At 43.5% G+C, this 72,089-nt stretch overlaps 1 protein-coding gene across 2 annotated transcripts; it reads left to right on the top strand.

Moving 5' to 3' along the window:
• Positions 1–1,456: 1,456 nt before the first annotated feature.
• On the top strand, positions 1,457–32,069 carry LOC115162476 (cytospin-A). Of its 2 annotated transcripts, none has more exons than XM_029713810.1 (11): positions 1,457–1,718; positions 2,756–2,881; positions 3,848–4,405; positions 4,578–4,651; positions 27,062–27,609; positions 29,637–29,733; positions 29,958–30,024; positions 30,143–30,315; positions 30,476–30,592; positions 30,685–30,744; positions 30,858–32,069. In XM_029713810.1, exons 2-11 carry the CDS (start codon positions 2,842–2,844, stop codon positions 30,945–30,947), a joined length of 1,824 nt encoding a protein of 607 aa, XP_029569670.1. In that variant the 5' UTR covers positions 1,457–1,718; positions 2,756–2,841; the 3' UTR covers positions 30,948–32,069. The 2 variants fall into 2 exon arrangements, with proteins under 2 accessions (XP_029569670.1, XP_029569669.1); XM_029713809.1 differs by having other exon boundaries at positions 1,457–1,714.
• The last annotated feature ends 40,020 nt before the right edge of the window (positions 32,070–72,089 follow it).

Consider the following 72,089-nt stretch of genomic DNA (forward strand, 5'->3'; position numbering starts at 1 on the left):
GCTGCTTGCTGGTCTCACAATTTTTTTCTCTCACTGTCTCTACTCCTCTTCCGTGTATTCCGGCTCAAATAAATAGGGCTGTATGTTTCCATGTAAAAGAACATTAAAAACATAATAATTGTAGTCCAGCTCATCTTGGAAAGAGGAATCATCAGAAGCAGCCATTGTAGCTAATTATTTAGCAATCTCGGCTAGACAGTGCACGGTAACATAGCTCCAGTAACTAGTACCACCCCCGTATTTTCGCTTGAATTTACCTGCAAAAAATGAAATGCTAATTACCGTGGTGATCTGGATGAGACTGCCGAATCAAGGCAAAGGTAAGAATCTCTGGATTAACTATCTAACGTTAGCTAAATGTAGTAATTAATAAATTGGCTACATTTCTTTTAATTGACAATTCTGTGAACTGTCTTTAAATTGACAATACCTGTTTAGCAAAGGTTTCAGCTAGAGATGACGTGCAGGAGCTTGCAGGGATTTGTAGTTTTGCATGTCTACTGTGATGTTAATTAGCATTTTTGAATATGAGAGTAAATAGAGCCGATATATATTGATAAGTCACTTTGTCCGAGAGAGATTTATGTGGTTATCAAAACGTCACACCATGGTAAGTCTATATGAAACACAGCCCTTATTTTTTATGTTTCTAAAATCCCCTATGGGAAAAATAAATGGTGTAAAAACGATTGGAACCATTTCCCTGTTTGACTGCTAGGTTTTATGGGTATTATGACTCATGCCGTGGTACTCTATGGCTCTATTGAACAAGGACAACCATATCTACTCTCTGCTAGCGTGATCGTGCAATCTGGGAAACACAAAGACACAATAATTGCTACAAAACATGACCATTCAGTTTTAGATCTGATAGCAGGCTCAATCAACAAATGACGTCATTGATTGAACTCAACCGGCTCGAAAATTCTAAAACACAGCTATAGTGCATAACTATGTCTGAAACACCCTCTCATCAATCAGAATTATGCAGGGAAACTGGAAAAACACCCCACACTAGCAGTGAAGTTCCCCTTTAAAAATTTACCTAGAACCATGATTAAAAAAAAACATATTTAATGTAAAGCCCAAAAGGTAGGCTACCATTATGTCAGATCGTGAAACGGTTGTTCAAATACTATTTTACCGGGCCAAATTATTAGATGGCCTGCAAAAAATAGGAACTACATTTTTTATGCACAAAACATCAACGTGGACCAGATTGACTGCTCTCCATCCCCACTATTCATTGTCTGCAGTGAGAATTCACTTTCTTTCGATAAGTATTTCGTCATTTATCTGCAGAAAAAAAAGCAGTAGTAGCAGTATGCAAATCAGGGAGCCAAATTAACGGCTCTTTCACCGATGCTATTCTTTTCCCTGCGTTCACCAAAAAGATCCGTTCGCGAACGACCAATCACTATTGCATGCCATAGAAGAGCGCACTTATGCTCCTAGTGGCCATGGCCAGAACTGAGAGCAGAATGGATGAAAGTTAGATAAAGTTGATAACGATGAAGATGCATTAAGTTCTGTTCTAAAAAACTTGTCACATTACATATTGAGGGTTCTCATGAGAGAAACAAGAGTGTATAGGTCTACTTCACCTTGAACAAGCGGAGTTGGTGCGTTTGGCTACTTCATCCTCTTTCGTTGTACGCACTCCCGGCATTAACAAAGAGGACAGATCCAGTGCGCGGTAGGCTACAGCGGGAAGGTAGGTGAGGAGGAGATACAATTGATTATATTTGTACGAGGAGGAAAAGAAAGGGATACAAATAAATAATTATACTTTAAAGTTTAAAGGGTGTGCAGGCCTACAGTTTATTTGTTCACTGATTAAAAAGCTTGATAAATGCGTCACTGTTTGGATAGAAAGACATGCGTCTCAGACAACTTTCACATTTCTTTGTGACGGGTTTCGTGTTGGTAGAAAAACGAAATGTTTTCTCTTCTCCTTCCTTGTATAAATATATACGTTGAGTTTTAGTATTTCTGATGGGACGACTGAGTTGCGCCTATAAATTCATTTTAGGGGAAGGTGCGGTTCTGTAACTAGGGCTACATGCATTCAACTTCGTTTGGCTATCAATCATCCAATTTAGATATTGAATTGGGCCTTCGTGTATATTTAACATGAGAGATCAATGCAAACGCACAAAGCCACTGAGGTTTGAATGATCCTCGTCATTAGTCAGCCACAAATGTGGCTAATTAAAGATGAGTAACGCCAGCTCCTTAGTCACGTATTGGCACGCTTTGGACAGATCTCACTGACAGATTAGAAGACCAAATTTATGATACAGGCACTGTTTTATTAAAGCTACTAAAATGGAGTTGTGGGATTCTATTGTCATCTGTTCTATCCCTCACTAAAATGTGTTTTGTTTTGTTGCAGACTTTTAGTTTTTCTCCAAAGGTGGTGCACAATTCAAATCAACATTCAAATGAACATGGTGCAGAACTAAGATGTCTAACTGATGTTTAGTCTGGATGTAACACTCATGTCCTCTCTCTTACTGGACATATGCAGGATGGTCAGATTCAAGTGATTGCTTTCCATGTGAAACAAGTAGTATTTTTCCCCTTAGCACTTCTCTAATCCCTTTTAATATAGATTGGTGTCTCGCCGAGGGGGTTTTGAGAATTGCTGTGTGCGGGATGTGTTATTCATTGGTGTATCATTTCCCTTATGGAACATTACATAATTGTGCAGTGCCATATTAGAGATGATTAATCGTACTGATTTGTTGTGCAGGTCTCCTCTGCAGCTTCAGCTCTGTCCTGACAGAGAGCCAATAAAGGCCAGGGCCACTGGTGTGTTGTCTACTTTCCCACTACATCATGGGTAACTTCTCCACCAAGGACAACCATGGACCCACAGGTACCCTCTGCCCCCCCCCCCCCCACATACACACACACTCCTCACTTAACCTGTCAATCCTCCTGATGTGCTGAACAGCTGTCTCTGAAGTCTTTTGACTTTTCCTTCAGAGAACAAAGACCCGGAGGGATGCTCACATACCTATTTCAGCTTTTAAAAAATGGTGAAAAGACCGATTGGGGATGGACAGAGAGAGGCATTAATAGAGAGAAGGAATGAGACACGAGGGATTGAGGAGAGACTGGATCCATCTCTCCATTTGTGTTTCCCAATCTCCAGAGTGTGTGTGGGTCAGGGGGTAGGAATCTTGGCTTGTTTCCTGTGTGTGTGTTGCTCGGTGGTCATTCTCCTCGCGTCCCCTTGCGATTTGTCAGGCTTTGCTACCCAAGCTGTGATGAATCTGCAGAATTCCCCGGCTCAGCACAAGGGCAACGGATGAATCATGGCAAGCCTAATTCTGGCGGACTGACGCATACACACATTATGGCTTGGAATGGGTGAAGAGAAGGCAGCGGTGGAAGTGGGAAGTTACGGCCAGTCACTGAGTTTTCTGTGGGTTAGAGTGACCTGATTATGATGCATCACTTTCCATAACTTGTATTGTTGAACTCTATCAGGAATGATATCCATTAAGCCTAGAGAATATCTGTTTAAACCAAGGACAAAGGAGGACTGGTATACCAGTGGTGGTATAGATCAGCAGCACAGCGCAGAGGAATGTGTGTCTCCTGACAAGCAATGGCCCATTCATCCTGAGAATGACAGCCTGAGTATTGTGGGGGGTTGATGGTCTGGATTAGTCAGCCTGGCAGCTTTGCATGCCATCACACAGTACATGCCCAACCAGTGACCACTGCACTCAATCTCTCACACTCTCGTTGGCTGTCTCTCTGGGTGTCTCTCTGGGTGTCTGTCTGGCTGTGTCTCTTACTCACACTTTTGCGTTGTTGCTCTTATTCTCTCCAGGGCCCAACTTGGATGTGTTCCACACCCCCCCTACTTCTCCAGTGACCTCCACCCTTCCTGCTCTCACTCAGATCACACCCTCTACACCAGGCCAGCCGGTCCCAGCCACAGCTCCGGCCCCAGCCTCAGCTCCAGCCCTAAGTGGGAAGAGACTACTACCCTCCCTGCCTGTCAGCCCAGGCTATTCTGTGATTGGTCCTGGGTTTATCTCCCTGCAGGGCAAGACAGGAAGTGATGCAGCAGCGCCTGAAAGGCGGGTTGTGATGGGGCGTAATGGAGGCCCCACCTGCTCTACTCCCAGGAGTCCTGTATCCCAGGGGAATAACTCAACGATTAGCACCACCAAGAGTCCTCCATCTCTGGATAGCCCCTTGTTTTCAGCCGGCCCGGTCAGCCCTTCTGAGCATAGCTGGAAGGAAAAGGACAGTGGGCTGAGCACATCCATGCTGGAGGTCCATAGGACTGCAGACAACCAGGGAGAGCTGGAGAGACTGGTAGAGGAGTGTAGGACAGCACTGGGTCTCAGCCCCAGTCAGTATGCTGCACTGAGCAGCGCGGGTAAGAGCAGCACATACTGTACATAGACATTAACAGACCCTCTTTCTAGCAATGCCTAAAATAATCCCACAATGCCATATTTCTGAAATGCCTATTCTCATACCTCTGAACAAACACATATTTTTCTCTTCTCCTCTCTCTCACTTTCCTTTTCTCTCTCCCCATCTATTAGATGTATTGAAGCATCTGCTGGTGGAACGTCAGAAGTTGACCGCAGAGGTCCAGAGTCTGAGGGAGACCATGCAGGTGAGAAAGATTAACAAGACATTCCAGTAAACAATGAACTGACCTGTTTCCAAATCAGGAAACAGATTCTACATACTGTAACCCTTCAGCTTTAGCCTAGTCCCAGATCGACTTGTGCTTTAGCCAACTCTTCTAACTATTGTTGTCATGCCATGGACTACCTTTGGCATGACAACAAAGGAACACTGCAGAGAAGTTGGCTAAAGCACAACAGATGTGGAGCGAGGCTCATCATTGCTACAAACTCAGACAATAGAACATGACAGATTCCCAGGTGTGTTTTTAGGTTGGACAGTGTTGCTACTATACTTTATTTAGCATTTGTCGAAGTATTCTGAATAAAAATATAAATGCAACAATTTCATTGATTTTAGAGTTCATTTGAGGAAATCAGTCAATTGAAATAAATTTGTTATTTAGGCCCTAATCTATGGATTTCACATGACTGGGCGTATAGATATGCACAATTGTCCTCTCAATGGATATTGTCACTGTATTTTTGGCCATTTAAATTGCAATCGATAAAATGCAATTGTGTTGGTTGTCTGTAGCTTATGCCTGCCCATGCTGTAACCCCACTGCCACCATGGGGCACTCTGTTCACAATGTTGACATCAGCGAACTGCTTGCCCACACGACGCCATACACGTGGTCTGCGGTTGTGTGGCTGGTTGGACGTACTGCCAAATTCTCTGAAACGACATTGGTAGAGAAATTAACATTCAATTCTCTGGCACCAACTCTGGTGGACATTCCTGCAGTCAACATGCCAATTGCACACTCCCTCAACTTGAGACATCTGTGGCATTGTGGTGTTTGACAAAACTGCACATTTTAGCGTGGTCTTTCATTGTCCCTAGCACAAGGTGCACCTGTGTAATGCTCATGCTGTTTAATCAGCTTCTTCATATGCCACACCTGTAAGGTGAATGGATTATCTTGGCAAAGGAGAAATGCTTACTTACAGGGATGTAAAAAAATGTGTGCACAACATTTTTGAGAAATAAGCTTTTTCTGTGTATTGAACATTTCTGTGATCTTTTATGTCAGCTCAGGAAACATGAGACCAACACATTACATTCACAGTTGAAGTCAGAAGTTTACAGACACCTTAGCCAAATACATTTAAACTCAGTTTTTCACAATTCCTGACATTTAATCCTAATAAAAATGTCCTGTCTTAGGTCAGTCCCCCTTTTTCCTGGTCATTATGGCCAAACAGTTCTATTTCAGACCAGAGGACATTTCTCCAAAAAGTACAATCTTTGTCCCCATGTGCAGTTGCGAACTGAAGTCTGGCTTTTTTATGGCGGTTTTGGAGCAGTGGCTTCTTCCTTGCTGAGCGGCCTTTCAGGTTATGTCGATATAGGATTCGTTTTACTGTGGATATAGATACATTAGTACCCGTTTCATCCAGCATCTTCACAAGGTCCTTTGCTGTTGTTCAGGGATTGATTTGCACTTTTCGCACCAAAGTACGTTCATTTCTAGGAGACAGAACACGTCTCCTTCCTGAGGAGTATGACGGCTGTGTTTTTTAAAAATTTTATTTCACCTTTTATTTAACCAGGTAGGCAAGTTGAGAACAAGTTCTCCTTTACAACTGCGACCTGGCCAAGATAAAGCAAAGCAGTGTAACACAGAGTTACACATGGAGTAAACAAACAAGCCAATAACACAATAAACAAGTCAATGATACAGTAGAAAAAAAGTCTATATACAGTGTGTGTAAAAGGCATGAGGAGGTAGGCAATAAATAGGCCATAGGAGCAAATAATTACAATTTAGCAGATTAACACTGGAGTGATAAATGAGCATATGATGATGTGCATGTAGAGATACAGGTGTGCAAAAGAGCAGAAAAGTAAATAAAATAAAAACAGTAAGGGGATGAGGAAGGTATAGTCCATCTGTACATTGCCCACCCTATGTACAGCTGCAGCGATCGGTTAGCTGCTCAGATAGCTGATGTTTAAAGTTGGTGAGGGAAATAAAAGCCTCCAACTTCAGCGATTTTTGCAATTTGTTCCAGTCACTGGCAGCAGAGAACTGGAACGTGCTGGAACGTGTGCTACGGGTGAGTGTTGTTATCGTGACCAGTGAACTGAGATAAGGTGGAGCTTTACCAAGCATAGACTTATAGATGACCTGGAGCCAGTGGGTCTGGCGACGAATATGTAGCGAGGGCCAGCCGACTAGAGCATACAGGTCGCAGTGGTGGGTGGTATAAGGTGATTTGGTAACAAAACGGATAGCACTGTGATAGACTGCATCCAGTTTGCTGAGTAGAGTATAGGAAGCTATTTTGTAGATGACATCGCCAAAGTCGAGGATCGGTAGGATAGTCAGTTTTACTAGGGTAAGTTTGGCGGCGTGAGTGAAGGAGGCTTTGTTGCGAAATAGAAACCCGATTCTCGATTTGATTTTGGATTGGAGATGTTTAATATGAGTCTGGAAGGAGAGTTTAGTCTAGCCAGACACTTAGCTATTTGTAGTGGTCCACATATTCTAGGTCGTAACCGTCCAGGGTGGTGATGCTAGTCGGGCGGGCGGGTGCGGGCAGCAAACGGTTGAAAAGCATGCATTTGGTTTTACTAGTGTTTAAGAGCAGTTGGAGGCCATGGAAGGATTGTTGTATGGCATTGAAGCTCGTTTGGAGGTTAGTTAGCACAGTGTCCAAGGAAGGGCCAGAAGTATACAGAATGGTGTCATATGAGTAGAGGTGGCTCAGGGAATCGCCCGCAGCAAGAGCGACATCATTGATATATACAGAGAAAAGAGTCGGCCCAATAATTGAACTCTGTGGTACCCCCATAGACTGCCAGAGGTCCGGAAAACATGCCCTCCGATTTCACACTCTGAACTCTGTCTGCAAAGTAGTTGGTGAACCAGGCGAGGCAGTCGTTAGAAAAACCAAGGCTATTGAGTCTACCGATAAGAATACGGTGATTGACAGAGTCAAAAGCCTTGGCCAGGTCGATGAAGACGGCTGCACAGTACTGTCTTTTATTGATGGCGGTTATGATATCATTTAGTACCTTGAGCGTGGCTGAGGTGCACCCGTGACCGGCTCGGAAACCGGATTGCACAGCGGAGAAGGTACGGTGGGATTCGAAATGGTCGGTAATCTGTTTATTAACTTGGCTTTCGAAGACTTTGGATAGGCAGGGCAGGATGGAAATAGGTCTGTAACAGTTTGGGTCTGGGGTGCCACCCCCTTTTGAAGAGAGGGATGACCGTAGCAGCTTTCCAATCTTTATGGATCTCGGACGATACGAAAAAGAGGTTGAACAGACTGGTAATAGGGGCTGCAACAATGGCAGCGGATAGTTTTAGAAAGAGAGGGTCCAGATTGTCTAACCCAGCTGATTTGTATGGGTCCAGGTTTTGCAGCTCTTTCAGAACATCTGCTATCTGGATTTGGGTGAAGGAGAAGCTTGGGCGAGTAGCTGCGGGGGCGGAGCTGTTGGCCGGGGTTGGAGTAGCCAGGAGGAAGGCATGGCCAGCCGTTGAGAAATGCTTATTGAAATTTTTGATTATCATGGATTTATCGGTGGTGACCGTGTTACCTAGCCTCAGTGCAGTGGGCAGCTGGGAGGAGGTGCTCTTGTTCTCCATGGATTTTACAGTGTCCCAAAACTTTTTGGAGTTAGAGCTACAGGATGCAAATTTCTGCTTGAAAAAGCGAGCCTTTGCTTTCCTGACTGACTGCGTGTATTGGTTCCTGACTTCCCTGAACAGTTGCGTATCACGGGGACTATTCGATGCTATTGCAGTCCGCCACAGGATGTTTTTGTGCTGGTCAAATGAGGGTGCCTGGTGACATGCAGGGCCTGGGTTTACCTCCACATCACCCGAGGAACAGAGGAGGAGTAGGATGAGGGTACGGCTAAAGGCTATCAAAACTTGTCGCCTAGAGCGTTGTGGACAGAGAATAAGAGGAGCGGATTTCTGGGCGTGATAGAATAGATTCAGGGCATAATGTGCAGACAGGGGTATGGTGGGGTGCGGGTACAGCGGAGGTAAGCCCAGGCACTGAGTGATAAGAGAGGTTGTATCTCTGGACATGCTGGTTATAATGGGTGAGGTCACCGCATGTGTGGGAGGTGGGACAAAGGAGGTAACAGAGGTATGATGAGTGGAACTAGGGGCTCCATTGTAAACTAAAACAATAACTAACCTAAGCAACAGTATACAAGGCATATTGACATTGTGGTCCCATGGTGTTTATACTTGCGTACTATTGCTTGTACAGATGAACGTGGTACCTTCAGGCGTTTGGAAATTGCTCCCAAGGATGAACCAGACTTGTGGAGGTCTACAATTTTTTATTCTGAGTTCTTGATTTCTTTAGATTTCCCCATGATGTCAAGCAAAGAGGCACTGAGTTTGAAGGTAGGCCTTGAAATACATCCACAGGTACACCTACAATTGACTCAAATGATGTCAATTAGCCTATCAGAAGCTTCTAAAGCCATGATATCATTTTCTGGAATTTTCCAAGCTGTTTAAAGGCACAGTCAACTTAGTGTATGTAAACTTCTGACCCACTGGAATTGTGATACAGTGAAATAATCTGTCTGTAAACAATTGTTGGAAAAATGACTTGTCATGCACAAAGTAGATGTCCTAACCGACTTGCCAAAACTATAGTTTGTTAACAAGAAATTTGTGGAGTGGTTGAAAAACGAGATTTAATGACTCGTAAACTTCCGACTTCAACTGTATTTTTGTTCATTGTACTTGGAGAGGTGTATTGGAGAGTTTTTGGTGAATAAGTTTAGAAACAAACAGGAAATTACACAATCCCAGAGGCAGAGGTCGGGGCTGGGGTTCACCGCATGTAACCTCTTAGCTCAGGAGATAACAACAAAAGACATCCTGTCATCTCCACCCAGAACCCAGAAATGGAACAGAGCAAGGGCCTCTGGGAGACGCGGTCCTGCTAAATGGCCTCTTCCTGTCCTAGACCTCTCCTGAGATCCTGAGAGGTCAAGGAGGAAACGCTCTGAGATAATCTTGATCTCCCCTTTTATGCACACACACAAACTGTACATACAATGTATACATACAGTGCCTTCAGAAAGTATTCATACCCCTTGGCTTAGTCCACATTTAGTAGTGTTACAGCCCGAATTCAACATTGATTTAATTGATTTTCTTGCTCATCTACTCACAATACCCGATAAGGACAAAGTGACAACATGTTTTTAGACATTTTAGCAAATTTTATGAAATGTAGAAATATCTAATATACATAAGTATTCACACCCCTGAGTCAATACATGTTAGGCTCACCTTTGGCAGCGATTCCAACTGTGAGTCTTTCAGGGTAAGTGCTTTGCACACCTGGATTGTACAATATTTTCACATAAAAAAAGATTTTCAAGCTCTGTCAAGCCGGTTGTTGATCATTGCTAGACATCCATTTTAAAGTCTTGCCATAGATTTCCAAGCCTATTCGAGTCAAAACTAACTAGGCCACTCAGGAACATTCAATGTCGTCTTGGTAAGCAACTCCAGTGTATATTTGGCCTTGTTTATGGTCAGTGGTTCCTAAGCGCTCTTGGTTAATGTACAACCAAGTACTTTTTTGCTATGCCTGGAGTACCCCTGAAGTACCCCCTCGTGCATTTTACCAGTAAGCCTATGGTCTCATGAATCTTCAAGTACCCCAGGTTGGGAAACACTGTTAGGTTATTGTCATGCTGAAAGGTGAATTTGTCTCCCAGTGTCTGTTGAAAAGCACACTCCTCTAGAAATGTTTCTATGCTTAGCTCTTAGCTCCGTTTGTTTTTACCCTAAAAAAACTCCCTTCCCGATGACAAGCATATTAGGAAATATTTAGTGGTACTCAGTGCTGTTGGATTTTCCCCCGACGATAACGCTTTGTATTCTTTGCCATATTTTTTGCAGTTTTACTTTAGTGCTTAATTCAAACAGGATGCATATTTTAGAATATTTTTCTATACAGGCTTCCTTAATTTTACTCTGTGAATTAGGTTAGTATTGTTCAGTTACTACAATGTTGTTTATCCATCCTCAGTTTTCTACTATCACAGCCATTAAACTCTGTAACTGTTATAAAGTCACCATTGGCCTCATGGTAAAATCCCTAAGTGGTTTCCTTCCTTTCCGACAACTGAGTTAGGAAGGACGCCTGTATTTTTGTAGTGACTGGGTGTATTGATACACCATCCACAGTGCAATTAATAACTTCCCTGTGCTCAAAGGGATATTCAATGTCTGTTTTTTTACCCCATCTACCAATGTGTGCTTTTCGTTGCGAGGCATTGGAAAACCTCCCTGGTCATTGTGGTTGAATCTGTGTTTGAAATTCACTGCTCTAGCTGATAATTGTATGTGTGAGGTACAGAGATGAGGTAGTCATAAAAAAAGAATGGTAAACACTATTGAATCAAATCAAATGTACACTGCTCAAAAAAATAAAGGGAACACTTAAACAACACAATGTAACTCCAAGTCAATCACACTTCTGTGAAATCAAACTGTCCACTTAGGAAGCAACACTGATTGACAATAAATTTCACATGCTGTTGTGCAAATGGAATAGACAACAGGTGGAAATTATAGGCAATTAGCAAGACACCCCCAATAAAGGAGTGGTTCTACAGGTGGGGACCACAGACCACTTCTCAGTTCCTATGCTTCCTGGCTGATGTTTTGGTCACTTTTGAATGCTGGCGGTGCTTTCACTCTAGTGGTAGCATGAGACGGAGTCTACAACCCACACAAGTGGCTCAGGTAGTGCAGCTCATCCAGGATGGCACATCAATGCGAGCTGTGGCAAGAAGGTTTGCTGTGTCTGTCAGCGTAGTGTCCAGAGCATGGAGGCGCTACCAGGAGACGTGGAGGAGGGCAACAACCCAGCAGCAGGACCGCTACCTCCGCCTTTGTGCAAGGAGGAGCAGGAGGAGCACTGCCAGAGCCCTGTAAAATGACCTCCAGCAGGCCACAAATGTGCATGTGTCTGCTCAAACGGTCAGAAACAGACTCCATGAGGGTGGTATGAGGGCCCGACGTCCACAGGTGGGGGTTGTGCTTACAGCCCAACACCGTGCAGGACGTTTGGCATTTGCCAGAGAACACCAAGATTGGCAAATTTGCCACTGGCGCCCTGTGATCTTCACAGATGAAAGCAGGTTCACACTGAGCACGTGACAGTCTGGCGACGCCGTGGAGAACGTTCTGCTGCCTGTAACATCCTCCAGCATAACCGTTTTGGTGGTGGGTCAGTCATGGTGTGGGGTGGCATTTCTTTGGGGGGCCGCACAGCCCTCCATGTGCTCGCCAGAGGTAGCCTGACTGCCATTAGGTACTGAGATGAGATCCTCAGACCCCTTCTGAGACCATATGCTGGTGCGGTTGGCCCTGGGTTCCTCCTAATGCAAGACAATGCTAGACCTCATGTGGCTGGAGTGTGTCAGCAGTTCCTGCAAGAGGAAGGCATTGATGCTATGGACTGGCCCGCCCATTCCCCAGACCTGAATCCAATTGAGCACATCTGGGACATCATGTCTCGCTCCATCCACCAACGCCACATTGCACCACAGATGCTTTAGTCCAGGTCTGGGAGGAGATCCCTCAGGAGACCATCCGCCACCTCATCAGGTGCATGCCCAGGCGTTGTAGGGAGGTCATACATGCACGTGGAGGCCACACACACTACTGAGCCTCATTTTGACTTGTTTTAAGGACATTACATCAAAGTTGGATCAGCCTGTAGTGTGGTTTTCCACTTTAATTTTGAGTGTGACTACAAATCCAGACCTCCATGGGTTGATAAATTGGATTTCCATTGATTATTTTAGTGTGATTTTGTTGTCAGCACATTCAACTATGTAAAGAAAAAAGTATTTAATAAGATTATTTCATTCATTCAGATCTAGGATGTGTTATTTTAGTGTTCCCTTAATTTTTTGAGCAGTATATTTATAAAGCCATTTTTACATCAGCAGATGTCACAAAGTGTTATACAGAAGCCAGCAAGCAATGCAGACGTAGAAGCATGGTGGCTAGGAAAAACTCCTCTTCTGGCTGTGTCGGGTGGAGATTATAAGAGTACATGGCCATTAAGGCCAGATTGAACATTTTGAAGAACAAACGTTCATAAATGACCAGAAAGGTCAATCATAGTGGTTGTATTGGGTGCAACAGGTCAATACCTTTCCCGCTCTCTCCCCCGTGCAGCTCGCTCTCTCGCTTTCCTGTGCCGCTCTCTCGCTTTCCCGTGCAGTTCGCTCCCGTGCCAATCTCTCTCTCTCCAGCGGTGCTCCCGTGCCGCTCCCTTGCCGCTCTAGCTCTCGCTCCCGTGCCGCTCTAGCTCTCGCGCCGCTCCCGTGCCGCTCTAGCTCTTTCCCGTGCCGCTCGCTCCCGTGCCGCTCTCTCTCGATCCCTTGCCCTTCTAGCTCTCGCTCCCTTGCCCTTCTAGCTCTCGCTCCCGTGCCGCTCTAGCTCTTTCCCGTGCCTCTCGCTCCCGTGCCGCTCTCTCTCTCGCTCCCGTGCCCTTCTAGCTCTCGCTCCCGTGCCGCTCTAGCTCTCGCTCCCGTGCCGCTCTAGCTCTCGCTCCCGTGCCGCTCTAGCTCTCGCTCCCGTGCCGCTCTCTCTCTCGCTCCCGTGCCGCTCTCTCTCTCTCGCTCCCGTGCCGCTCTCTCTCTCTCGCTCCCGTGCCGCTCTCTCTCTCTCGCTCCCGTGTCGCTCTCTCTCTCTCGCTCCCGTGCCGCTCTCTCTCTCTCGCTCCCGTGCCGCTCTAGCTCTCGCTCCCGTGCCGCTCTCTTGTGCCACGCTTTCTCTCTCTCTGGACATCTGAGGGGTCACCACCTCTCCGTCAGCATAGAAACTCTCGCTCCCGTGCCGCTCTCTCTCGCTCCCGTGCCGCTCTCTCTCGCTCCCGTGCCGCTCTCTCTCGCTCCCGTGCCGCTCTCTCTCGCTCCCGTACCGCGCTCTCGCTCACGTGCCTCTGTCTCGCGCTCTCTCACGTGCCGCTCCCTCTCACTTGCCGCTCTCGCTCACGTGCCGCTCTCTCACTCCTTGCCGCTTTCTCTCTCGCTTCCATGCCGCACTTTTGTGCCATGCTTTCTCTCCCTGTGCTCCTCTCTCTTTCTGGACATCTGAGGGGTCACCTCTAACCACCCCTCCCTCCCTCAGCACAGAAACTCAAACGACCTCACAACTGTTGCTCTCTCCTGATCCCACCTGTGCCCTTCGTCTTCCCTCTCTAGCCCCTCCTTCCTTTCCTTCCACTCCTCCTTCTCACCAAACCAATGTCCCGTCCATCCACCCGGTCTCTTTCCCTGTCTATTGCGCCTGTCCGTGTGGTTGGGTAGGTTGGCTGATCTTTTCCCGTGGATTAAATGGCTCTCAGATCTGCTCTGGGATCAGTTCCAGTTGGACAGTGCTGCAGATTTCCAGCATTGAGCTGGTTTTGGCTCTGAAAACTGAGGTTGAATATGTTTACATGCCAAATGAAGGTTTTGTCAAATTTCCAATGCAGAATAAATGGTTGCGGCTGGGGAGAAGTTAGATATCCTGTGTGTGGGGGGTAGAAGCACGGTCTTTGATCTCGATGTGTCTAGTGTGCGTGAGTGTATCCACAGGCTTTGTAGGGACTGCTGTTGAAGAACTGAGCTGGTCTCTTAATGAGTATGGGAACTAGTTGTTCAATACACCCAAGTGAGTGTGGAAAGCTGCAGAAAACCCACGGCGAGTGAGTCTGTTTCCCCAAGTATGCATTAGGGAGTCTGGGTGGGGAAGTGAATGGAGGCTTGGTTACAGATGGATGGTTCTCTCTGTCTCTCTCTCTCTCTCTCTCACACACACACACACACACACACACACACACAACTGGAATAACCACAACACTCCTGGAGAGACTATGCGGCATGTGTCGGTGCATACGAGTCTGTGCCTGTGGGGGATCACTAGGGATACCGAGAGGGAGTATGTATGTGTGTGTCTAAGGGAGAATCAACAGTTATCTCTCTGTGTGAGGAGGAGTGCCCCCTCCTGTTTCCCGTCTAAGACGTGCCCTATTTGGACACACTGACAGTTAGTTTAGCTGTACAGGCAGGATGCAGAACACATGCTACTAAAGGACGGGGTGGTTTAAGCTAATGGTTTCCCATTATGCTCTTTTAACCCATCTGGCATTATGAGTTGCATCATGTGTACTAATAAAAAGCACTTTGTGTCTGCTGCCATAAGGCAGTTTAAACTCTGAGGCTTTGAATCCAAGAATGTAAGAACGGGTTGTTCAGTGGTTGTCCGTGCTCTGAAGTTTACTGTGTTAGAGAGAGCGGTGAACTTCACTTTGTGGTTGTGTCGGAAGAGAAAAGACCAAGGAGAGGTGTGAGTAAAAGAGAATATGCTCTCGTGTGTCCGTCCAATGCCGACATAATAGACCCCAGCTGTGGTCTAGAGTTGCTGGTCAGATGAGGAAACGAGCTGGCTCCAGTCTCTCCTCCTCCGCGTCTCTATCCATTCTTCTTCTAATTACCAAACAAGGCAACCCTTCCACTCCTTCCACACTCCCACATTTCTCTGTGGAGTCACATTGCAATGCTCACACACCCATCCTGCACTGATTCCATCTGTGCACGTTACTTTATGTGCCGTTGCATGCTTGGTAACTGGATAGTGCTGTATTTCGGCTGCTCTCAACAGCTTTTCTCAGTGGTTCTTATCATTTTACCTTTTGGCTCAGCAACTCTGCTTGAGAGCCTCTTATCTCTACCTTTTATCCACAGGGCAGTGTTTGTGCATGTCCAGAGCTAGGGCATGCTGTCAGGGTGTACGTTTGTCAATAGTGGCGTTCTCACCTGGTCTCCTCTCCTGCATCTGCACTCAATAGAAAATAATTTGTGAAGAAAACATGGCAGAAGTTTACTGTACGTTACGTCGGTGCAGTTCTTTTTAATATCAGTGCAAGTGAGGTAACACGCTGACTAAACCGGCTCCGCGCTTGCGTCCGCCGATTAAAAAAAAAATATATATATATTATTATTTATTATTATTATTATTATTATTATTATTATTATTTTTAAAAATGTTGTCTATCCCCACCGGACACTTTCGTGACATGCGAGTTAAAATAGCAAAACCAACTGAACCATCTGTATATTACGCTGAACCAAAAATATAAACACAACATGCAACAATTTCAAAGATTTTATAAGGAAATCAGTCAATTAAAATAGTCATTAGGTCCTAATATGTACGGTGCATTCAGAAGGTATTCAGACCCCTTGACTTTTTACAAATTTTGTTACATTACAGCCTGATTTTATAAAATGTTCCTCATCAATCTACAAGCGATACCCCATAATGACAGACACATTTTTGCAAATGTATTACAAATAAAAAAACATCACGTTTACATAAGTATTCAGACTCTTTACTCAGTACTTTGTTGAAGCACCCTTGGCAGCGATTACAGACTTGAGTCTTCTTCGGTATGACGCTACAAGCTTGGCACACCTGTATTTGGGGAGTCTCCCATTTTTCTCAGCAGATCCTCTCAAGCTCTGTCAGGTTGGATGGGAGCGTTGTTGCCCAGCTATTTTCAGGTCTCTCCAGAGATGTTCGATCGGGTTCAAGTCCAGGCTCTGGCTGGGCCACTCGAGGACATTCAAAGACTTGTCCCGAAGCCACTCCTGCGTTGGCTTGGCTGTGTGCTTCGGTTTGTTGTCCTGTTGGATGGAGAACGTTCGCCCCAGTCTGAGGATCTCTCTACTTTGCCCCATTCATATTTCCATTGATCCTGACTAGTCTCCCAGTCCCTGCCGCTGAAAAACATCCCCATAGCATGATGCAGCCATCACCATGCTTCACTGTAGGGATGGTGCTAGGTTTCCTCCAGATGTGACGCTTGGCATTCAGGCATAAGAGTTCATTCTTGGTTTCATCAGACCAGAGAATCTTGTTTCTCATGGTCTGAGAGTCCTTTAGGTGCCTTTTGGCAAACTCCAAGCAGGCTGTCATGTGCCTTTTACTGAGGATTGGCTTTCGTCTGGCCACTCTACCATAAAGGCCTGATTTGGTGGAGTGTTGTCCTTCTGGAAGGTTCTCCCATCTCCACAGAGGAACTCTGGAGCCCTGTCAGTGACCATCGGGTTCTTGGTCACCTCCCTGACCAAGGCTCTTCTCCCCCGATTGCTCAGCTTGGCCGGACGGACAGCTCTAGGAAGAGTCTTGGTGATTCCAAACTTCATCCATTTTTAAGAATGACGGAAGCCACTGTCTTCTTGGGGACCTTTTTTAAAGCTGCAGAAATGTTTTAGTACCCTTCCCCAGATCTGTGCCTCGACACAATCCTGTCTCGGTGGTCAATGGACAATTCCTTCGACCTCTTGGCTTGGTTTTTCCTCTGACATGCACTGTCAACTGTGGGACCTTATATAGACAGGTGTGTGCCTTTCCAAATCATGTCCAATCAATTGAATGTACCACAAGTGGACTCCAATCAAGTTGTAGAAACATTTAAATGGATGATCAACGGAAACAAGATGCAGCTGAGCTCAATTTTGAGTCTTGTAGCAAAGGGTCTGAATAGTTCTGTTTTTATTTTTGTACACTTGCCAAACATTCTAAAAACCTGTTTTTGCTTCTAAAAACTATTTTAATCCATTTTAGAATAAGGCTGTAATACTGAAAAAGTCAAAAGGTCTGAATATTTTCCGACTACACCGTATTTCACATGAAATACAGATATGCATCCGTTGGTCAGATACCTTAAAATAAAAAAAGTAGGGTCGTGGATCAGAACCAGCCAGTATATGGTGTACCCACCATTTTCCTCATGCAGCACGACACATCTCCTTCGCATAGAGTTGATCCGTTCTATTTTAACGCTTGGCTACGCATACTCGTTTGAGCAGTTTTGTTGTGTACTTTTATTTTGCTATGCTCGCACACGCAGCGCAACCAGTTTGGTTAGAATGTTAGGTGACGAAGCCACTTTGCGACGCACAATCTGGTTTTGGTATCTTTTGTATCCACCCTTTCTCGTGAGTGTACTGTATGTTATAGCCTGCTGCTTTGCCATGGTATGATTTCCTCTCCCTGTGTTGAACTTGTGTGATTCATTACAAATTCAGCAATAACCTCAGTGAATCATAGCCCCTTTGGAGTAAGAGCTGTAAACAACTCACACATTCCAGGTTAGTGGATCTGAGCCAGTGCACCTGAATGGGGCCAGGGCTGTTTACAGCAACGTGTTTGCACAGATCTCGATGTGGCTCATTTGATTCGCTAGATCCACTCCTCTAAACTTGCTAAGACTTGCCTCTGTCTCATCCCATCCAGCTGTTAGTTTATGATGGCCAAATGGACATTTTAATCATTTAAATCGTATAGTCTCTAGAGATGATGTGATGCTGGCAGACAGGGCCGGATTAAGGAATCATTGGCAATGTGGCGTAGGCTACAGTTGAGCAGAGACGTTTTTAGGATTTCCACACATGGGAATTTTGATTTTAGACTTAGAAAAAATCTGTCTTTTTAAAAATGCATTTCATGCAATTCTAAGTCATTTACATGACAGAAGACATTAGTTGAATCTTTTTTTAATACCACCTAAATGAGTGGCTACTCTGACAGACAAACTGAGATCAATCTGGTCTTGAAGCGACACACATTAGGAGGATATATATGTTGAAATCGTAAGTTTACATACACCTTAGCCAAATACATTTAAACTGTTTTTCACAATTCCTGACATTTAATATAAGTAAAAATTCCCTGTCTTAGGTCAGTTAGGATCACCACTTTAAGGATGTGAAATGTCAAAATAATTGTAGAGAATTATTTATTTCAGCTTTTATTTCTTTCATCACGTTCCCAGTGGGTCAGAAGTTTACATACACTCAATTAGTATTTGGTAGCATTGCCTTTACATTGTTTAACCTCTTACATCTAGACGTTCCGCTAGCGGAACACCACTCCAATATCCAATGATAAGGCGTGGCGAGAAATACAAACTCCTCGAAAATCCGAAAACTTCCATTTTTCAAACATATGACTATTTTACACCATTTTAAAGACAAGACTCTTCTTTATCTAACCACACTGTCCGATTTCAAAAAGGCTTTACAACGAAAGCAAAACATTAGATTATGTCAGCAGAGTACCCAGCCAGAAATAATCAGACACCCATTTTTCAAGCTAGCATATAATGTCACAAAAAACAAAACCACAGCTAAATGCAGCACTAACCTTTGATCTTCATCAGATGACACTCCTAGGACATTATGTTATACAATACATGCATGTTTTGTTCAATCAAGTACATATTTATATCAAAAACCAGCTTTTTACATTAGCATGTGACGTTCAGAACTAGCATTCCCACCGAACACTTCCATTACCGTACTTCGAAGCATGTCAAACGCTGTTTAAAATCAATTTTTATGCGATTTTTCTCGTAAAAAATTGATAATATTCCGACCGGGAGACGTCCTTTCCGTTCAAAGACTCAAAATCTAAAATGGACTCTTCACGTGCACGCGCGCGCCCGTCTCATTGTTCTCAGATCGACCACTTACCAAATGTGCTACTGTTTTTCAGCCAGTAACTGCAGAGTCATCATTCAACGTTCTGGCGCCTTCTGAGAGCCTATGGGAGCCTTAGAAAGTGTCACGTTACAGCAGAGATCCTTTGTTTTGGATAGAGGTGACAAAGAAGGCCAAGAAATGGTCAGACAGGGTACTTCCTGTACAGAATCTTCTCAGGTTTTGGCCTGCCGTATGAGTTCTGTTATACTCACAGACACCATTCAAACAGTTTTAGAAACTTTGGAGTGTTTTCTATCCAAAGCTACTAATTATATGCATATTCTAGTTTCTGGGCAGGAGTAATAACCAGATTAAATCGGGTACGTTTTTTATCCGGCCGTGGAAATACTGCCCCCTATCCATACCAAGTTAACTTGGGTCAAACGTTTTGGTTAGCCTTCCACAAGCTTCCCACCATAAGTTGGGTGAATTTTGGCCCATTCCTCCTGACAGAGCTGGTGTAACTGAGTCAAGTTTGTAGGCCTCCTTGCTCACACACACTTTTTCAGTTCTGCCCACAAATTTTCTATAGGATTGAGGTCAGGGCTTTGTGATGTCCACTCCAATACCTTGACTTTGTTGGCCTTAAGCCATTTTGCCACAACTTTGGAAGTATGCTAGGGGTCATTGTCCATTTGGAAGACCCATTTGTGACCAAGCTTTAACTTCCTGACTGATGGTCTTGAGATGTTGCTTCAATATATCCACATAATTTTCCTCTCTCATGATGCTATCTATTTTATGCAGTGCACCAAGCCCTCCTGCAGCAAAGCACCCCCAGAGCATGATGCTGCCACCCCCGTGCTTCACAGTTGGGATGGTGGTCTTCGGCTTGCAAGCCTCCCCCTTTTTCCTCCAAACATAACGATGGTCATTGGTCTTTTTTATGGCGGGTTTGGAGCAGTGGCTTCTTCCTTGCTGAGTGGCCTTTCAGGTTATGTCGATATAGGACTGGTTTTAATGATATGATTACCGATAAATCCACTATAATTGAGAATTTCAATAAGCATTTTTCTACGGCTGGCCATGCTTTCCACCTGGCTCCCCCTACCGCGGTCAACAGCACTGCACCCCCCACAGCTACTCGCCCAAGCCTTCCCCATTTTCTCCTTCTCCCAAATCTAGTCAGCTGATGTTCTGAAAGAGCTTCAAAAACTGGACCCCTACAAATCAGCCGGGCTAGACAATCTGGACCCTTTCTTTCTAAAATGATCTGCCGAAATTGTTGCAACCCCTATTACTAGCCTGTTCAACCTCTCTTTCGTGTCGTCTGAGATTCCAAAAGATTGGAAAGCAGCTCCTGTCATCCCCCTCTTCAAAGGAGGGGACACTCTTGACCCAAACTGCTACAGACCTATATCTATCCTACCCTGCCTTTCTAAGGTCTTCGAAAGCCAAGTCAACAAATAGATTACCGACCATTTCGAATCCCACCGCACCTTCTCCGCTATGCAATCTGGTTTCAGAGCTGGTCATGGGTGCACCTCAGCCACGCTCAAGGTCCTAAACGATATCGTAACCGCCATCAATAAGAAACAATACAATGCTGCCGTATTCATTGACCTGGCCAAGGATTTCGACTCTGTCAATCACCACATCCTCATCGGCAGACTCAATATCCTTGGTTTCTCAAATGATTGCCTCGCCTGGTTCACCAACTACTTATCTGATAGAGTTCAGTGTGTCAAATCTGATGGCCTGTTGTCCGGGCCTTTGGTAGTCTCTTTGGGGGTGTCACAGGGTTCAATTCTTGGGCCAACTCTTTTCTCTGTATACATCAATGATGTCGCTCTTGCTGCTGGTGAGTCTCTGATCCACCTCTACGCAGACGACACCATTCTGTATACTTCTGGCCCTTCTTTGGACACTGTGTTAACTACCCTCCAGACGAGCTTCAATGCCATACAACTCTCCTTCCGTGGCCTCCAACTGCTCTTAAATACAAGTAAAACTAAATGCATGCTCTTCAACCGATCGCTGCCCGCCCGTCCAGCATCACTACTCTGGATGGTTCTGACTTGTGGACGGTTCTGAATATGTGGACAACTACAAATACCTAGGTGTCTGGTTAGACTGTAAGCTCTCCTTCCAGACTCACATCAAACATCTCCAATCCAAAGTTAAATCTAGAATTGGCTTCCTATTTCGCAACAAAGCATCTTTCACTCATGCTGCCAAACATACCCTCGTAAAACTGACCATCCTACCGATCCTCGACTTCGGCGATGTAATTTACAAAATAGCCTCCAATACCCTACTCAATAAACTGGATGCGATCTAGCACAGTGCTATCCGTTCTGTCACCAAAGCCCCATATACTACCCACCACTGCGACCTGTACGCTCTCGTTGGCTGGCCCTCGCTTCATACTCATCGCCAAACCCACTGGCTCCAGGTCATTTACAAGACCCTGCTAGGTAAAGTCCCCCCTTATCTCAGCTCGCTGGTCACCATAGCAGCACCCACCTGTAGCATGCGCTCCAGCAGGTATATCTCTCTGGTCACCCCCAAAGCCAATTCCTCCTTTGGCTGTCTCTCCTTCCAGTTCTCTGCTGCCAATTATTGGAACGAACTACAAAAATCTCTGAAACTCGAAACACTTATCTCCTTCACTAGCTTTAAGCACCAGCTGTCAGAGCAGCTCACAGATCACTGCACCTGTACATAGCCCATCTATAATTTAGCCCAAACAACTACCTCTTCCCCTACTGTATTTAATTATTTTGCTCCTTTGCACCCCATTATTTCTATTTCTATTTTGCACTTTCTTCCACTACAAATCTACCATTCCAGTGTTTTACTTGCTATATTGTATTTACTTTGCCACCATGGCCTTTTTTGCCTTTATCTCCCTTTTCTCACATTGTATATAGACTTATTTTTCTACTGTATTATTGACTGTATGTTTGTTTTACTCCATGTGTAACTCTGTTGTATGTGTCGAACTGCTTTGCTTTATCTTGGCCAGGTCGCAATTGTAAATGAGAACTCGTTCTCAACTTGCCTACCTGGTTAAATAAAGGTGAAATAAATAAATTTAGATACTTTTGTACCCGTTTTCTCCAGCATCTTCACAAGGTCCTTTGCTGTTGTTCTGGGATTGATTTGCACTTTTCCCACCAAGTACGTTCATCTCTTGGAGACAACGCAACTCCATCCTGAGCGGTATGACGGCTGTGTGGTCCCATGGTGTTTATACTAGCGTACTATTGTTTGTACAGATGAACGTGGTACCTTCAGGCGTTTGGAAATTGCTCCCAAGGATGAACCAGACTTGTGGAGGTCTACAATTTTTTTTTTTTTAGGTCTTGACTGATTTCTTTTGATTTTCCCATGATATCAAGCAAAGAGGCACTGAGTTTGAAGGTAGGCCTTGAAATACATCCACAGGTACACCTCCAATTGACTCAAATGATGTCAATTAGCCTATCAGAAGCTTCTAAAGCCATGTCATAATTTTCGGGAATTTTCCATGCTGTTTAAAGGTACAGTGAACTTTGTGTGTAAACTTCTGACTCACTGGAATTGTGATACAGTGAATTATAAGTGAAATAATCTGTCTGTAAACAATTGTTGGAAAAACTACTTGTCGTGCACAAAGTAGATGTCCTAACCGACTTGTCAAAACTATAGTTTGTTAACAAGAAATTCGCAGTGGTTGAAAAACGAGTTTTAATGACTCCAACCTAAGTTTATGTAAATGTCTGACTTCAAGTGTGTGTGTATTAGAGGTCGACCGATTTTATGATTTTTCAACACCGATACCGATTTTTGGAGGACCAAAAAAAGCCGATCCCGATTAATCGGCCAACTTTTTAAAATGTATTTATTTGTAATAATGGCAATTACAACAATACTGAATGAACACTTATTTTAACTTAATATAATTAATACATCAATAAAATAAATTTAGCCTCAAATAAATAATGAAACATGTTCAATTTGGTTTAAATAATGCAAAAACAAAGTGTTGGAGAAGAAAGTAAAAGTGCAATATGTGCCATGTAAGAAAGCTAACGTTTAAGTTCCTTGCTCAGAACATGAGAACATATGAAAGCTGGTGGTACCTTTTAACATGCGTCTTCAATATTCCCAGGTAAGAAGTTTTAGGTTGTAGTTATTCTAGGAATTATAGGACTATTTCTCTCTATATGATTTGTATTTCATATACCTTTGACTATTGGATGTTCTTATAGGCACTTTAGTATTGCCAGTGTAACAGTATAGCTTCCGTCCCTCTCCTCGCTCCTACCTGGGCTCGAACCAGGAACACATCGACAACAGACACCCTCGAAGCAGCGTTACCCATGCAGAGCAAGGGGAACAACTACTCCAAGTCTCAGAGCGAGTGACGTTTGAAACGCTATTCGCGCGCACCCCGCTAACTAGCTAGCCATTTCACATGGGTTACACCAGCCTAATCTTGGGAGTTGATAGGCTTGAAGTCATAAACAGTGCAATGCTTGAAGCACAGCGAAGAGGCAAAACGCACGAAAGTGCTGTTTGAATGAATGCTTACGAGCCTGCTGGTGTCTACCACCGCTCAGTCAGACTGCTCTATCAAATCAGACTTAATTATAATATAATAAACACACAGAAATACGAGCCTTAGGTCATTAATATGGTCCAATCCGGAAACTATCATCTCGAAAACAAAACGTGTTTTCTTTCAGTTAAATACCGTTCCGTATTTTATCTAACGGGTGGCATCCATAAGTCTAAATATTCCTGTTACATTGCACAACCTTCAATGTTATGTCATAATTACGTAAAATTCTGGCAAATTAGTTCGCAACGAGCCAGGCGGCCCAAACTGCATATACCCTGACTCTGCGTGCAATGAACGCAAGAGAAGTGACACAATTTCACCTTGTTTATATTGCCTGTTAATAACCTGGATTTCTTTTAGCTAAATATGCAGGTTTAAAAATATATACTTCTGTGTATTGATTTTAAGAAAGGCATTGATGTTTATGGTTAGGTACAGTCGTGCAACGATTGCTTTTTTTCGCAAATGCGCTTTTGTTAAATCATCCCCCGTTTGGCAAAGTCAGCTGTCTTTGTTAGGAAGATATAGTCTAAACAGTTCGCAACTAGCCAGGCAGCCCAAACTGCTGCATATACCCTGACTCTGTTGCAAGAGAAGTGACACATTTTCCCTAGTTAAAAGAGCAACGTGTACCTAAGCGATTGTATGCAACGCAGGACAGGCTAGAGAAACTAGTAATATCATCAACCCTGTGTAGTTAACTAGTGATTATGATTGATTGTTTTTTATAAGATAAGTTTAATGCTAGCTAGCAACTTACCTTGACTTCTTACTGCATTCGCGTAACAGGCAGGCTCCTTGTGGAGTGCAATGTAAAGCAGGTGGTTAGAGCGTTGGACTAGTTAACCGTAAGGTTGCAAAATTGAATCCCCCGAGCTGACAAGGTAAAAATCTGTCGTTCTGCCCCTGAACAAGGCAGGTTACCCACCGGTCCTAGGCCGTCATTGAAAATAAGAATGTGTTCTTAACTGACTTGCCTAGTTAAATAAAGGTGTTTAAAAAAAAAAAAAAAATTAAACGGCGAAATCGGCATCCAAAAATACCATTCCGATTAATCGGTCGACCTCGGATGGATGGATGGATGGAAGGTGAGGGGGGAAAAAGTATTTGATCCCCTGCTGATTTTGTACGTTTGCCCACTGAGAAAGAAATGATCACTCTATAATTTTAATGGTAGGTTTATTTGAACAGTGAGAGACAGAATAACAACAAAAAAATCCTGAAAACCGCATGTCAAAAATGTTATAAATGGATTTGCATTTTAATGAGGGAAATAAGTATTTGACCCCTCTGCAAGACATGACTTAGTACTTGGTGGCAAAACCCTTGTTGGCAATCACAGAGGTTGTTGTTATTCTGTCTCTCACTGTTCAAATAAACCTACCATTAAAATTATAGACTGATCATTTCTTTGTCAGTGGGCAAAAGTACAAAAACAGCAGGGGATCAAATAATTTTTTCCCTCGTGTGTGTGTGTGTGTGTCTGTGTCTGTGTCTGTGTGTGTGTGTGTGTGTGTGTCTATCTATCTCATCAGACCAAAGTACAGATTTCCACCGGTCTAATGTCCATTGCGCGTGTTTCTTGGCCCAAGCAAGTCTCTTCATCTTAGTGGTGTTATTTAGTAGTGGTTTCTTTGCAGCAATTCGACCATGAAGGCCTGATTCACGGTCTCTTTTGAACAGTTGATGTAGAGATGTGTCTGTTACTTGAACTCTGCAACCCAAATAAATGCTTCAATCTGAGGTGCCGTTAACTCTAATGAACTTATCCTCTGCAGCAGAGGTAATGCTGGGTCTTCCTTTCCTGTCCTCTTGAGAGACAGTTTCATCATAGCACTTGATGGTTTTTGCAACTGCACTTTCAAAGTTCTTGAAATGTTTTGAATTGACTGACCTTCATGTCTTAAAGTAAAGATGGACTGTCATTTCTCTTTGCTTATTTGAAGCTGTTCTTGCCCTAATATGGACTTGGTCTTTTACCAAATAGGGCTATCTTTTGTATACCACTCCTACATTGTCACAGCACAACTGATTGGCTCAAACACATTAAGAAGGAAAGATTCCTTCTTAATTCCACAAATTAACTTTTAACAAGGCACACCTGTTAATTGAAATGCAATCCAGGTAACTACCTCATGAAGCTGTTTGAGAGAATGCCTAGAGTGTGCAAAGCTGTCATCAAGGCAAAGGCTGGCTCCTTTGACGAATTTCAAATATAAAATATATTTGGATTTGTTTAACACTTTTTGGTTACTACATGATTACATTTGTGTTATTTCCTAGTTTTGACGTCTTGACTATTATTCTCGAATGTACAAAATAGTAAAAATTAAGAAAAACCCTTGTCAACTTTTGACTGGTACTATATGTAGGAGCCTCCACTGCTCAGATGAGCAAGGGGAGTTGTCCTTTTTAGTTAAAACTGTACTAAATATATTCACATCACCAAATAATTGATTAAAACACTGTTTTGCAAAGAAGGTCTACAGTAGCCTCAGCAGCACTCTGTAGGGTAGCACCATGGTGTAGCTGGAGGACACCTAGATTCTGTCCTCTTCTGGGTTCATTTACTCCAATACAAAACCTAGGAGGCTCATTATTCTCATCCCCTTCCATAGACTTACACAGTAATGATGACAACTTCCAGAGGTTGTCTTCCAACTTATTAGAGCTCTTGCAGGGTGAACTGACATCTTGTCCACCCAATCAGAGAATTAATCTAGTACTGAAAGCATACACTAAAGCTAGCTAGCACTGCAGTGCATAAAATGTTGTGAGTAGTTCACACAAATCTTAACGCTACAGCATAGAATGACATTCTAGACATTTCTGTGCTTCCAACTTTGTGGATACATCTTGGGGAAGGCCCTTTCCTGTTTTAGCATAACAATGCACCTGTGCACAAAGTGAGGTCCATACAGAAATGGTTTGTCGAGATTGGTATGGAAGAACTTCACTGGCCAGCCGGAGCACTGACCTCAACCCCATCGAACACCTTTGGGATGAATTGGAACGCAGAGTGCGAACCAGATCTCACTAACACTCTTGTGGGTGAATGGAAGCAAGTCCCCGCAGCAATGTTCCAACATCTAGTGGAAGGCCTTCCCAGAAGAGTAGCAAAAAGGGGACTCCATATTAATGCCCATAATTTTGGAATAAGATGTTCGATGAGCAGGTGTTAACATACTTTTGGCCATGTGTGTGTTTGTTTCAGCACAGCCCTAACACACCCAATTCAACCTATGGGTTGGTCTTCATAGTAGATAATTGTCACTGTCTTCCTTTCTGCAGACTGAGAGAGGGGAGTGGCAGCAGTTCCAGTCTGACCTGCAGGTGGCAGTGGCGGTGGCCGACCGGCTGAGGGCCGAGGCCGAAGAGGAACTGGGCGTGCTCAGAACGGCTCAGAAGGATACAGAGCGGGAGCTGGCGGCTGCCCAGCAGAGATGGAAAGAGACTGATGGGCAGCTGGTCATCCTGAGAGGAGAGCTGAAGGAGAGCAGGCAGAGACTGGCCCACCTCACCCAGAACCAGGGGCCAGGACAGGCCAAGACCCAGGGCAAGGAGAGTACCACTGGGGAGATCAGCACATCTGAGCCCCAGGAGGGAAGCCACCGGGGCAGGGAGAGGGGGATCAGCAGGGTGGGCCAAGGAGGAGATGAAGAGATGGCGAAGAGGAGCCAGGAAGAAGTGAATAAGAATGTGGTTGTGGAAGAGGCTTGGACGGACACTAAGGTCGTGGCCAACCGGTACTTGATGAAGGTGACCAATGGGGAGAGGAGTGGAGAGGAGGGGTGTGATGTGAGGGAGACGCGACGAATGCTCGCACAGGAGAGGTCAAGGTGAGTACCAGGATGACTACCCGTTTGAATGATTTCAACTATACATGAACTTAAATGAATGTAATGAACGTTAATGTCCATGATTTTATATAGCTGGCTATTCTAGCTACAGTTGAAGTCGGAAGTTTACATGCACCGTAGCCAAATGCATTTAAACTCAGTTTTTCACAATTCCTGACATTTAATCCTAGTAAAATTTCCCTGTCTTAGGTCAGTTAAAGTGGTGATCCTATTTTAAGAATGTGAAATGTCAGAATAATAGTGGAGAGAATTATTTATTTCAGCTTTTATTTCTTTCATCACATTCCCAGTGGGTCAGAAGTTTACATACGCTCAATTAGTATTTGGTATCATTGCCTTTAAATTGTTAAACTTGGGTCAAACGTTTTGGTTAGCCTTCCACAAGCTTCCCACAATAAGTTGGGTGAATTTTGGCCCATTCCTCCTGACAGAGCTGGTGTAACTGAGTCAGGTTTGTAGGCCTCCTTGCTCGCACACGCTTTTTCAGTTCTGCCCACAAATTTTCTATAGGATTGAGGTCAGGGCTTTGTGATGGACACTCCAATACCTTGACATTGTTGTCCTTAAGCCATTTTGCCACAACTTTGGAAGTATGCTTGGGGTCATTGTCCATTTGGAAGACCCATTTGCGTCCAAGCTTTAACTTCCTGACTGATGGTCTTGAGATGTTGCTTCAATATATCCACACAATTTCCCTTTCTCATGATGCAGTCTATTTTGTGAAGTGCACCAATCCCTCCTGCAGCAAAGCACCCTCACAGCATGATGCTGCCACCCCCGTGCTTCACGGTTGGGATGGTGTTCTTCGGCTTGCAAGCCATCCCCCCCTTTTCCTCCAAACATAACATAACGATGGTCATTATGGCCAAACAGTTCTATTTTTGTTTTATCAGACCAGAGGACATTTTTCCAAAAAGAACGATCTTTGTCTCCAGTGGCTTCTTCGCCTTTCAGGTTATGTCAATGTAGGACTTGTTTTACTGTGGCTATAGATACTTTTTTTACCTGTTTCCTCCAGCATCTTCACAAGGTCCTTGTTGTCCTGTTGTTCTGGGATTGATTTGCACTTTTCGTACCAAAGTACGTTCATCTCTAGGAGACAGAACGCGTCTCCTTTCTGAGCGGTATGACGGCTGCGTGGTCCCATGGTGTTTATACTTGCGGACTATCGTTTGTACAGATGAAGGTGGTACCTTCAGGCATTTGGAAATTGCTCCCAAGGGTGAACTAGACTTGTGGAGGTCTACAATTTTTTGTCTGAGGTCTTGGCTGATTTCTTTAGATTTTCCCATGATGTCAAGCAAAGAGACACTGAGTTTGAAGGTAGGCCGTAAAATACATCCACAGGTACACCTCCAATTGACTGAAATGATGTCAATTAGCCTATCATAAGCTTCTAAGGCCATGACATTTTCTGGAATTTTCCAAGCTGTTTAAAGGCACAGTCAACTTAGTGTATGTAAACTTCTGACCCACTGGAATTGTGATACAGTGAATTGTATGTGAAATAATCCGTCTCTAAACAATTGTTGGAAAAATGTCTTGTGTCATGCACAAAGTAGATATCCTTAACCAACTTGCCAAAACTATAGTTTGTTAACAAGAAATTTGTGGAGTGGTTGAAAAACTAGTTTTAATGACTCCAACATCAGTGTATGTAAACTTCCCACTTCAACTGTAAATCCAGACTGATTTTTGTACTACTATAATTTGTAAATCACAAACAGAGTAGCATAATCAGACGAATCGGTGTCTGGAGGGTTGAGCGGTTGTTGGAATGGAAGAGACGTTCAGGCAGGACACTTGAGGACATGGACTTGTAAAGCACCGTGTTAACCTATTTTACCTAAGGTGAAAGCTGAGAATAAAGTGTTTCAACAATGGTTAGCTTTGCTATCATGTCTGACCCCTGATGAGCTGAACAACAAATGGTTCTTCTCTGACCAGTGTGTCTGTGTGAGTTGAGTTCATCCAGTAATATCAAACGGCATTCCATGATTTCACAGAAGCCTTTCCAGACTACCTGCGTCTTCAGACTCTCCCGCTGTACAGAATGGAACATCCCAGTCCAATACTGCCACAATAGTTGGATCTACATTCAAGGTAGACCACTTAGAATTTGGGGTCCAACTGCTAGTCTGTGTGTCATAACGCTGCAAGTATATAACCATTACTATTCCAGGAGGTGGCGTCATTGCAATAGTTAGAATGTATTTTGTGATCGACTAACATCTTCACATGTTTCTGAAATATTGAGGAACAACAAAATGTAAGGAATGTGTGGTACAGTAGGTAATAGCGTATGAATAGATGTTCTCTCGTTTCAGAACCAAAGCCAAACCAGAGGAAGAAGAGAGTTGCAAAGGCAAGACAGCTGGTCCAGCACTCACACAGGTGTGTTTGTGTTCCCCAATCAACCACGTTTCAGTGCGTTCGTCCTACCATGACCCTCTGACCCTGTGACCAGTAATGTAGCAGGTAAAATACATTCTATCATTTGTGTGTTTTACAGGGATACAGGAGGATGCATTGAACCAGTACAACTCCGCCCTGACAGACCTGCCCCCTAACAAGGCTTCTAAGACCAGGTCTCAGGATGGCTTCAGTCTGCTGCTACGCCGGCATGGCGGCTCCAAGAGGAACTCTCTGCTGCGCTGGTGTCAGAACCGCACTCAGGGCTACAAGGTACTGTAACGCGATGTTTGTGTTTTTGAACAGGGTGAGGAGAAAGGACGCTTGGAGACTCTGAGGTAAAGAGAATGTTGAACATTCCATATGTAATCAGTAAACTCTCATTAGGATAGTTTCTTGACCCTTTTTCTGCCCCCGCACACTCTATTTACAGAATATTGACATCACTAACTTCAGCAGTAGCTGGGCGGATGGTCTGGCCTTCTGTGCTCTGTACCACACCTACCTCCCCTCACACATCCCCTACTGCACCCTTAGCCCTGACAGCAAGGTGGGTAACAGACACATGCATAGCACACTTGAATGCATTGCACACACCTATTGATTAGCCTGTCAACATGGTGCTAATTCTTTTATCCATAGAGGGAGAACCTCAGCCTGGCATTTAAGACTGGAGAGAATGTTGGAATCACAACATTACTTGTGAGTCGAGTCTCCGTTAATCAGAAGCTGTGTTAGTGTCAACATTGTATGCTTGTATCAAAACTCAGTAGTGAATGAGATGCTGCCGTATTGAAGTCCTCTGTGTTTTACAGACCATGGAGGAGATGCTGAGGGCTGGAGGACCAGACTGGCAAAGGGTTCTGGGATATGTGGAGAGCATGTACCATCACTTTGAGATGTAATGACTGTGTATGAGGGAAACCTTCGGAAGGAGTTACAGTTTACTGCTCCTGGTTGAAGGATCGGGAGTGTGACTCACCCTTCTACTAGCCGAGATGGTCATTAACCAGGTTTCCATCCAACCAATTCATGTGGATGAATTACCTGACGCATGAAATTGACCGGGTTGATGGAAAGAGGAAATGTTGGTACAATTAATTATGCGAGAAATGGTGGTAGAAACGCTTTTTGTGTTCTAATATTGATATAATAACCATCGATCATATGGTAAACTTGGTCACGAAATGATATGTTGTGTGTTCGTCCCACTACGACTCGGGAAAGCATGCAGTTTATTAGGCTACAGGTGAAATAAGTTATGATGAACTTCACAGGGGGGTGAAAGTGCACCGTGATAAGCTTGATACTCCTTTCCAATACATTTCGAGGGTCTTATTCTGGTTGATGCTTGGCTGCCGTTTTGACTAATAATCTCGATCTTATCCATAATAATCTCATCATGTAGGCCTAGGCTAGCCTTTACCCGCACTGTATCTGCCAACTGTTAGCTAGCACACACGTGTCTAAACCAGAGTGGGTACATTTGCTATATAACGCAACAGTTTTTGGACAAAACCATCGGTAGAGTTGAAAATGCAATGGAAACCCATTATTTTTTTTATTCAGTACATGGGCGTTTAAGCGCAAAATATATTTTTATATGTAATAAGGTCATCACGCACAGCATGTAATCCGCAACAAGTCAGTTTGATGGAAACACATCTGTGGTGAGAAAATGTGCCTAATATTTTCATACAGATTTTATAATATTCACATGAAAATCTGTGGCCAATTGGATGGAAACTTTTTTTTTCAGCAGTACCTTCTTAAGCTGCTGATTTTGTGTGCAGTGCCTTTTTTTAATATCAGTTTTCCATTCCAAAGATTTTCATGTTTTCTATCAGTTTTTAGCACTCTGTAAATATGCACTTTTATAAGCACTTTGATGATTGTAATTTAAAAGGAAAGGAATGCATATATACAGTCTGTCTCGCAATCCGTGGATGCTTATATGTAACTAAAATGTGAACGCTGACTATGTTGCCAAAGGTGCAGAATAAATAAAACTGTCAATATAAAGCTAACATTGTTTGTTCTGTACGGTCTCCACGGAGACGGAATTGCTTTATCACAGTGATTTGACTTGGGATATCTAAATACATCTAATTATTGCAGGCTTGGTCCTCCATAATCAAAGGTGAGACCTTGTTTGGTATTGCCTTTGTCTCCATCTACTGGTGTCTTCAAAGCTGACAAGCTATATCCATAGTCGCGCGCGCGCGCACACACACTGTACATACACGCAATGACCGACTAGGACAACGTCACACCTAGCCGCTGCCCTCTTTTCATCAAGATCACGTCCATTAATTACTTATTTGAATTAATCATGACAACCTGAGACATCTGAATAATATTACTCAATAAGTCATCCACAATAGCTCTCGGCTAGGGAGTTGTTTTGCGCCAAACTAACATTTGTTCCAAGTGGGTGATACTGAAAAAGATTGATTTTAATGTGTGTAATAAAATATGCTAGGATCAAATTCTTAGAAGCCTATCAGGCTTTGGCATTATGGGTGGGGTTGGTACCGGACAATGGTGCAGGTTGGAGCCATAACGACTGGTGTTGGTCTGGACTGCAACACAGCAGAGAAGACATGGAGAAGATTTGTCTCCTGGGAGTTTGTGTGGCACTGGCTGTCATTTCTGCTTCTGCTCAGGTCTCCTCCAGGTAATGAACCTTGAATTTGAGCTGATGGAAACTAGACAGTTCTGTGATTTATTATTTGAAATATTTCGCCATGTCCTTAAATTGAATTTCTCTGTCATGTAGTCTAGTCATTATTATAGGTACTCATTTCTGATAGTCATAACTCATAGGAGCCAAGAAGCAAACATTTTGGAATTTCAATCATTTCTTTTATATTTTGACATTTTACTGGTTGCTTGAACACTTAGTGTGTGTATCCCAGCTGATGTAGAAGTCTCGCTCTCTCTCTCGCTCATATGAGCACTACGTACCTGATCTCAGACCCCAGTGTGTTGCGTCCGGGGACCCCTACCTCCCTCGCTGTCACCATCCTCATGAACCCAGTCAGGGTCACAGCAGAGCTGACCAACGGCAACACCGGCCTGGCCCAGGCAGAGAGTGCTTTCAGAGGAGGTGACAGAGGAATATAAGTCAGTCTATAACATCTTTCAGTTATCTTGAACTTTTTCATTGATGACACAAAGTATACATGTTAGGCCAAGTATGACTAATTTAGGTTATTACAGCCTAATTACACAGAAATGAGATGAACTCAATGATGCATGATACTTTTTTTGTTTCATTTCAATTTCCCACATCTTCTGAAGCCATCTTTACACTTTTCAACATGTGAGTGTAAATATCTATAGGCTTGGAATTTTCACCTGATTCTCCACAAGACAAGATGTAGGACATAGAATGCTAGTGACGCTTGACTCTCCCAGTGCCTGAGGGTCAAACAAATCCACTTTGATTTGTCACATACATGTTATTGCGGGTGTAGCGAAATGCTTGTGTTTCTAGCTCCGGCAGTGCAGTAATATCTAACAATAAACACAACCTAAAAGTAAAATAATGGAATTAAGGAATAAATAAATATTAGGATGAGCAATGTCGGAATGGCATAGACTAAATACAGTGGAATAGAATACAGTTTATACATATGAGATGAATAAAGCAAAAATATGTAAACATTATTAGTGACTAGTGTTCCATCATTAAGTGGCCAGTGATTTCAAGTCTATGTATATGGGGCAGCAGCCTCTAAGGTGCAGGGTTACGTAACCGGGTGGAAGCCGCCTGGTGATGGCTGTATAACAGTCTGATGGCCTTGAGATAGAAGCTGTTTTTCAGTCTCTCGGTCCCAGCTTTGATGCAACTGTACTGACCTCGCCTTCTGGATGATAGCGGTGTGAACAGGCCGTTGCTTGGGTGGTTGTTGTCCTTGATCATCTTTTTGGCCTTTGTGTGACATCAGGTGCTGTAGATGTCCTGGAGGGCAGGTAGGTTGCCCCCGGTGATGCGGTGGGCAGACCGCACCACCCTCTGGAGAGCCCTGCGGTTGTGGGTGGTGCAGTTGCTGTACCAGGCGGTGATACAGCCCGACAGGATGCTCTCTCTTGTGTATCTGTAAAAGTTTCTGATTTATTTTCGGTGCCAAGCCAAATTTCTTCAGCCTCCTGAGGTTAAAGAGGTGCTGTTGCACCTTCTTCACCACACTGTCTGTGTGGGTGGACCATTTCAGTTTGTCAGTGACATGTACGCCGAGGAACTTGAAGCTTTCCACCTTCTCCACTGTGGTCCCGTCGATGTGGATAGGCGGGTGCACCCTCTGCTGTTTCGTGAAGTCCACAATCATCTCCTTTGTTTTGTTGACGTTGAGTGAGACCCCTCACCACCTCCCTGTAGGCTGTCTCATCATTGTTGGTAATCAAGCCTACTACTGTTGTCGTCTCCAAACTTGATGATTGAGTTGGAGGCGTGCGTGGCCACAGAGTCATGGGTGAACAGGGAGTACAGGAGGGGGCTGAGCACGCACCCTTGTGTGTCCCCTGTGTTGAGGATCAGCAAACAGGTGTTTCCTACCTTTACCACCTGGGGGTGGTCTGTCAGGAAGTCCAGGATCCAGTTGCATGGGGGGGGGGGGGGGGGGTTCAGAACCAGGGCCCTGAGCTTGGAGGGTACCATGGTGTTGAATGCTGAGCTATAGTGTATGAACAGCATTCTTACATAGGTATTCCTCTTGTCCAGATGGGATAGGGCAGTGCGATGGCGGTTGCATCGTCTGTGGATCTATTGGGGGCGGTAAGCAAATTGAAGTGAGTCTAGTGTGTAAGGTAAAGGTGATATGATCCTTAACTAGCCTCTCAAAGCACTTCATGATGACAGAAGTGAGTGCTACAGGGCGGTAGTCATTTAGTTCAGTTACCTTTGCTTTCTTGGGTACAGGAATAATGGTGGACATCCTTGAAGCATGTGGGGACAGCAGACTGGGATAGGGAGAGATTGAATATGTCCGTAAACACTCCAGCCAGCTGGTCTGCGCATGCTGAAGACGCGGCTAGGGATGCCGTCTGGGCCGGCAGCCTTGCGAGGGTTAAGAAGCTTAAATGTCTTTCTCACGTCGGCCACGGAGAAGGAAAGCCCACAGTCCTTGGTAGCGGGCGAAGAAGGTGTTTAACTCTTCCGGAAGGAAGACGTCGGTGTCCTGGTGGCTGGTTTTGCCTTTGTAGTCCGTGATTGTCTGTAGACCCTGCCACATACGTCTTGTTTCTGAGCCGTTGAATTGCGATCGTACACACGGAGTTCCAGTTACACAAACAAGTAGAGATGCTTTTCCTCCAGGTGAATAGTGACTTTTCAATGTGCTATTCTGTATACCACAGGAATGTCCATAGACAACAAAACGTTCAGGGTATACTTTACATAGTAAGGGAACCACAGATATTCCTCTCAATAGACTGTAGGTCAAGATTGATCGAATACAACACAGTCCCCTGTTGCCATTCTATGATGATTAAAATGAACATGAAGTCTTGCGTTTTGTTCTCTGCTGGCCATGTTCATGGGCAGTGAGGAGAGCCTGGAGCTCTACAGTAGTAACCACTCCTCTTCCAGTGGCTCATATATCCAGATCCAACCCCCAGCTCGTCCCCCACAGGTGACACCAAAACTTGACATCAATGTCTCTATATGAATCTGACCTTTAACCTGAGGTATACAGATGAAAATAAAACAGTTTTTATTTCATTTGATGTTCCAGATTGGAGAATCTCCTATATCTGTAAAGAGCACTTTCCAACTTCATGAGCTTCGTTATTTGGTAGGTTTTTCTCTTGGTTGGTGAGAGTGTAGAGTTGTAGTGATTCCTCTCTGCTCTTTGTGATGACCTCTGACCTTTTGACATCTGACCCCTGACCTCTTGCCATTGACTTCCAGTTGACGTCCAGGGGTCAGGTGGTGGCTGCAGGGACAGCAACCTCTCCCTCCTCTCTAACACCTGCAGTGTCCTGGTCACCAGAGGCCTGAATCACTGTGTACTACCTGATGATGAGGTCATCAATGGCCTACTGCACATCTTCATCAAGCCCCATGTAGTCCTACAAAACAAGGTAACTAACTCGTATCCCTAATAATGCTAATCTTTCTTATTTATGAAATTACTCCGTGCATTCAGTGATGGTATACTTAATGAATTATTGCAGTATAATGAAATGTATTCTGTTTTCCAGGTATGTGTCAGCTGGAGCCATCTGATGGCAAGGACAGGTGATGAGGTGTTCCTCAGTCAGTGCGCTTGAACCTGGCCCTCTGGTCAGAATCATGGCGGTGGTGTGGAGGACAAAGACTCTGATAGGGACACCTCAGATGAGCTCTTCAAGTGGCTCGTCTTGTGATTGTAACAGTTTTAGGTCGTCAGCTCAGCAGTCAGGCTCTGTCTGTATCAATGGCGACGTGGTAAACTTCTGCGGCATCAGAACTGGCCCAACCTGCTGTAACGTAGCTAGTGGTTTTGTTATTTCTAAGAGGTGGTGGCATCTCTAGTGTTGTGGGTGGGGGTGTGCTCAGTTGCTGGGGGAGATGACTGAATACCTCAAGGAGATAACCCTTCACCACAGTGGAATGACTGGAGGGAAAGATATCACGCTCTCCATTTTCACGGTACTGATGGCACACATTGTGTCTTGCTGAATAGACTACACTGAGCCTGGAATAACCCTAGGTCTCACCCCACTGTATTCCTGGGTTGTTACGTTACATCAGGACTGTGACCTGACCCACTTCTATCATCATAGATGATAGTTGACAGTGATGTAGGGAAACTGTATCATTTTGGCTATGAAACAAGTGTTGTATTACTATTCTATTAATATTGACTTTTGCAGATAAAATTCCATAATGCAGAACATTTACTGCAAGTACAAATAGGCCTATAGTGTTTTGTGTACAATGTTGCCAAAACATTAGCTTTTTGCTTTTCAAATCTGAGGCTTGCAACCTTGTGGTATTAACAGATACCAGTTTACATAAAACAGAAGACTGAATTGGGTATGAAATTAATTACACACACCACCATGTTTGGAGAAGTTAACATTTAAACAACTCGTAAACAAGCACATGTATTGTGAGATCTTCTTTCTGTTCCGAAAGGATTATGAAAACAAGGGGTCCCTCTTGTGGAGATGTGGCATACTACATAAAGATCACGTCTACATTTAGGGGCGGTTTCACAGACACAGATTAAGCCGAGTCCTAGACTAAATTACACTTTTAAATTGGACTAACTGAAATTGCATTTCTCAGACATGGTTTAAAATGGTTTAAAATGTATGAAATTGTATGAAATGTATGCATTCACTACTGTAAGTCGCTCTGGATAACAGCGTCGGCTAAATGACTAAAATGTAAAATGTAGAAGAACGATTAGATTTAATTTAGATCTAAGTGAAGGCTTAAATTAAACCTGGCCTGAGGCAGGCTTAACTTCAGATTAATGGGTGTTGGTCCCCAGGTTGACCTTGGCAATGGAGGAAAATTGATTACCTGGACTATTTCAATGATGATCAAGGAGCACCACCAAGACCTGACAGAAGGACGGCTATAGACAGGAGCAACCCACTGAATGATTTTGATGAAACCAGTTACTGTGACCTTTTCTGTATTTACAAAGAAAATGCAGCTGACAATAGTTCGCATGAGCCAAGGCTTTCATCTGACTCTCTGCCGGGAAGGCCCACCCCTCCTTCCCTACAAGTACTAATCACCTAGAGGTTTTTGGCACCTGAAACCTTCCATCGTGAAACAGAAGATTTGGGTGGTCTTAGTGAACAGACTGTATGCAGAATAGTCCACAGTCTGCAATGCTATATGTGAACTGAATGCAATTGTCTTTAAGTTCTCTGATGCTTCTGCCCAAGCCAACTACACGGTAGAGTTAGTGTTAGGGTCCTGAGCAACAACGGTACAACCAAGCTCATATCCACACCAGAGGTGTAGTGGAGCACATGTTTGGTGTATGGAAGAGTCATTTCCAGTCTCTCAAACACATTGCGCTTTCAACCAAGAAGATGCTGCATTGTCATAATTGCAACAGCAGTGCTTCACAATGACCTCAAACAGCATGGCTGCCCAGATCAATAACCTCAAACAGCATGGCTGCCCAGATCAATTACCTCAAACAGCATGGCTGCCCAGATCAATTACCTCAAACAGCATGGCTGCCCAGACCCTCGCATTGAAGATGGGGATGACCCAGATGTTCCCATGGTTGAGACGGACAAATGGACAAGCCTGCAGAGATGCTTTTGCTATGCAGCACTTCTCACAACAAAGATAGCTCAAGTGATTGAAGCAAACAATATCCATAATTCACAAATGTAAATATCGGGACTGTGAACTGGTGCTGGTTCGAGAAGAACATTGGTACTGCTGCTGTTGCTTCATGTTTCCCTCCTTTATAGCCAACTCAACTCATATCATGCTCTTCTTTTAAACACATTAGTTTGCGCTCATGAAATTCCATGGCCAGTTTCTCATTTTTGCTCAGCCTCTTTTGTCTTTGTCCTCCAGGCCTGGGTTAGTGACACAATCTTCACTCCTGGTTGCTGCAGATGTAGTGGGCTGACCTTCATCCTGTTAAGACAAGTCCCGTCCAAGCAATGGTGGTGATATCATCTGTCTCCTAAAAATGATTACATTGCTGCGTTAGAAAACATTATTTCTTCAAGAGTTGAGTTCATTACATCATTTTTATTATGGGAGTATGAGAGATGATTGACAACAGTCCATATTCCCTGCAGTCCGGGGATGGAACATGTTGAGTGAATGTGTCCTACCAAATGAGGATTGGAACGGTTCCCCGTCTGAACGGGGATACCTTCGAGGGGTTGCTGGCTATCAATGATCCCGGTTAACAAGTCCCCAAGCTCATATGTCTCTGGTCTCACCAGTCTTGAAAGCTCCCTACGAGCAACAGCATTTGTCTTTTTCTGTTTTTGACAGGACCTTAGAAAGACAAGAAAATATATAAAAAGTATTAGTAATTATGTATGATATTGTTTGTGTTTACATTTGTCACACACATACATTTTGGCCAAACTGTGTTGCTCAAGAAAACTAACATTTCAAAGTGACTCTGATTTGTAAAAGTGAGCCAACAATAAATACAGACTCTGACCTGAAATAGTTGTAGCATCCTTTTGTTTACTTTTCATTTGAGTTGAATTCATTAAAAATGGTAGTCCAGGCAATCTTTTTCTTGTTTTCTGTTGATGAATCATGCTGTTTGTTTTTGATAATTGGGTGCTTTGAGACATTTCTTTTTTTTCCCAAAGTCATTCTTTGAACATTTTCTTTTACTTCTGTTCATTGTTTGGTTTAGGTGACTTACTCCAAATCCACACAATAGTTATGTATTAGTGTTCCATCCCTGGTTTTTGAAGCATCCTCAGGTCAGCACCAAGTACACATCGTTAACCTAATCAGACTCCCTAGTCTAAAACGAATTCATCTGAAGTTAAGCATCGTCTCAGAAAGCCATTTAAAAAAAAATCTGGATTCATTTAACAAGAATTAGCCTAGTCCTGATTTAAATGAACTCTATCCTTGAAACTGCCCCTTAAAGTTTAAAGAATCGTATCTTTCATAGAAATCTGGAAATACTGGACAGTTATTTTAAACGCTGTTGTGAAAAACTCTTAGAAAATGTCTTAGATCATTAAATCATTTACTTTCTTCATTCTACTTCTTCCTATACTCTCTGCATCTCCCATATCAAACCGCTTGTTGGATGTAAGTGATCCATCCTTAATTGTTTTCCCGTTCCTCTTGTTCTCCACAGGTCATTCTTGGTGGTTGCTGAGAGTCAGCTCTTTGTTTGTTCTGGCAGACAAGGACCTTGTTTCTACGCTGAACGCACGTACAGTGACTGTACAGAGCCAGGGCGGCGCTGCTGCTCTCTTTCCCATCAGGCCCCTGGTTCGTGGAGAGATGACAATGTCTGTGAAAGCAAAGACTGGACTGAGAAATTTGGTCGTGAAGATGCTTGTTGAGGTACAACGTGGCTGAATAACTTCATAATAAATTAGTTTTCTTAGTTACAAAATGGATTCTTGATGGACGTAAAATAATGAAGTCAGTCTTTTGATACACCCCTCTCGGTACCCCTCTCCCCTCAGAACACCCCAGACCATGACTAATTAACACTATATTGCCTCTTAGTACTCGTCCCGTAACCTCTCTCTGTCTGTCTGTATTCTCTAAGCCCCGAGGGCAAAGAACGGCCCTTCTCTGAGACAGTGTTTCTGGAGCTGGCTGTCCAGACAGCTCCACTTCTCCTTCCCTCCAGATGTGGTGCCAGGCAGCGAGAGGGCTCACTTGGCAGTGGTTGGTATGCACCATTCAATACTGTATACCATCCATCTTTTGTTATCACCAACACAGCTCTGTTTAGGTTTACATGTCGTTAACTCAACCGCGGCGTACGCCTATGTTTCATTTTGTGTTTAGACAATGGGCATGATGCAGGCACGTGGTTGTCCAGTAGAGAGCTTTCCTTTTGGGTTGGGTGGTAGATGTTGGAAACGGAAATGAGGGCTATCAAAACAATATTTGTGGCAAGTCGACTCGGAGCAGCTGTGGAGTTGTTTATGTTTACCAATCAGATCCAGGGATTTGTCATGGTAGAATACAAAACCTAGCAACTTTTGTCGTTCAAGGCCAAACCGTGTGGTCTCTATTCACGTTATGTATGTTATACAGGCAGTCTTTTCTAAACACCAAGAGAATTCCTGTCTCTTCATCGCTGTTCTTTTGTCTCTCAGCCATATTTTTGTCTCCCCTCACCTTTTTCCTCCCCCTCTTCAATCTATCCATCTCTCTCTCCCTCTGCTCTCACAAAGTGTCCCACTTCAACATCAACTTCACTAACTACCTGATACATCAGAGCAAAGAGTGAACACTCTTTGTCTGTTTCAAGTTGGAATATATGATACATTATTTCAGTGATGTTTCACCTGACAGCATGCATTATAAGCTAACAGCCACCATAATGTACAGTTCCAAGGCAACAGTATTAACAATGTTTACAGATAGACGATGAACAGGATTTACTCATTGATGTATTGATCTGCCTTATTTCAGGTATTCAGGTCACTTATTTATCACTGGATGTCTAGTTAAATCATAGCTACAAACACAATGTTCAACTTGTACAGACATTTATGATATGTGATGACTTAACTATGTCATAGAAGAAGGTGACGTATACGTATGCTCCTACAGGCAATAGAGGGGCTCTGTGTTTCAGGTTCCAGCAAGTCCTACACTTCAGATATAATGGCCGTACATTATCATGGTTGTCTCCTCACTTGCGTTCCATGTAATCCCAGAACGATGTCCAGTGTGAATGAAGGCAACAGCTGTGAATGATAGCTCTGACCCCACAATGCAGCATGAAAACTGTGTTGAGATGCAGAAACGTGGTAATTGACCACATTCATTCAGAAATTACCATCTGGAACGCATAGCGTCTGGTCCATGTTAAATCTGCTTAGATTATATCGCAGATAGGATATGATGGAATGTTCTGCTTCCAACTGCCTTCAATTTAGTCCTCTGTTACAGACCCCCTCTAAACATCTTTCTTTCAGTGTCCTCACCTGCCCTGGGGAGCCATTTATCTGATGTATTACATTTTGGAACCAGTAAAAAGAAAAACACAGAGGATTTGGCCTTTTCTTCAAACATGTTCACTGTTTTCCTCTCAAATTGACTTAAAACAACAGAGCTTTCTGTCTTCTTTATTTTAATTTATTGTATTTTCTTTAACCTTTTATTTAACTAGGCAAGTCAGTTAAGAACAAATTCTTATTTACAGTGACGACCTACACCGGCCAAACCCGGACGACGCGGGGCCAATTGTGTGCCGCCCTTTGGGACTCCCAATCACCGCCGGATGTGATGCAACCTGGATTCGAACCAGGGACTGCAGTGACGCCTGCACTGAGATGCAGTGCCTTAGACCGCTACGCCACTCGGAAGCCCGTCTTTAGCCTTATGAATTACATTTTTGTGTGGGGGATTTCGTTCAGTTCTTTCATTTTCATTCATTCTTTAATTTATTTTCTTTGTGATTATTTCATTGTTCTCTGTCCTTGACAACTATTTTGTTTATTGTGTTTCTGTTGCGCATAACAAGTCATGTATACTGTACTGTTTAGAAGATCAGAGGGGTTGAGTTAAATGTGGAAGACCTATTTCAGTTGAATGCATTCAGTTGTACAACTGACTAGGTTATCCCCCTTTCACTTTTTAATAGTAATTACTGTAGTAATTACAATTTCACTACACAGGTATAGAACCACTTCATGTCATACACCCACTTCTACCTCTCTTGCCAATCAGATGAATGTTTTCTACAACATGGACGACCGAGTGCTATCAGAGGAGCAAAGCTGACACAGAAGGCTGCTCTCTGGATGTTGAGGCGTTTGACGAAGAGAATGACCTGGACCATACAGTATCATGTTATCCATATGCACCAGGTAACTTATCACCTCCATGGAGATGTTTGACTCATTTGTTTTCAAGCCTAATTCTTTGTCTGTTGCAAGCGTCAGTATGTGCCACTATTTTCTATTTGTCCTGACAGTTGTCATAATCATATATAACTCCACCATGTATAATCATGCAATCAACTTCTGTCTTAGGCTGTTCGAGAGACAGAGGATAGCTCCGATTGGTAAGTTGCTGGTGGGTGTGCTCAGTGGCTTCACCCTCGCTCCACAAGCTGTTGCCACGGGAGACCTGGTCAGAAAAGCTGTGGCTTCTCCTGGGAAAGTTAGCCTATATTTAGATTCAGTAAGTTGACTTTTACATACTGTACGCCTCGTGTTTAAATACAAAAGAATTGATGTTTCAGAGGTTGAATAGGGACAATAAATAATGCGTTTGCTTTGTTGGAAGATTGATTTGTCATAATTGATTGTGTATCTTATTCACAACTATTTTATTTGCAGTTGACCACAACAGAGGTGTGCATCAGAATCCCAATGTTAAGACTTCAACGTTTTTCATGTGCAAGATGCTGTGGTTCAAGTGTACGACTACTATGAACTAAGTAACCTTTAGTATCAAAGCAGACAATCACTCAGTGTTATACTACACCTCTCTCGTAATCAATACAATATTTATCATTACAATATTTATCAGTACAATATTTACCTCTTCAATATCTTATAAGGTGTAGAGCAGTGAGGTTCTACAACTCTGATGTTTTGCAAGACCCGGCCTCCTATCTCTTCTGTGGGAGAGACTGCAGTCTGCAGGCAAGAGATCTTAATCTCTGGCTCCTCCACCACCAACACAAAGAACAGCGCCATCCACTGGCTGAGATGTGTTCTGGTTGCAATCACAGCTTTACTGTTATAACAATTATAAACCATTTTAAAAGCCACTGTCAGAAGGCAAAAACTACCTGTAGAAATATATAGTTATTATTCTAGTAATAGGTTTTATCTGTTTTACCCTGAATCAGTAAATTGGTCAAATCTGAGTAATGTTTTCTTAGCTTTGGGCTCCCCTGTGGCGCAGCAGTCTAAGGCACTGTGCAAGAGGCGTCACTACAGTCCCTGGTTCGACTGGTTAAAGGTAAAAAAAAAAAGAAGAAGCATTTTGATGCACTGGGTTGAATGTACTTTTTGTATGTAAAACACATCTGTCTTTTTAAATGTTGTGAGGTAACCTCATTCATTTGAACACTTTGGTATATAAATGTAAACAACTTAAACAAATGTAGGTGAATAATATGTTCCAATTCCCCACTCTTATGTTCACATCTTTTTTTATTTATTTTTGTATTTAACCTTTTATTATAACTAAGCAAGTCAGTTAAGAACAAATTCTTATTTACAATGACGGCCTACCCGGGTCAAACCTGGACGACGCTGGGCCAATTGTGCGCCGCCCTATGGGACTCCCAATCACGGCCGGATGTGATGCATGGGTCTGATCTACCATTATGTTAATTAATTGTGGACTAAATAATTTATGATCTAGCTGACATTCTGGATATTTGGCAACTGAACAGATAAAAGTGATTGGCTTTCATCCTCCACATGTCTCTGACCCTTTGGAAGAACATGTTTAGCTGAGGCAGTAAAATTATGAATTAAGATTTATTCTGCCAGCACTCAACTTGACTCCCTGCAAATGAATCACTTGCGGGTTCAATATGTTTAAGCTCACAATGATATATTCAGCATCTATTTTAATAAAGTTGCACTGAACTCTTCTGTGAGTTTGCATACATCTCACCACTTTTGGAGAGATGCCACTTTAAGCTGCTCTTGGGCAAGTAGAGGCCATGGTTTCAGTCAACTGTAAAGTCTACCACAAGGATGAAAGGAGTTTTAGAAGTGAAACTGTTTCAGATGCTGAATGTCTAATATCACATGCTTAATGCCTCTAGACTCTAAAGTATCTGTCATTAGGATATCTCTCATCACATCTTTAGTGTGATGTAGCTCAAAGCTGCAGAGTGACTCGTTTGTTGAGTTCCTGCTCTCTGGCGTTCGCTCTGTAATACCTCTCTCATACTGTACTGGACAACACCACTCTATGCAAATCACTGTTACTCAATCATCATAAGCCTTTGCAGCCTTAACTACAGCCAGCTGAATGGGGATTGTTAGTGTAGTGGCCAACTAGACTTCCTCAGCTGTTTCCATTCACAGACAGATTGACAGACAGACCAACATGGTCTCAGGGCAATTCGTATTATTCTGGAAGTAAATCCGTATCTCCATTTAGTGTGATGTATTACGTTACATTATGAATGGAATTGTGGTCAGACAATATAAGCAATAAGGCCAGAGGTGGTGTGGTACATGGCCAACATACCACTGCTATGGGCTGTTCTTAGGCATGACACATCGCGGAGTGCCTGGACATAGCCCTTAGATGTGATATATTGGCCATATATCACAAACCCCCGAGGTGCCTTATTGCTATTATAAACTGGTTAGCAACATAATTAGCGCAGAAAAATAAATGTTTTGTAAAACACGTGGTATACGGTCTGATATTCCATGGCTGTCAGCCAATCAGCATTCAGGGCTCGATCCACCCAGTTTATAATACGAATTATAAGACGTGTAGTATAATATAATACCCGGTCGTAAAACAGCATACAAATTGGATGATGTACCTTATCATACATCTTGGAGGACATATAGTACTATATATATTTTCCCTGAGACCAGGTTGCTTGTTGCGCTGCAACAAGAAATAATTAAGGGTAGAATTTACGTTGGCAGTTAGGAGAACTAACGACAGGTTAGGATCATTTATTTAAAAGGTTAGGAGAACTAAAACTACAAAGGTTAGGAGAATTTATGAAGCAGGTTAGGTGAAATAGGTTAAGTTTAGAATAAGGGTCATCTAAAATCCTACAGTTGCCAGCTATGCGACTTGAACACGGAACCTTTGGATTGCTAACCAGTTAGTAATGAGCAATCGCCTCATTCACTGGGCACCCATGACAGGCCATGCGCCTGCCGTTCACGTGGCAGTGGTTAGCTGGAAGGTGTCAGGCCGAATTTGAGATGAGAAATTCCTGCCTATTGTCTTTCAAATTAACTCATGGTTAGATGGCTTGCCTAGGACGAATAGTGTCCTCTGAGTGGATGCTAAAAGCCAGAGATGCAAAAGCGGCCTGCGGAGGGCTTATAGCGGTCCTCTGAATGTGGGCTACCCGCCAGAGATACAAATCAATTCTTGAGCAGGAAACTCCACTCGCCTGCTGGCTGTAGGAATGTATAGCCTTGGTCGTAGCGACGGGGGACATTTTTTGCTATCTGGGTTGATGGTCGCGGATTACGCCCAAACGTTTCTGTCTAAAGTAACTTCACCATTAGTACTGTAGGTATCACACATCTGGGAGGTGCTCAGAAATACATAAAGTATGTTTCTTATTGGCTCTGAAGGCCAGGTCTGAAAGACTCCAGACCAGACAGAACAGGGCCTAGCGTGGGCAGCTGCTGCAGCAGGACTGTTCCAGGATCTATACACCAATACCTTCCTGTTAGAATATCACAATTCTCAACTATTGTCATTCCCACTCATATCATTCCCAGGATTTTTCTGAGAGTGACAAATTGACAATAGCTTTGTCTAGACAATTTCTGTCCATACATAAACATGCTAAACAATGTAAAACTACAGTCCGTGCAACCCGTCAGTCTCTAGCGAGTTTGCTATGTGGCCCCAACTCACAGAACAGTGGCACAGAATGGCCCCATATCACACATCATCTATCAGAAACAGGTGTCATCACCAAAGGACTAACGTGTGATTGTTAGTACATCCAGGAAAGACCTGATGCACAGACACGCCTTGCTCCTCACAGTTATCAAAGACACCTCCTTAAATATACATGTTGCTCAGTCAGCTGTGACGGCACACATCTACATCGGTGTGCCTGTGAGAATGTAAACAATGCATAGGAGGATGGCACACACACACACACACACACACACCTAAGCACATTTTAAAGGAAAACGCACTCTAATTCATCATTACTCAATATAAACATGCCAGGTCGCCGTGTATACAAACACGGTACAGAGTTTTTTTGCGCAACGCCAACTATTATAGTTATGGCCTAGCAGCCATAGCAATGTCTGTCAAACATACACTTTCCATCTATAGGAAAATGTGTTCTGAAACAATACCTCCTTGTTGATAAATCTCTTTTGTTGTTCTGAGTGCAATTCCTCAGTACTGCAGTGGTCCACACTCTGTGTAGCAGTAACATGCACAGAGACTAGTGCCGAATGAATTCATTTCAATTGACTGATTTCCTTATGAACTGTAACTCAGTAAAATCTTTGAAAGTGTTGCATGTTGCATTTATATTTGTTCAGAATAGATGAAGATGATAAAGTGCTTTTGTTTTGTGATGACTTTATTGGAATAGATAATCATAACATATTGCAGAAGCAACAATATAATTGCATTTATTCACAGGGGATGAAAATTAATGATTTGTAGGCTTATGGTCAGGGAAAATGCAATTATTTTCAATAACCAGCTGTTGAAACTTGCAATCACAGAAGGAATCTCTGAATTTGGCTGGAGGGACAGATGTCTGCATCAAACGGTCTATGTTGATTTCAGAGTTTGTAGACAACATCATGAGGTTCACATGTAACCATAAATCGTGACCATTGAGACTGGTGACACTGATTAATATCCAATAGCGTCAAAGTTGCTGAGAGATGACGGTTTGCGAAGATACTGTCACCATGGGGATGTAGATGAAATAAACAAAGGAGGAGACTAATTTATGTTCCCCACTCCCTAACGGAAAGCCTGGTGAGCAACTAGAACAACGTGTACTGCTGAGAGAGATCTGACACAAGGAATGACAAATAGTGTTCACTTGTACTACAGATAATCCATAGTGACTGCATGGGGATGAGTTAGATGGTTGAATTCATTCTGCATAGGATTTTTCATATTAAGCTGTAGGCCTATTACAGTGCTGCGGATCAAACTGGAGTACTATATCTGGTATTTTAAAGAAACATTGGCATGTTTTGTTCTGGTATCAGAGATGAAATGATTAAATGGAATTCAGTAACAAAAGGCAGACAAAACAAACATCCCATAGTTGGTAACCTAGTAGAGTATGCTTTATGAAAGACAACGGGGGTCTCCTCAATAACAAGAAGACCGATGGGAGACTCCCTAGTGATGGGCTCCTACTTAGCCTCTGTGATGCCTGCCATGACGATGTGTATGTTTGACAGGCCGTGCTCCAGTCATCAAGGAGAGTCATGGAAACTCATTTGAGCTTCCATCCCACCCGGAGTGTGTATTTACACAACCCAGTGAGCTGCTCTGCACTATCTCCTCAGCGACCCTCCACATCCCCATACCGACAGCTCTGCTGTAATCTGCTGCTGGGGGCTGATCTAACCCAGACACAGAAAGAGACATAAGGGATTAGAGAGAGACTGTAAGGACAAAGAAACCTGAGCTATTTGATTTAACCATCCCAGACATATGAAACCCCAATCTCACCACAATACCATAATGCTTCCAGTTAGAGGTACTTAAAGAATCTAGAAAAATCGGTGTCACCACAGCCTGTGGTCAGAAATCACTGGGAAAGATGGTGTGTGTGTGTGTGTGGGTCTGTGCATGTCTGGAACACAAGGTTGCTACTCATGGATGATCAAATAATAATAAAAAAGTATCACAATTCAGAAATATTCACCCAGTCAGAAAGTCATCATGACCCCTTCTCATGAGTATAATTGGACCCTTCCGCTCTGGCCTGGCCATGCAGAGAGAGGCGGAACCACCTCTTTTTTAAGCCCCATTGGCTTTTAAAACCAATAAAAATAAAGCCATCTCGGTGTGTGAAAGGGGAAAGCATGAGGAGCTGAGACGTTGTAAACGGAAGTCTGTGTCTTTGATTTATTCCACCTGACCCATTTTGGGGCCTTTGAATCAGAGCGTCCGCTGCCTCTGTGTGCGTGATTAATCTGGCCTGATGCGTTGGCATAACTCTCGGAGTCAGTGAAGCCCGGTGAACCGAGGCTGTGTTAAACCTAACTGGGTGTGTTTGAATGAGTGACTCACAATGGGGGATCATAGCTTTAACTTTACTACAGTACTATGCTGCTGTTGCCCAGGAAAAGCAACACTATACTGTCACTAGACTAGCTACAGTACTTCACAGTTCAACCAAGATGCCAACTGTATGTGAGAGATATTGAGCCACTCCTGGAGAACAATGGAACATCGAAGAGGAAAATACTTTGTGTGTGCCGTTTGTTTCCCCAGTGACTAGGAAAGCGGTGTGAACCCAATGTGATTTCTGTCTTCATACGGTTCTCCACAAATGTTTACCTTGTTCAGTTTTTCTGGCACAGACTGACAGCGGCCACACATTTCCTCCACCACAATAGTCAATTAAGAAAATCAGAAACAGTTAAATACTGTGCGGGACACCATCGCTGTCTGTCTGTGTGTGTGATTGGTATGATATTTATATAGTACGGAGGTAGCCGAAACCATGGAAAATGTGGAGGCTCCTATAGGCTTGATTGGGATCTGTCCAAATATTGCTGTTTGACGTGTCTTGGGTAGGGCTGGTGTGATCAGCTGCTTTGATGGTTCTGTGGTGGAAGGAAAAGAAACACGGGTCTGACACACGTGAAATATATATGTGAGCAGTAGCAGGGAGGGAGTGTTGGACTGGTGAAGGGAGGTGCTGTCAAAATAAACCATCACTCTGTGTTATTAAAGTGACGTATGCCCCGATGAGAGTCAAGAGTTACAAATCGCCAAATGCTTGAAAAGAGAGACACAACGGTGCTGAAATGGATCTGCTCTGCTAGAAGCTACCATACTGAATATATCTGCCCCCCTCCAACCCTACTTCTGCACCCCGCGTCCCCATTCTATGCATATTCTTCTGGGTCCATTGGCGTTCTCTGAGACTGACAGCGCTGAGCTGTTGTCTAAGTATTTCCTGTCACAGTTTGAAGACTTTTGTAGGATGGTGGATAGTCTAACAGTCAGGAGCATAGTTTTTACAGCAAATGGGCTCTGGGGGAACTTCTGGGCTTGGTACCTCTGACTACAAAGGCCAGTCTGACAAAGGCCAGTCTGAATTATAGAGAGGCACTGTGGATATTCACACTCTGTATATACACACCACACCCCTATAAGTGTGTGAGGAAACTAACACAGAGTCCCAGGTTACCAAGCCAAGAGAGTGTGGGTTATATTGTAACTTGACTTCTCTCTCATCAAGAGGGGAAATATCCCCTCTTCGATTTAATAGGGTATAATATTGCGTAAGTCAAACAGAAGAGGCCTTTGAATGTTTGAATATATCAGCTTTTAACATCACTATGAATGAAGACACCATTTGGCTTAAAGGAGCAAATAGTACTCAGTTCTCAGTATCTAGTTCCAAGTATCTATTTCAGATATGTTGCCTTTTGATGACTTCCCTTCGAGACGTCCCATTTATGCCATTGGCCACTCATCCCAGCTGTTTTATTTCATACATATTTATCAATTAATGACTAAAACATTGGATCTGAGCTAAAAAGGACATTTAATAAGGGAGTCAAATATATGTGAGGCTGCATCGCTATCTCATTCAGACAGCACGATAATCTCTTTCCCAATTCAGTGCTGGTAAAATACGAGCTTGTTTTTAAATGGAGTTGAATGGGGGCGCACACATACACATGCAAAACCAAGACTCTGGTCACAAAAACATCACAAAGGAGACACGTTCATCAAAATGACATTCAAACATTAGTACCTCTGTAATGTTATGATTGCTCCATGTCTCAGTGTGTGTCCATGAGATAAATCATTGGTGTGTGAACATGTGATTGCCACAGTCGTCCACTACTCTGCCCTGGCCCCTAACCCCAGACAGACGGCAGCTGCATGGGGTGCGTGTGTATGGATTACGGACCAGTGGAGTCCGTCCACTCCTGCTCTCTGGAGCCTCCTAACACACACAGCACAGTATTCCGGAGGAATGTAATGCACACCCTCAATATGGTGGTCTCAATCCATACACAGTAAATCTCCTCTGGCGTTGTAGCTCTCTCGCTGTTAAAAGAAGAAAGAATGAAAACAACTAAAATGTTTTTGAGAGTGTTTTCTGAGCTGGAACCAGAATGTCTAAGTCTAAGAGGTGTACATAATACAATCCCAGCCCAACCCAGATGGTTGAGGTCAGTGGCCATGTCACCTGAGCAGTCAGTGTGCTGATAGAGATATGGGAGATGTATGGTTTCTCACTTATTTTCATTCCATGTCCCTCCTCCCCTGCTGGAATGCCATATGGACTGTTGACAAGTCAAAGCATGCTACATGAAAAAGCTGGCCTTTATTACATTAAATGGTCGCAGCAACTGCGTGCACATTGAAACACTTAACCCAAGACGTATTTTTTTATTCCGGGTGAAATCACATCCATAAAAATGTGCTGTTCATTTGAGAAGATGTAAAATGTTTTACCTGTGTAGGGAAACAAGTCCAAGTTTTACCGAAACATAAACCATGGCCCAGACATACCATCAATCCACTTGTCCATGTTATAGCCCTACCTAATGAGGACCATGACCACCTTTTACCTTTTATAACATCCTGACATTGATTAACTCTGGGGTCGGAGAGGTAATGGCCAATCATTCTCCAGCCATGTTGAACTCTCTACTGACAGACAAAGTGTTGGACATGTTTTTTTCCAGGGGGAGACTCCATCTTCTCCCGCCAAGAGAATACGAAATACTACAAAACTGGAAGCTTCTGCTAAACTATGGGTTCCATGGAATTTCCTTTTGATGGCTCACTTCAAACATCTGAGTTCCACATTAGACGAGTCATCTGCTTTTGGATATTGGATTCTGCCCTGGATCCTCAACACTGGGATACATATGCCATACACACGCATCACATCCATCTCCACACATCTAAGGAATACTGTGCAATGTCCCTGTCATATGTACTACGGAAATTACAAACAAGAAATGTTCATTAGTCATGCAAAAAGGACAACTTAGATTCATTTCATTGTCAGACCCTCTCACGACACCTGAAAATGCTTGCAAGACATTCGGGCCTGATCTTTTCCATACACAGAACATAGAGGATTTCTTACGGTTTTGATTGATACTTTGTGGTTATACTCTATGTAACGCATGATGAGGGTAATGGCTTTTATGTTGCCATAAAATTATTAAATAGAATGATAAATTCCTTAAGACAGAAAAGGGATACCGGACTAGACATGAAGTCACGTTCATTTCGCTGTCTGTGGTTTATGATCGATTATTAATCAAGTCTTATACACTCACCGACCAGTGTATTAGTTACACCACCCCGTTCTCAAAAATGGATCGCTCCTACAGACCGTGATTCACGTGGCTGGGGCTTGCTATATAAAACAGGCAGATGGGCATCGAGGCATTGTTACTGTTTGATTAGAATGGGCAAAATGAGTGGTCTAAGCAACCTTAAGCGTGGTATGATCATCAGTGCTAAGCACGCCGGATCCAGTATTTTAGAAATGGTCCTCCTGGGCTTTTCACGCACGGCAGTGTCTAGGGTTTCCCGAGAATGGTGCGACAAACAACAAAACATCCAGTCAGCGGCAGTCCTGTGGGCAAAAACAGCTCGTTGATGAGAAGTCGAAGGAGAATGGCAAGAATTGTGCAAAACTAACTGGTGGGCCACAAACAAACAAATAACGGCGCAGTACAACAGTGGTGTGCAGAACGGCATCTCGGAACGCACAACTCGTCAATTCCTTGTAACGGATGGGCTATTACAGCAGGCGACCACACCGGGTTCCACTCCTATCTGGGCAATTAAGTAGTGGAAAAACATTGCTGGATCCAACGAATCCCAGTTCCTGTTGCGTCATAATGATAGCAGAGTCAGGATTTGGCATTAGCAGCATCAGTCCATGGACCCATCCTGCCTGGTGTCAACAGTACAGGCTGGTCGCAGTGGTGTGCCTACGGCCAATCTGCACCAACATCCCTGTAGAACGTTTCTGACTTGTACAATCCACGCCCGAAGAATTCAGGCTGTTCTGAAGGCAAAGGGGGGTCCGACCCTGTACTAGATGGGTGTACCTAATAAACTGGCCACTGAGTGTATGTCAGATGGCGTGGCAGGTTTTGGCAGCAATGATAAACAAAAAGCCAAAGGAGCCCAACATAAATATATTTTACTGCCTGAGTCTTCCACGCCCCAGACATATGGACAAGATATCAGGTGGAGATGCTTGCCAAACTTTGTCCTCCTCACTGGGTCTGACATGACAAATACTTAGGGCTCTATTCAACCTGTATCTGTGAAGTGTTACAGATGTGTTTGTTTACAAGCATTGGAGTAAATCAAGCTTATATTTTGGGTTCTGATGGGATGCTACAGTTGAACTGAGCTCATGAAGCATTTATAAGTTATATTATTCAAGAATCAATGGGTGTAAGTCCAAAAATGGATGTAGCAACTGCTGATTTAAGTCCAATGCAATGTTGGTAATACTCATGATCTGCAATCAGTGTGACAATGCTTCTGGTGAGGACACAGTGCAAGGCATGACATCACCCTATACCCACAGGGGCATCTCTCAAATCAAAATCAAATCAAATTGTATTTGTCACACACGCCGAAAACAGTGAAATGCTTACTTACAAACCCCTAACCAACAATCCTTTAAGAAGTTTTAAGACAAAAAAGGGTTAAGTAAAAAATAGATAAGTAAAAATAGAAAATAAAAGTTACAAATAATTAAACAGCAGCAGTAAAATAACAATAGCGAGACTATATACAGGGGGTACCGGTACAGAGTCAATGTGCGGGGGCACCAGTTAGTCGAGGTAATTGAGGTAATATGTACACTACCGGTCAAATTTTTAGAACACCTACTCATTCAAGGGTTTTTCTTTATTTGTACCACTTTCGACATTGTAGAATAATACCGAAGACATCAAAACTAGGAAATAACACACGGAACCATGTAGTAACCAAAAAAGTACTAAACAAATCAAAATATATTTGAGATTCTTCAAATAGACACCCTTTACCTTGATGACAGCTGTGCACACTCTTGGCATTCTCTCAACCAGCTTCATGAGGTAGTCATCTGGAATGTATTTCAATTAACAGGTGTGCCTTGTTAAAAGTTAATTTGTGGAATTTCTTTCCATCTTAATGCATTTGACCCAATCAGTTGTGTCAAGGTAGGGGGGTATACAGAAGATAGCCCTATTTGGTAAAAAAACAAGTCCATACTTTTCCAACAGTCTTGAGTTCCCACATATGCTGAGCACTTATTGGGTGCTTTTCCTTCACTCTGCGGTCCGACTCATCCCAATTCTCAATTTGGTTGAGGTCGGGTGATTGTGGAGGCCAGGTCATCTGATGCAGCACTTCATCACTCTCCTCCTTGATCAAATAGCCCTTACACAGCCTGGAGGTGTGTTGGGTCATTGTCCTGTTGAAAAACAAATGACAGTCCCACTAAGCCCAAACCAGATGGGATGGTGTATCGTTGCAGAATGCTGTGGTAGCCATGCTGGTTAAGTGTGCCTTGAATTCTAAATAAATCACAGACAGTGTCACCAGCAAAGCACCCCCATACCATAACACCTCCTCCTCCATGCTTTACGGTGGGAAATACACATGTGGAGATCATCCGTTCACCCACACCGCATCTCACAAAGATTTTGGGACCACAAATATCCAATTTAGACTCCAGACCAAAGGACACATTTCTAACGGTCTAATTTCCATTGCCGTGTTTCTTGGCCAAGCAAGTCTCTTCTTCTTATTGGTGTCCTTTAGTAGTGGTTTCTTTGTAGCAACTCGACCATGAAGGCCTGATTCACACAGTTTCATCTGAACAGTTGATGTTGAGATGTGTCCGTTACTTGAACTCTGTGAAGCATTTATTTGGGCTGCAATTTCTGAGGCTGGTAACTCTAATGAACTTATCCTCTTCAGCAGAGGTAACTCTGGGTCTTCCATTCCTGTGGCGGTCCTCATGAGAGCCAGTTTCATCATAGCGCTTGATGGTTTTTGCGACTGCACTTTCAAAGTTCTTGAAATTTTCCGTATTGACTGACCTTCATGTCTTAAAGTTATGATGAACTGTCGTTTCTCTTTGCTTATTTGAGCTTATTTGAAATTCCACAAAATAACTTTTTACAAGGCACACCTGTTAATTGAAATGCATTCCAGGTGACTACCTCATGAAGCTGGTTGAGAGAATGCCAAGAGTGTGCAAAACCATCATCAATGCAATGGGTGGCTATTTGAAGAATCTGAAATAAAAAATATATTTTCATTTGTTTAACACTTTTTTGGTTACTACATGATTCCATATGTGTTATTTCATAGTTTTGATGTCTTCACTAATAATCTACAATGTAGAAAATAGTAAAAAATAAAGAAAAACCCTTGAATAAGTACGTGTTATAAAACTTTTGACCAGTAGTGTACGTGAAGGTAGAGTTAAAGTGACTATGGATAGATAATAAACAGAGAGTAACAGCTGCGTAAAAGAGGGGTCTGAGTAGACCTTTGATTAGCTGTTTAGAAGTCTTATGGCTTGGGGGTAGAAGCTGTTAAGAAGCTTTTTGGACCTAGACTTGGCGCTTGCTGTGCAGTAGCAGAGAGAACAGTCCATGACTAGGGTGGCTGGAGTCTGCCAATTTTTAGGGCCTTCCTCTGACACCACCTGGTATAGAGGTCCTGGATGGCAGGAAGCTTGGCCCCAGTGATGTACTGGGCCATTCGCACTACCCTCTGTAGGCCACAGCTCAATCTTTCCCCCAGGTAACCTCCTCTCAGCATACACTGCTTCCTGCTGGTTCAACCTTTCTGCGTTCTTCTCTCTGTGGATCTCAGGAAGCCGACCAGCCCCTCTGCCTTTGATGCCTCCTGCACGATCATGCCACCACTCTGCTCGTCGGGTTGTCTTTGAAAACTTTCTGGGAGAGAGAGTGGGAAGAATGGAGAAGGAGAGAGAGAAAGCGAGGCCTAGCTAACATGAACCCTGTTATTCTGCGGCAGAGTGGGGGCCATTATCTTGTCTTGACTAGACAGCCTCTGATGTATGATAGTGGGACTGGACCGCAGAGCCCGGGGGAGGGGGTTCCGCCATACATCCATCTGCATCAGGCCCCAACTCCTAACCCCCTGGCCAAGGCATCTCTCCAGCAGACACCACGGAGCCGCTGCCAGGACAACAAGAGCTGTGCTTAAGCCATGGAAAATATGGAAGGCTTGTAATTGGACAGCCTCACGCTCCCTCTTCTCCTATCTTTTCCATAGGCCCCCGGGGTTCAAACACTAACCAGAAGGCTCTGTTTGGGGCTGTAGAGAATGGGCCTTGTGTCGCTCTATGATTTGTGGCTGTCTGACTCAGGCCCTATTCTGGCCCTCTCCTGTCCCTAACCACAGGGTTGATGTGCAACACTGTTGGTCATGGAGGGTTTGGCCTGAGGGAGGTGATTTGTGTCTTGTCTCGAGTGAATCAGACAGACTGGGCACCTCCCTCTTGCTCTAGACCTCAAGTAGTCAAAGTGAAACATGGTGAACACGATCAAGAAGACTCCTCGGCAACAGAGAATGGAATAATTGATAGCTTCATATGTTTATTAAGCATCATGTGATACGTCTGTGTGGTCAGCTATTACTGATAAAGCACTGAAAAAGTGACCAAATATATATCAGTGTCCTTGTTTAAACAGCACTCTTACCAATGCTGTGTTTACAAATACAGTTGTTCACATCTGATATTTTCAGATTTTATTCCATTTGCTGTAAGAGTATTGAATGGCCAAATAAGATGTAATACACATAGGCATTGTAGAATGTTCACACACTTTCACAGTGGGGTACTGTGCTTTTATGTTACGGCACTATTCATTGCTGTATGGCAGCTAGGCAATTCGCAGCTCTCAGGGGCTTCTCTTACAGTAATCTTTACATCAGTGCATGCTGGCCTGCAGAACACCCAGGTGAGTGAGTATAGCTTGTCGCTGGCCAAGTCATTATGCCAGTTGAGCGTTGAAGCACAATGAAACCCACCAGACCCTGCAGCCCTGGAGGACCAAGAGGGGCCACCCCCACACTCACAACAATGGAAGAGCTGAACAGAAAAGGGAGTCCATCAACTTTATTTCCTTATGAAAGTGCCATGGGATGGCTGCTTTTCAGAAGGAATTGTAATGGCTTGTGCAAGGTAGGCCAGTAAGTGCAGTTGAAAGGTTTTTCAATGCTTAGAGAACAATGGCTGTAGTTGTGGTCATATTGGCCTGTATATGTCTAGTTCTTGCCCTACTGTAATTCATAACAGTATGATACCTTGACAGATGACTGATCACTTAAGTTACTTTTTGAATTGATTAATGGTAGACTACCGTACATTCTATTTAGGTAACCATGAATTGAGCTCCAGTGAAAGCCAGCAGCCACAATAGCTCTCCTCTCCAGAATGATTACAAGTCCTTGGCTGTCTGATGGCATAGCCAGTCACTTACTTATTCTCACTGGTCATAAACCTGTCACACTGCTGGTCGCCAAATACACATACTTCATGTTGTCCTATAGTGTATCACTGCTATACCCGTCTGTCTGTGTCGATCAAAATTAGGACACATGTTGATATCATATAATTCCTGCTGTTACGATCTAAACAACAGACTGCAAGACAAAAAATGCAGGAGTACGAACTGCCAAAGAAGTTACGACTTCATTTAAATTACATTGCTTAGAAAGCCTTTTGTATTTTTGTCTTTGATTTTGAGAAAAATAAAAGTCATACCCAAAACCACACGTTTTGACACATTTATATCCATTGTAAATGTCACAGGTTGTGAAATGGAATGTTTTGCTTCACACTAGAGATGGCAGCATTGGTTGTGTGTAGAGTGTCACGTTGCAATCCCACATGTCCCATGCTTCTAGTTTTCCAATGTCAGCAGGCAGTCAAGGCATTTAGGTAATTTTAAGGAATCAATACAACAATCAGTGCAGATGGAGTGAAAGACATGAGGTACACTATATATACAAAAGTATGTGGACACCCCTTCAAATTAGTGGATTCGGCTATTACAGCCGCACCCGTTGCAGACAGGTGTATAAAATTGAGCACACAGCCATGCGATCTCCGTAGACAAACATTGGCAGTAGAATGGCCTTACTGAAGAGCTTAGTGACTTTCAATATGGCACTGTCATAGGATGCCACCTTTCCAACAAGTCAGTTCGTCAAATTTCTGCCCTGCTAGAGCTGCCCCGGTCAACTGTAAGTGCTGTTATTGTGAAGTGGAAATGTCTAGGAGCAACAACGGCTCAGGCGCAAAGTGGTAGGCCACACAAGCTCACAGAATGGGACTGCCAAGTGCTGAAGCACATAGCGTGTAAAAACACCTGTCCTCAGTTGCAACACTCACTCCCAATTTCCAAACTGTGTCTGGAAGCAACGTTGGCAAAATAACTGTTCGTCGGGAGCTTCATGTAATGGGTTGTCATGGACGAGCAGCCACACACAAGCCTAAGATCACCATAGGCAATGCCAAGCGTCATCTAGAGTGGTGTAAATCTTGCCACCATTGGACTAGAAACGCGTTCTCTGGAGTGATGAATCCCGCTTTACCATCTGGCAGTCCGACGGACTAATCTGGGTTTGGCGGATGCCAGGAGAACGCTACCTGCCCTAATGCATAGTGGCAACTTTAAAGTTTGGTGGAGGAGGAATAATGGTCTGTGGCTGTTTTTCATGGTTTAGGCTAGACCCCTTAGTTCCAGTGAAGGGAAATCATAACGCTACAGCATACAGTGACATTCTAGACAATTCTGTGCTTCTAACTTTGTGGCAACAGTTTGGGGAAGGCCCTTTCCTGTTTCAGCATGACAATGTCCCCGTGCACAAAGCAAGGTCCATACAGAAATGGTTTGTCGAGATCGGTGTGGAAGAATTTGACTGGCTTGCAGAGAACCCTGACCTCAACCCCATTGAACACCGTTGAGATAAATTGGAATGCCAACTGCAAGCCAGGCCTAATCGGCCAACATCAGTGCCCGACCTCACTAATGCTCTTATGGCTGAATGGAAGCAAATCCCCGCAGCATTGTTCCAACATGTAGTGGAAAGCCTTCCCAGAAGTGTATGCGGAGTTTGTTGTGATAGACTAATGGCATGGCCAGACCCGTTTAAGCAACACTCAGACCATTTAACACAATAGCTCTAAGGACGTCTGTGAAAACCAATAAAGAGAAAGGTGCTTTTCACTTGACAAAAATGTTTTGACCTCATAATGCTCATGAACAGTTTTTGTTGCTAACACAGGCCTTTCATTGAGGAGATTATGTAATGCTCTAGGTCTACAGTATGTACCATATGTTGCCTTGTGTTAGCTTTGAAATGGGGATATTTCCCCATCTGTGCACACGTGCCGTAGTATGGTGGTGAACCGAGTTGGATGGAACCCTGCAGAATGTGGTCACCAGACCTCTCTCTATCACCAACACACTTATACACTCACGCCAGCATTAAGCTATTTCCTTCTGTGAGCACGTGCTGGAGACCCAGTACGAGAGAACACAGTGGTGTAGAACCAGGAACCCTACAGTCAGTGGTCACCAATCTCCTCCCCCTCTCCTCGCCCTCCCCACCACAGACAGCATAGGGCTTTTCCATCCACCAACGGCCTTCCCGAATACTTTCCTAACCAACAATGCAAATATAGCTCCCAGGCCTTATTTTCCGCTTGTTAAAAAGAGCCCCAAACTCCCTCAAAGCAAACCACCGTCATCAGATTTCTCCCTAAAATAATATGGCGATGTGCGGACTCAGCACTACCCCTCACAGCAGCCTTCCTGTTCCTCTGGTTGCGTCATTTTATTGACTGCTAGGAGAGAAACTTCAGAGTGTGCATTGCTGAGGTTCTGATTCACACTGCGTCAAGCCATGCAGTGTGGTGGTCCGTGAGAGCATGTTCCTCGCCCAGGAGGAGATGTGTTTCAGGGGGGTAGCAGGGTCACTGGAGGATATCAGTGGGAGTCTGTCTTTCGCTACCAGATGTACTTCCCAGCATTTCGTTTTGCAGGTTTTGATTGGTGTTTAGTAACGGTTTTATGTTGAATGTGAAAATGTGACTGACTAGCTCAAATCGGTCTTATGTAGCAAAATTTGATTTTTTCTTTTTCACATTGGATAAAAGTAAAGATTCAGAGCTACAAAATGGTATATCATACAATGCAATTGAGGGACAATGGGAAAGTAATTCTGCTTTGAAAGTTGATCAACTGAGAAAAGGGCCTTTGAAAGTTTTGGTACCTACTGGAGTGCTCTCCTTTGTCTAAACCCATTCAGCATTGTTCCCACCCTCGTAAGCCAGCCTCACCCATCTCTTTAAGGATTCACATGTGAGGTCATGTGCTAAACAGTGAGTACTGTAGTAAAGATTAAAACTAAAAGTGGTAAAAGTCTGCAATAAGGAACAATTCCAGGTAAACTTTTTAAAGAAATAATAGACACTTACCCAGACACACTTGTCTAAATTGATGGGTCATGTGAAATAAATGCTATAATCCCCAGGCACATCGAGTGGTGGAAAAAGTACTAAATTGTCATAGAGTAAAAGTATAAATCATTTCAAATTCCTTAGATTAAACCAGACGGCACACTTTATTTTTTTATTTTTTTATTGACGATAGCCAGGGTCACACTCCAACACTCAGACATAATTTACAAGCGAAGCATGTGTGTTTAGTGAGTCCGCCAGATCAGAGGCAGTAGGGATGACCAGGGATGTTCTCTTGAGAAGTGTGTGAACTGGACAATTTTCCTGTCAAAATGTAACAAGTACTTTTGGGTGTCAAGGAAAATGTATTGAGTAAGAAGTACATTTTCTCTACTAATGTAGTGAAGTAAAAGTAGGCAAAAATAGTAAAGTAATGTACAGATACTACAAAGAAACAACTCAAGTAGTATTTTCACTTAAGTACTTTACACCACTGCCCAAATGCCTTCACAACAGTACATTAGCACACTTTATATTTTAGCAGACACTCTTATCCAGAGCAACTTACAGTAGTGAATACATACATTTCATAATTTTTTTGGGCCCCCCATGGGAATTGAACTCACAACGCTGGCATTGCAAACACCATGCTCTACCAACTGAGCTACAGGGAAGTACTATTACACAGCACTTATCACATAGTATTCCATACATAAGTTAAGGCCACGCAAACTGAGTTGAAACCTGAGTGAGGTGCACCATGTATTTGTGTGGTGGACACTTGATACGGTCACATGATATTGTTGTGGTATGTCACAAAATCCTGTTACGACCACACATCAATATTCATTATATATCAATATTTTGCTAAGTGGATGGTCTCTACAGAAGGTGTAAACGGTACAGCCAAATGGTTACTTGCATAGTAGCAATATCAGAAATAGATAGTGTCAATATAAATAACATATACAGTATGAAACAAGAACGATATCAATAACGATATCAGTGATAGACGAGGTAGTTATACGCATACAATCAGGGGTAAAGTGGCTGAGCAGCAGGATAAAAAATAAATAGTAGCACCAACGTGTTAGGAGAGAGTCATGTGAATAGAGGCACTGCAGATAGTGTTGATGACTGATCCGTCCAAACCACGCATGAACAAGGGAATCTATATTCGGAGAGCCTGTTTCTGTCCATGTGATGTCCATAGCCTCTTCGTCGCAAAACTCTATAATCTTGTCAAAAAGATAGTTTGTCTAGCTGTGTCCAATCCATGTGGTGCTTTTACAGGCAGACCATCTATGGAAGGAAGGATGCGCAGCAGCTGAAACCTGGTCCCGACAGTCTGAAAGCTCCTTGGCGACAACACCAGGCTCCTGAATATCAAAGCTGTAAAACAGGGAATAACAAAAAATCAGAAGACATTACAACCCTGCACAACATCAATTCACCTCCCAAGTTTAGATAAGAATAACCTCATACAATGAACATGATTTTTTTACCTGAAGTGCTGGTACTGCTTGATCTGTGGTAGCGGCCTGAAGTACGGGGTCAGGTGTTGTTGCCAGCCATTGCTTTCCACCAGCACTGTACCATCCTCCAAATCAAATCAAAGTTTATTTGTCACATGCGCCGAATACAACAGGTGCAGACCTTACAGTGAAATGCTTACTTACAGGCTCTAACCAACAGTGCAAAAAAGGTATTAGGTGAACAATAGGTAAGTAAAGAATTAAAACAACAGTGAAAAGACAGGCTATATACAGTAGAGAGGCTATAAAAGTAGCGAGGCTACAAACAGACACCGGTTAGTCAGGCTGATTGAGGTAGTATGTACATGTAGATATGGTTAAAGTGACTATGCATATATGATGAACAGAGAGTAGCAGTAGTGTAAAAGAGGGGTTGGCAGGTGATGGGTGGCGGGACACAATGCAGATAGCCCGGTTAGCCAATGTGCTGGTCGGCCCAATTGAGGTAGTATGTACCAGTCCAATCCAACCAGCTGTGGGATGTTGACCCCTGTAACAGTGCTGTCCTTCACAACACCAGAAATCTCAGACAAAGTGTTCACTCTGGTCTTTCTGAAGCGCTGCTTGATGAGGCCGAAGCACCAGCCAGGGGCAAACTTGGTGTGGCCTGTGATCAGGACGTGAAGGTCCAGATTGCGGTGGAGCTTGTGCATGGTCTACCAGGCACAATACCAGAGCACAAACTTGTTCTTGTTTTGGCCACTGCAGTTATCACAATTCAGGTGTTTTTCCAACTCCGTAGTTGGTGAAGAAATGGTGCATGTAGTTGATGACTGCGCTGCTGCCTTTGCTTGCTTGGGCCAGCTCTCTTTTTGATGACTGTATGACTGGTGGATTAGAGTCAGGTGTGTTCTACTGATTGATGCTGAGAGACAAATTCCAGATACAAATACTTAAGCATTATTATACAATAGATGCAAAATGGCATTCTGAGATATCACTACACACAGTTCATACAGGGAATGTTAGCTACTGTAGCTAGCCAGCCATCTAACGTCAGCTGGCTAGCTAACAGCAAACTTTAACGAGCAATACAAACCGATTGTCATAGATAGCAAAAGTTAACCAAAAGGTTCAATGTTAGCTAGTTAGCTAGCTAACGTTAGGATCTGTGTTTTTAGTTTGCTACATAAATAGATACGCTAGCCCAGGAGTGTCAAACTCTATCATGGCACGGGCTATATTGGAAAAAACACAACAAATTTGCAGGCCAGACATAGCCTATTTGTTTTAACAATACAACGTTAAACTGCTACCCAAACTGGCCATTATTTTATATGAAAAAATATGTCCCTTTATAATGTCCACTTATGTACATAGGATGTTGTATATAATTTTTCAATATTATTAAAGCAAAAGAATAGATACATAATATTTGTCCAACCTTTGCTGCTATGCTTGCAGATGTGTATAATATGCTGTGACCCTAATCAAAAAGTATTTAATAACTCCAAATAACAGAAAGTTACTGTAACATTTAAACTTAAAACATGTTTAAACAATTATTGCACTGCATTGCTCACCGGTGCGGTTGACTGCAGCATTGCTGTGTGGTGCCTTCAAAATGTCAGTTTAGTTGAGCAGTAGCCTATGCTACTGCTCAAATGTTGCTGTAATAGGCCTACACGTTTCTCCTTTGCATGGTGTTTTGCTGCAGGTGTTGTTTTTTGGTTACTTTAAAAACCGAAGCCACTCTACAAAATGTTTTTGTCTGTACACTTTCCCTCTGCTGCTCGCTGTATAAGGATATTTCAGCCATGCTATTGCTGCCCCGGTCAACTGTAAGTGCTGTTATTGTGAAGTCGACACGTCTAGGAGCAACAACGGCTCAGCTGAGACCTGGTAGGCCACACAAGCTCACAGAACAGGACCGCAGAGTGCTGAAGCGCACAGCACGTAAAAATCGGCTGTCCTCGATTGTAACACTCCCTACCGAGTTCCAAACTGCCTCTGGAAGCAACGTCAGCACAATAATTGTTAGTTGGGAGCTTCATGAAATGGGATTCGATGGCTGAGCAGCCGCACGCAAGCCTAAGATCACCATGTGCAATGCCAAGCGTCGGCTGGAGTGGAAATGCGTTCTCTGGAGTGATGAATCACGCTTCACCATTTGGCATTCCGACGGAGGGATCTGTGTTAGGTAGATGCCAGGAGAACGCTACCTGCCCCAATGCATAGTGCCAACGGAAAAGTTTGGAGGAGGAGGAATAATGGTCTGGGGCTGTTTTTCATGGTTCAGGTTTGGCTCCTTAGTTAGAGTGAAGGGAAATCTTAATGCTACAGCATTCAATGACATTCTGTCAGTTCCCCTTTAAAGCATTACCTCATTTGGCCCCATGAAGTGCTTTGAAAGGCTGGTCATGGCTCACATCAACACCATTATCCCAGAATCCCTAGACCCACTCCAATTTGCATACCGCCCCAACAAATACACAGATGATGCAATCTCTATTGCACTCCACACTGTCCTTTCCCACCTGGACAAAAGGAGCACCTATGTGAGAATGCTATTCATTGACAACAGCTCATCGTTCAACACCATAGTGCCCTCAAAGCTCATCAATAAGCTAAGGATCCTGGGACTAAGCACCTCCCTCTGCAACTGAATCCTGGACTTCCTGACGGGCCACCCCCAGGTGGTAAGGGTAGGTAACAACACATCCGCCACGCTGATCCTCAGCACAGGGGCCCCTCAGGGGTGTGTGCTCAGTCCCCTCCTGTACTCCCTGCTCACTCATGACTGCACGGCCAGGCCGCCAACACCATCATTACATTTGCTGATGACGCAACAGTGGTAGGCCTGATCACCGACAACGACGAGACAGCCTATAGGGAGGAGGTCAGAGTGGTGTGGTACACCGTGTGGTGCCAGGACAACAACCTCTCCCTCAACGTGATCAAGTCAAAGAAGATAATTGTGGACTAAAGGAAAAAGAGGACCGAACATGCCCTCATTCTCATCAACAGGCTGCAGTGGAGCAGGTTGAGAGCTTCAAGTTCCTTGGTGTCCACATCACCAACAAACTAACATGGTCCAAGCAAACCAAGACAGTTGTGAAGAGGGCATGACGAAACCTATTCCACCTCAGGAGACTGAAAAGATTTGGCATGGGTCCTCAGATCCTCAAAAGGTTCTACAGCTGCATCATCGAGAGCATCCTGACTGGTTGCATCACTGCCTGGTATGGCAACTGCTCGGCCTCCGACCACAAGGCACTACAGAGGGTAGTGCGAACGGCCCAGTACATCACTAAGGCCAAGCTTCCTGTCATCCAGGACCTCTATATCAGGCGGTGTCAGAGGAAGGCCCTAAAAATTGTCAAAGACTCCAGCCACCGTAGTTATAGACTGTTTTCTCTGCTACCGCATGGCAAGTGGTACCGGAGCACCAAGTCTAGGTCCAAGAGGCTTCTATACAGCTTCTATCCCCAAGCCATAAGACTCCTAAACGTCTAATCAAATGGCTGCCCAGACTATTTGCATTGCCCCCCAAATGAATACAATTTGATTTGTTTTGAACTCGTGTTTGCTATATGCATGGCTTAGTGCAGCTGGATTGATACAAACAGAAAACATAATCAGTTAATGAGTTAGCTACACACTTTTTGTTGTGTATAACAAGATACCTGTCAGATTTGGAGTCCTCTAGATTTGCAGACAAACAGTAGATCTTCTGTATTGTACATTCTGTTGCTTTCTGGAACATTTTGAGACAATCTGTGTACTCAGGGAGTGTTATGATGACACCTTGATAGCACTCAGCCTGTCTTGAACAGGTCAGAATAGCACCAGAGGGAGGAGACGTTAACATCTCCAGAGTCTGCTCTTAAAGAGACATGTCTGAGGATCCTGGTAGGTGGTAGCAACTTTTCCAGATACACGTATGTCCTCATTTAACTGTTTTCAAGAGGATGGATTCAGGCAGTGCTGTCCCTGCTTAGTACCGTGATGTCCAAAAGTATTGTGACAGTGACACATTTTTTGTTTTTTTTGGCTCTGTACTCCAGCACTTTGGATTTGAAATTGTACAATGACTATGAGGTTGAGTTCAGACTGTCAGTTTAAATTTGAGGGTCTTATTTTTATTTAACCTTTATTTAACTAGGCAAGTCAGTTAAGAACAAATCCTTATTTACAATGACGGCATACCAAAAGGCAAAAGGCCTCCTGCGGGGACAGGGGCTGGGATTAAAAATAAAAATAAATAAAATCTAAATATAGGACAAAACACACATCATGACAAAAGTAACAACACAACACTACATAAAGAGAGACCTAAGACAACAACATAGCAAGGCAGCAACACAACATGACAACAACATGGTAGCAACACAACATGGTTGCAGCACAAAACATGGGACAAACATGATTGGGCTCAGACAACTGCACAAAGGGCAAGAAGGTAGAAACAACAATACATCATGCAAAGCAGCCACAACTGTCAGTAAGAGTGTCCATGATTGAGTCTTTGAATGAATAGATTGAGATAAAACTGTCCAGTTTGAGTGTTTCTTGCAGCTCGTTCCAGTCGCTAGCTGCAGCGAACTGAAAAGAGGAGCAACCCATGACTGTGTGTGCTTTGGGAACCTTTAACAGAATGTGACTGGCAGAACGGGTGTTGTATGTGGAGGATGTGGGCTGCAGTAGATATCTCTGATAAGGGGGAGTGAGGCCTAAGAGGGTTTTATAAATAAGCATCGATCAATGGGTCTTGCGACAGGTATATAGAGATGACCAGTTTACAGAGAGTATAGGGTGCAGTGATGTGTCCTATAAGGAGCATTGGTGGCAAATCTGATGGCCGGATGGTAAAGCACATCTAGCCGTTCGAGAGCACCATTACCTGCTGATCTATAAATGACGCCTCCATAATCTAACATGGGTAGGATGGTCATCTGAATCAAGGTTGGTTTGGCAGCTGGGGTGAAAGAGGAGCGATCACGATAGAGGAAACCAAGTCTAGATTTAACTTAAGCCTGCAGCTTTGATATGTGCTGAGAGAAGGACAGTGTACCGTCTAGCCATACTCCCAAGTACTTGTATGAGGTGACTACCTCAAGCTCTAAACTCTCAGAGGTAGTAATCACACCTGTGGGGAGAGGGCCGTTCTTCTTACCAAACCACATGACCTTTGTTTTGGAGGTGTTCAGAACAAGGTTAAGGGTAGAGAAAGCTTGTTGGACACTAAGAAAGCTTTGTTGTAGAGCATTTAACATAAACTCTGGGAGGGGCCAGCTGAGTATAAGACTGTATCATCTGTATATACATGATTGAGAGAGCTTCCTACTGCCTGAGCTATGTTGTTGACGTAAATTGAGAAGAGCATGGGGCCTAGGATTGAGCCTTGGGGTACTCCCATGGTGACAGGCAGTGGCTGAGACAACAGATGTTCTGACTTTATACACTGCACTCTTTGAGAGAGGTAGTTAGCAAACCAGCCCAAAGACCCCTCAGAGACACCAATACTCCTTAGCAGGCCCACAAGAATGGAATGGTCTACCGTGTCAAAAGCTTTGGCCAAGTCAATGAAAATAGCAGCACAACATTGCTTACAAACATAGTCTGTCCCACAGTTGGGTAAAGAAAGTTCATAGTCCTCAAAGCATGCAGGAGTCATGAGGCAAATAGCAAAATAGCAAAATGCTAAAGAAAAAAAGAAAATATATACGACTTGGGGCTAGCCATTGTAAGTTCAGAGTCACTTGCCCCAACAGCGTGTGTGTGCTGGAGGTGAGCGAAAGCTCAGGAGAGAGGGGGGAGGGTTGTGGGTGTACCTTTACCAGACAGGGGAGACAGGGCAGACGGTGAACAGTTCGCCAGGTGGAATCCAAGCAGCGGTACAGCAGGCAACGGGAGTAGGTGTCACACCCACTTGAGAGAAGCTTTTATTTCTGGAGGCAGATTTCTTGTAGAAAATGCCAGTGGATGGTCTCAAAGATTACTGCCACTTGTTGGGCCCAAAGGCCTCGACACTTCTCACTCCACACCTCCGTGCTAATTGAAGTTGTATCTGGTCTGTCCTAGCAAGCTCAGTTCCAGGTTGGATGGTGTCCTCAGGTCTCTGCTGTTTGATGCAAATGCATCAATACATTTAGAGTCGCAAGCTTGATGTAATCATTGTGTGCTAGGAATATGGGACCAAATAGTACATGTTTAACTACTTTAATACACATATAAAGGTCCTCTAAAATGGGGGGAGTATGTACAAAAAGTCCTGTCAATTTCTAAACAGTGAAAATATCCTTAAATTAAAGCTGACAATGTGCATTTTAACCTCATTGTATAATTTCAAATCTAAAATGCTGGAGTACAGAGGTAAAACCACAACAAAATGATCACTGTCCCAATACTTTTGAAGCTCACTGTATATTATTGTATGTTGTCTGTTGTTTGTGTCACACACATCAAGCTTCATCCAATTAATCAAATTGTTGTGTAGGGTCATGGCACCCCTAAAGGACTCTAATTACCCTAGGCTATGGCCCTTTCCTCCACACCTGTTCCCACTCCCTTAATTACCTGTCCTCTACCTTTTCCCCCATATAAGCAGCATGCTCCTTCCTATACGCTAGTTCAGTTCATGGTTGGTGATGCGATGGGGTGGCCTGAGCTTTTTTTTTTTTCCTGTGGTATGCTTATTAAGTAAGTGCTATGTATGTATAATATGCTGACAATTTTTGTAATCTGTTGTATAATGTTTTGATGCCATGTGCTCCCTTTGCTCTTGTCAATGTCAGTTTGGCAGTTTTATGTCTCTTCCATATTACCATTAAGCCTATTTTCCTTGTGTTTATTCCCCTGGCTCTGTTTGTTAATGCACTCTGTTGATTTGACCCTGTATTTATTTTCCCCCTCCTAGACCAAGTCCTTCGTAACCCTACCTACCGGCCTTACAAGCCAACAGAATCCAGGCGCAACCCCCCCCCCCCCCAAACCATCTGTTTTGTCTTTGCTGCGTGTGAAATAAATTGGATAATTGTGAAATCTCCTCATTGCATTCTGACTGCCCCACATTGGCAGCAACATTCCTGAACCTAGCTTACAGTACACCCTATAGTCTATAGATCGCCACCCTCCTGCCCCACATTGGCAGCAACATTCCTGAACCTAGCTTACAGTACACCCTATAGTCCTTTTCTTCATATCTTTTGTTTCTGGTGACTGCGATCTTGCTGGACAATGCCTGAGCGGGACGTGTGAATGTAGATTAATTTCATGCTGATCACAGAAAACACTGTTAACAGCCACTGAGGCGGCAGGTAGCCTAGTGGTTGGACTCGTAACCAAAAGGTTGCAAGATCAAATCCTTAAGCTAACAAGGTACAAATCTGTCGTTCTGCCCCTGAGCAAGGCAGTTTACCCACTTCCTAGGCCGTCATTGAAAATAAGAATTTGTTCTTAACTGACTTGCCTAGTAAAATAAATTACACGTGATAGTTAACAGTTGGCTCAGGTTGTTGGAGAAATGTTTTATAGTCCAATAACTTTTTGGAAGCAAACTCAGACCTTAACTTTTTTTCCACACTATTTTAAACATTAAATTAACTTCAATACCTGGCCATGCATTGATTTGGCAGAGTTAGTGACTGTACATGTGGTCTCACATGTACACATTAAAATGTGTGTAAATACCACTTAATGGATAAATACTGACATTCACCGTACATTACCTTGGAAATAATGAACAACGCAGCGGGACGAGGTGTTGCAGAGTTGCTTTTTGTAGTTCATTTTTTTCCAAGGGAATTACAGAACTGAGCACTTTATCCCACTTACACGGGGTGGCAGGTAGCCTAGTGGTGAGTGTTGGGCCAGTAACCGAAAGGTTCCTGGATCGAATCCCTGGGCTGACGAGCTGAAAATCTGTTCTGCCACTGAACAAGGTAGTTAACCCACTGTTCCCCAGTAGGCTGTCATTGTAAATAAGTTTGTTCTTAACTTAGTTAAATGTATACCACAGTTGCCAAAGAAAATATGAAAGCACAAATTTACCCGTATTTTTACTTTTAGAAGTGAATTCATAACCTTTAGGTTGCTAGAGACACGACCTAGTCCTTCGTTTGATTAGTTCAATGTTTATGGGCGTGACCCAGTCGTTCGTGCTTTGTTCTGTTGCAGTTCTCAGTGGCAACGTTCTTATCCCTTGCTTGCTGCTAGCTAACCAACTAGCTTTAAGTTTATTCTGTTGCGTTTAAGCTGTTTCTCGCTTATACAACAGTTGCTAAAGAAAACAATACTAAGCACACATTTATCGGTAGAAATATGTTTTCATTTATATAAGCAAATTCATACTTTCTCATATTTTGGTTGCCAGTCGTTTGTTCGATTATTTCTATTTATGGACATGACCCAGTCGTTCATTCTTTATGTTCCGTTGCCATGCTCGCTGACATTCTTATCCCTTGCTTGCTAGCTGCGGCTAACACAGTCATGACCTCTGCAGCCAGAATAACAGCAATGTAGCTGTTTTCTGTTGATATTAATTTGGATACATCTGTAACTATGAGCTGATAATGCCTGATTTTTTTTTTGCCTGCCATACCTAGAAAAGTTTGCCTTCTCATTAGGACACTCGTCATCACTGACTGTTAATTACGAGATCGCATTGCATATCAAACACTAGGGTAGAAGCTAGCTAAATAGTTTGTTGCTAGCAAACCTGTCAAACCTGCTGTCCCCAGTCCACCGGGCTGTGCTGCTGCTCCAGTTTCAACTGTTCTGCCTGCGGCTATGGAACCCTGACCTGTTCACCGGACGTGCTACCTGTCCCAGACCTGGTGTTTTCAACTCTCTAGAGACAGCAGGAGCGGTAGAGATACTCTGAATGATTGGCTATGAAAAGCCAACTGACATTTACTCCTGAGGGTCTGACCTGTTGCACCCTCAACAACCACTGTGATTATTATTATTTGACCCTGGTGGTCATCTATGAACATATGAACATCTTGGCCATGTTCTGTTATAATCTCCACCCGGCACAGCCAGAAGAGGACTGGCCACCCCTCATAGCCTGGTTCCTATCTAGGTTTCTTCCTAGGTTATGGCCTTTCTAGGGAGTTTTTCTTAGCCACCGTGCTTCTACACCTGCATTGCTTGCTGTTTGGGGTTTTAGGCTGGGTTTCTATACAACACTTTGTGACATCTGCTGATGTAAGAAGGGATTTATATATAAATTTGACTGATTGATCAAGTTCAGACGACACAACAGTAGTGGGCTTGATTACCAACAACGGCGAGACAGCCTACAGGGAGTAGGTGAGGGCACTCGGAGTGTGGTGTCAGGAAAACAACCTCTCACTCAACGTCAACAAAGCAAAGGAGATGATTGTGGACTTCAGGAAACAGCAGAGGGAGCACCCCGCTATCCACATTGAAGAGACAGCAGTGGAGAAGGTGGAAAGTTTTTAGTTCCTCGGCGTACACATCACAGACAAACTGAAATGTTCCACTCACACAGACAGTATGGTAAAGCGTCTCTTCAACCTCAGGAGGCTGAATAAATTTGGCTTGTCACCCAAAACCCTGACAAACTTTTACAGATGCATAATTGAGAGCATCCTGTCGGGCTGTATCACAGCCTGGTACGGCAACTGCACCACCCTCAACCGCAAGGCTCTCCAGAAGGTGATGCGGTCTACACAATGCATCACCGGGGGCAAACTACCTGCCCTCATGGCACCTACAGCACCCGATGTCACAGGAAGGCCAAAAAGATCATCAAGGACATCAACCACCCGAGCCACTGCCTGTTCACACTGCTACCGTCGAAGGTGAGGTCAGTACAGGTGCATCAAAGCTGAGACCGAGAGACTATCTCAAGGCCATCAGACTGCTAAACTCAGAGAGGCTGCTGCCTACATTGAGACCCAATCACTGGCCACTTTAATAAATGGATCACTAGTCCCTTTATACAATGCACTCTAAATAATGCCACTTTAATAATGTTTACATATCTTACATTACTCATATCACATGTATATATTGTATTTTATACCATCTATTGCACCTTGCCTATGCCGCTCGGCCATTGCTCATCCATATACTTGCATGTACATATTCTCATTCACCCCTTTAGATTTGGTAGTTGTTGAGGAATTGTTAGATTACTTGTTACATATTACTGCACTGTCGGAACTAGAAGCACAAGCATTTCACTACACTCGCATTAACATCTGCTAACCATGTGTATGTGACAAATACGATTTGATTTGTTTTGAAAAGGTAAAAGGTAAGTGGTGAAATGTCGCAACTCGGCCAACAACATTTTCTCCTAGTTTGCCACTTCAAATTCCGACTTGAAAGGTCGTTCAAGTGAAACTTCCCAGTCAGAACTACGAACTTCTGATAACTCCGATAGCATATGAATGCAGCATATGCTGAAGCCAAAGGTTCTGGTTCCTGTTCTGTTTAGGCTCAACTGTGCATTTCTTCTCAAGACAGTAAGTCA

Source organism: Salmo trutta, chromosome 25 (assembly GCF_901001165.1).
Source record: "Salmo trutta chromosome 25, fSalTru1.1, whole genome shotgun sequence".
Lineage (NCBI taxonomy): Eukaryota > Metazoa > Chordata > Actinopteri > Salmoniformes > Salmonidae > Salmo > Salmo trutta.

Bases quoted from the DNA above. Each gene is read 5' to 3' on its own strand.
- LOC115162476 (XM_029713810.1), top strand. From the start codon at position 2,842: ATGGGTAACTTCTCCACCAAGGACAACCATGGACCCACAG. The intron at 30,025-30,142 runs GTGTGTTTGTGT...TGTGTTTTACAG, and splicing joins CTGGTCCAGCACTCACACAG to GGATACAGGAGGATGCATTG. The intron at 30,745-30,857 runs GTGAGTCGAGTC...TGTGTTTTACAG, and splicing joins TTGGAATCACAACATTACTT to ACCATGGAGGAGATGCTGAG.